Consider the following 72,089-nt stretch of genomic DNA (forward strand, 5'->3'; position numbering starts at 1 on the left):
GTGTCAATGGCCAGAACTAAAAATGTAGATTTACACAGCTTCAACCATATTCTCTTCCTGCATGAGGAAAGTGTTGCAATTAAAATTGTATGATGAAAGGACAGGGTTCAGCACTGATTTCTGCTTATTTCTGAGGACTTATGGTGTCTGCTAAAATTTGAAGTGTTGGTGATTGGGAAAGCAGTATTAACTGGCTTCCTGCATATATGCTGATGAAATTGTGGTCTGTCACTTTTATTGTGTCTGTCTCTCTCTCCCGTGTGTCCCAACCAAGTCTCATGAGCATAGGAAACACATTCTATTAGCAAAATAAAACAGAAGTTCTACCATCTAAGAAACTAGTTATTCTTTAGGAATTTCTGGTGTCCCTAATAAGAAACACATTAAATTTATCTCAGAAAATGAAAAACAGTATAATCAAGATTGTTATGCATCTTATTTGACAGAGTAATATTCCTATCCTTGAATATGCTAAGCAAGGACAGTAAACCAAGTAGACCTTGTGACTGCTTTTAGACTCACAAGCTAAGAAATCACTACCTCATAGACTGCAATAGGTTAGGTAGGAAAATTAAACAAAACGAAGCTTAGTGGTATATAAAGGGATTTTTTTCCAGTGAGCATGGCAGATGTTGTAATGGGTGACATGAATATAGCTAACATGAACATTGACAGCTCTCTGAGAAGGGAAACAACTCCATCAAATATCTGACTGGATATCATTAATACATTACACAGCCTTGAAGAAAAGATTCTTTGCTTACCTACCAAATTGAAATCCAACTCACTTCATCGCATACGCCACTCTGGAAAGCCTGTTTCAAGAGAGGCCTGTTCCTGGCTTTTTTTTTTTCCTCCTCCCCAAAATATGAGTGCATTATTAGATTGTACAAACAGGGAAGAAGCATTTCACTTTCAATATGCCTGAGACTGCAACAGCTTCCACTTTGAATACTGAAAAGAAAACCAGGAGTATGCATAATTAAGCCAATGCCCTCCTCACCTCAACCATCAAATTCTTCCCTTGGTTTTCAGGAATCATAGACTTTTGCCTTGCAAGTTTATATAAATGCTGAAAACCCAAGACTTTTCAGCTTTGACATCAATATTTGAAATTAAGATTTTGTATGACTTGGTATAACTTTGTATTATCTGAATTCCTACATATTCTTACATAACTTGCATTTATTGCATCTGCTAATTTCAACTTCATCCAAAATGCTCAATATATAAGATTTTCATGAAGTAAAAGTTGTTTTGCACTGGAAATTATAAACAAACATAGATCATGCCTGGTACTAATGCCAAGGAGATGCAGATCAACCTATAATGTAGATCAGAAAAGCACAGGATCAAGACTAGTTTAATGTGATACTTTGAGTTGTGAGCTACAGGGGCTGAAGAACTGATCCACATTTGCTTTCGCTGTCACTTGCACTAATACAGTGGAAAAGTTCAGAAGACAATTGAGCTGGTAGGTATCAGGATTCTGAGCTCCCAATTCAGTTCTCTACCACAAAGTAAGAAACTTTCTAAGTAGCAAAAAATGCAGAGCAGGATGTCATGATTTTCTTCTAAATCACAGTGGAAGTTCTCATTGTTCTCAAGCTCTTCTTCAGTAATTTTGAGCATAGCGTGTGCCAGTACACAAATTTGAAAACAGGCACAATTACTTTTACACAGACTTATATGTAAACAGATTGACTGAATGTGCATGTAAGGAATAGCACCTGCACATCACTTAGATTTTCCTCACCCTGTGATGTATCTGCCATGTACAGGAGAGGGAGCAGGAGTTAGAACTACTACAGTAAATTTTAAAGAGAGTGTATTCCTATATCCTGGACAATTTGCTATCACATAAAGGTACTGCTTCAGTTTGGTACTAATAGAAGTAGGTACCTTACCTACAGCATAGTTGTGAATTTAGGCTATTATGACCAGTAATACGTTAGGTACCATTAAAATGCTCTTTAGTCTTTAATTTTTACTCTAACTATAACTGCAGCCTAAAAGGTAAATGCAACTTTGTTTGCAGCCATATTTCCTCCACCTGTGTTCTCTTAGCAGTATACCAGCTAACACTGGTGGTGTTTCCCAGAATATTGATCCTACCAGGGAATCACACATAGCTTCTGTTGACTCTGGGGGTCAGGTGGCTTCTTTTCTCAGCTGATTATGAAAGTGTGTCCTAGGATGAAAAGATTTAAGTATCAATACACATTCTAGAGGAAGTAGTCAAGCTATACATACTACATATCCAAACCAAATTCTTTAAAAGCTTCTTAATTATTTATTGAATTCTCTCCCAATAAAGTCGTAATCCATCCACAATAGAGTCATATCTCAAATAAAAAGCTGATAGAGTTTGAGGGCTGATTGAATTACCGTAACAACTCCAACATTGTGTAAATTGCTAGGAAATCCTCTAGTGAATTAATATGAAGGGAAATCTTAAAATATTGAATGTATTTTTAAAATTTTAAAACATTCATATGAAGGTTGTCCAGAGAGGTTGTGGGGTTTCCATCTTTGTAGTATTCAAAAGCCATCAGGACATGTGCCTGGGCAATGAGGTCTAGGTGCCCCTGCTTCTGCAGGAGGGTTGGACAAGCAACCTCCGGAGGTCCCTTCCAACCTACACTGTTCTGTGATTCTGTGAAATGAGAAAGATAAATGAATGTTCATAACATTTTGCCTGAACTACAGACATACTTCTACTCCCTTCTTCACTCCTTCATTCTACTCTTTTACTAGCCTATGATTGCTCTCTGATAAACATTTCTTTCAAAGTATTTTGAATTTAAGTGAGATAAAAATCTGTAACTACTAATTCTGGCAAAAAAGGAGAAAGATATTTAAACATACATAGATTCTTAAAACATTCTCACTGTCATTGATAATGTTATCACAGTATTTTCCATCCCTTACTGTGGATTAATGAAATAAAATGAATAAAACAACTTACATTTATATTCTTGGATAATAGATTAGAGTGACGTGAAGGAAAATAGGTTATAACCTTTTAGAATGGTTGTTGCACTTTTTTTCTTAGTATAATGACACAAAGGGGTCTTAAAACCAGAGTAACTTTCTATAGTAGGAAAAAAATGAAGTAATTGAAATCTATTTTTCTGATAATATCCCAGTATGGGCCCAGTCCTGTAACTGTACTTGTGTTTTTTCTCACTGGAGTCAGACAGTTTGTTTTGAGAATAATGTTCACAAAACTTTAGGTCCTAATCACTTTCCTCCAATTCCTTGTGCCATCGTGGAAGTGCAACCCACTCAATGTTACATACATCCATGTGTGATGGTTCACACAGAATATGAGGTTTTTAGAGCCCTCAGTGGCTGAGCCTGTTTTTACTGCTGAAGCTGCATGAGCCTTGCAATTATTTATGGAGGTTTCAGTGTATGTATTTTCCACAAACTAGATCATATAGCTTACATCAGTTTCAGACTTTTCCTACAGAAGTGCTTATAATGGGATATCTGTAATAAATGACCTTTTCATAGTAGTTAGACAGAGAAACAGTGGCAATTCCTGATGCTGCTCATATTTCTTATTTATCATTTTCTTATTTATCCAACCCCCAAAATACCTAAAACTGCCTTTTAGTGTTTCAAAAGTTCTTATTAAGAGCTTGGGACAAGACTTCCTATAATGTTACCTCAGTGAAAATGTTGAGGAGTAATTCATTTTTCTTCTTGCACTGCTATACGAGCAAAAAAAAAAAAAAGTGCAACTTCAATGTATTGCACTTACTCAAACAACATCTCTCAATATTAGGATCTGAAATATTCCAATGATAATTATTTCTCCAATGAACGTGTGAGAGATTTTATCTAAAATAACAGAGACATCATAAATACATTATTAGCCTATACTAAAATCAATGAGTCTTGAAATATAGTCTCATTCAAAAGCACCTTTTTTTATGCCAGGCTTCCATACTTTTGGGTTTTAATTCAATTAACACTACTTAATAGCAGGACTTTTGAGGGTTTCTCCAGAATTCCAAAGCTTTTGAGAGACATATGTGCATATAAAAAAAAAATACAGTTTCCAAATATTGGTACATAATATTTATTGATTTCTGTTCTAAAACACTAGTTGTTAAGGAATGACTGAACAGGTAAGGAGAAATGGAAGTTGAAATCATTTGTTCAATACTATGCATATGTGTATGTGGTATTAAAAGGCATGTAAGTGTAAAATAATTCACTGAAGGTGTTAGAAGTATATACACCAAGCAAGGCAGAGTACTTTTTGAAAACAATTATAATCTCATTGAGTAGTTGATACCAAATAACTTTTCCCGTGCACATGCATCTCTTCTTACCTTGGCACAGTCTTTTTAATGTCTTATACTGAAATTTTCTGACAAATACTGTGTATCTGGATGTTCCCTGGCGTAAGACTACCTCTAGCTGGGACTAGATAGCAATACAAATCATTAAAATAACAACACATGTTGAGATTCAGATTTCCCATTATGCACTTTTATTTTTTGCCTCTCTTTAGGCTCCACGTATCATGTACTGTGCAAAAGCCTGTAATGAAGAACTCTAATGGCAGCCTCTTTGAACAGAATGCTTGTGTCCTAATATCTTGTGAGGGTAGGTATCTCCACCTGAAAAAAACAGTAATTGGATTTTAATATTTCTTTAATTTTTATTGAGAACTTTGGAGTTGAAGCCCTTCCTCAACAGTTTTGGAAGAGTTTTTAACTGTTTGAATAAACATCTGGTCTTACAGCAAGGTAACCTGTTCCTGCTGTTGAAATGAGAATAATACTTGGTAGCGCAATAAACATGTGGATCTGTTAAAATTTGGAAATTAAAGGATTCTGCTTGGTCTCCCATAATCAGTTATTTTGTGAATTATATACTACATCAGCTCTATATCCAGTAGGTTATTGTGTTACTCTGAGATAGGCTTTTAAACTTTTCTGTTGAAAACTTGCTTAAATCTGATTGTAAAAACAACAAATCTAATCTACTCCTTAAATATATCTGAAGTTAATCTTCAGAGCTCTAGAGTATCCCTGTCCATATCCACTCTGGCTTTTTAGATTGCTGACTTTTTAGAACAGGGCTTGTCTATTGGGTTAATTACCACTGAGGTTTTCTTTTGGTCGCTTTTGTAGCAAACACCATAAATAATAAAACATTTAGTGCCAATAAAACACTATAAATATTTCATTGCAATATTCTGTACATGTTGATGATTTGATAAAGCACTTAGAGCACCTACATAAAACCTGTGTGAGAAAAAAATTTATTATAATGTCCAACTTCATGTAGACTTGTTTTCCCCAAAACAACTAAAATAATTCGGTATGGTATGAGTTGCAAAAACAAACACACCAAAGCCTTCAAAAGGATCCACATGGATAGGTCATTAGGACTGCATGGCCTCATATAGTTTGTTAAAATTCTCAGAGGTTAGTTTATGTCTTGATACTTTAATAAACAGTTTCAGCTTTGGTGAAAGCTGGAAAGCTTAATCCATTAAGAGCCATTCAGAACCAAAACAAACAAACAAAGTTTTAACCACTTCAGTGACAACAGCACAGAACAAACAAGCAGTCTCCTTCGAAAATCCCAGCAATTTTAGGATCAATAGTCTCACTCTGTGCTTCTAAGTGATGAAAGCTAGAAAATCTCTGCTGTCGGCTCCTTTCAAAAATGTTTCTGGCAAAGATATAGTTGCAAATTTGATGAGTTTAGTTTAGTAATACCCATGTAGTCTAGAAGGCTGACTTAAGTACTATCACCGGTCACAATGAAAACAAACTAACTCAAACATCACTTTTAGTTGAAATTTCCTCTCTGTACCCTTAATTTACAATGTTAAAATACCTTTCAACATCTCTTCCAAGTCCTTATACTTAGAGTTCTTTGATTATTTTTCTAATTACCAGCAGTAGGATTTTTTTTCTTTTTATATTGGGAATTGAAAAAAAAAAATTAGAAACATTTTTGTGAATGTAAAACCAGTACAGTGACATAATCTACTAAAGAATGTAAGACTGTTTCAAAGTCCGTTTAACCTGATCTGCCAATATGGATAATCAAATCAGCAAATACATCTATATACACCGAAAGAACAAAAATAAACATTTTTTTCTTTATAAGATTAAAAGCCTGTTAGGCCCTTTTAAAACACTGCCATTGTATATTGACTTTCATGAAAATAGCATTTACTTCCTTTTACTTAGTCTAGACTTACATCATTCAGCAGAGCTTTTATATAATAGATCTGTTATCATTCCAAAGAATTTTAAATTGTTCCTGCATCTTTATACAAATATTGATGGCTTTGTTTCCTGTTTTTAAATACAATAACTTATATATTTGTTATTTTGTTTTTTATTTAAATTTCATATTTACCCTTAATTATAAACTCAGATGTAAAATAGGAGGAGTATTTATTTTTTAGCCAGCAGTGTCAGCCAGCTTGTATTTTACCCACAAATTATCTAGAAGCTTTAAATTATATACTTTCTTAGGTAGTCAAAAGACACTGTAGGGATTGTCTGTATATGTCTACAAGTTAATTTATCTACTAAGAGTTGTTGGGGTTTTTGTAATCAGCAGACTTTACTAATTGTATTTTTAAAATTAAATCAATAGCATAGAATGCTGTCAATATGAGAAATATAAGCAGTAGAACAGAACCTGTCCCGGAATTCTTGTTTACAGATCACACAGTCTACCCAAATTTTTCACTGGAAAGGCATAAAGTCAGAATAACATTTAAAATATGTGGCTTTACGCAGGGACACTGTGTTGCTTAGTCCTGATTCATTAAGATGCTTGATGCGTAAGTGAGTTGTCAAACGGTATGTGGGTGGCTGTAATGGCAGCATGTAGGTTTGTATGGAAAACAAGTATGGCACTGTGAAGATTTTTTCTCTCTTTCATCGTATAGGTACTCACATGTAACACTTGCAAGGGGTCTGCTAAGAACCTTGCTGTCAAACGAACTAATTCACCAGAAAGACATGCAAGTTTAAAACAAAGTTCTCCAAAGGCGGAAAAAAAAAAAATCAAACCACCTAGACTTTCTGTAGCCTAACCAAGTGACAGACACATAGACAACTTCATTGCTGCCAGAACAACACTCTGCACAGCCCACCAGCAAGCTATTTGTCACTGCTACAAGAATATCCTCCGCAACTTGGCATCAGGGTCCCTGGGTAGCCAACTGTGCTTGCATAGTGCTGGAAGTGCTATCCAATAATAGGGAGGAAAATGATCAGAGGATCTCATTATTATTACAAAATGTGTTATTGTATGAAAAACATATCTTTATAGCCATAAACATGAAAAGGTTTATAGCAAAATATCGTTTTACAGAATACCAGAAAATTGTATTCTATATGAGTTTCTGGAAAGACTGTGTTTAACTCCACTTCCTTTTCCCTCTCTCCAGTCCTCCTGTCCATCAAAAATGAGACACTGTGTGCCATTCATTTGGTATAATATGGTAGGCTTTTCATGATTGTTCATAGAAATAAGGGGTTAAAATAATCTCTAGCATAATACCATTATACATTATCCCAGAGTTGAACATGACTAACTTTGCACCTATAATGGTATAATGTTTAATTCTAACATTTTCATGTAAAAAGGTGGAAAAGCACATTCTATTTGTAGCAGATCTTCAGACCCTGCTAGTTTTGATGCAAAACACAAAGTCACATACTGCTATTTATGGCATAAAGGTCAAGTCCTTTCATTCTGCATTGTGTTGTGCGATATAATTCATTACAAGCCCAAAGCAGTATTTGGTATAACCTCGGCCTATGCAGAAAAATTCCCTTTATTGTTGCTTTAGGTCCTGCATATTGCATTGGATCCTACATACTTACAAATGTATTAATGCTGTCTGCGTTGTTGCAATTGTCTAATTATCATCCTCAGCCAATTGCTTTTATTGAGCAGAGGGGTACAAAAAAAAGGAAAGCAGTCCATTTCCAATGGTTCTAGGAAAGTGAGATAGGACAATGAAAATTACTATGAAGAACAGTAAAAATAGTTTGCTAAGAGAAACAGAGCAGAAATAAAGTAGCAAATGATGAGCTCTGATCTTTTAAAAAATAAATAAAACAAAAGCATATCAAATAACCGAGCAAGAATCAAAGATAAGAAGAGGAGAGGGAAAAATTCCATTTCACAGGAAAAAGCCCACAGGGACTAGTTCAGTAAACAATTGAATTAATAAACCAGTCTGAATTTTTCAAAGTTTGCGTTAACCTGTCCATTCCCTTTAACTGACCAAGTGTCTTATCATTAGAGCATGATGTAACTTCAAAGGCATGTGTGGATGTTCAGGAAAGATGACCATTCATTTATTTTGTAATTCTGTCTTCATGCAAGGAGCATCACGTAAAGAGCTCTCCCTTTACAGGCAGGTGGACATCCAAGGTACAGTGTGGGTATAGACCCAATGTAATGCCGTACGGCATATGGGCAAAAAACATGGAATGGAACATTCACAACCTGAGGGTACCACAGTGCTGATTACCATAGCATATATTGTATCCATTTTGTGCAAACTTATGAACTTTATTCTCTGAAAAATATATTGGTAGCTGCACAAGATTACTCTCTTAATGTATGGGGTAGAAACCTAACTGAAGACCCTAAAATCTCATTATTCAAATAAGGTACTGAACAAGCTCATGGGAAAGCTAGGTATCATCTTTCTCATCCATGACCTTGGCAAGAGTCTGTTTTGTAATTAGAACAGTGCATTCAGAGCTCCTTACAACAGGGGAGGAGACCATGAGGCTCTTATCACACAATCAATATCCTTCTCGATGTTGTCATGTTATAAGCATAAGAACATGGGCTCTGTACTGTCTTGACTTTTTAAAGTCTCTCTTCTTCTCTTATGTCTAGTTCCTCCCTTATGGAGAATAACTGGAGCTACTGGTAGGCTTCCCTTTTAGGGCATGGAGATAAGCCAAATGATGAAAGAGCAAGAAGTATCCATGGAATAGTACTTCATTGGAAGTGGTAGCATTTTAGACTGTAAACCCATCATCAGAGGCAGATAGACTTGAGAGAGGGGAAAAGAAGAAGGCAAAATGGGGAAATGACAAAATGAAAGATTACAAAACCATACTATAATACTATTATAGATTCCTGTTACCCACAACTGGTTTGTTCTCATTCTTACGTAGTAAGCTGTCCATTTAGACCAGATCATGTATCCTTAAAATAGATATTGCAAGATTTTTGTACACCAATTAAATTCATATTGAATGGGGAACACAAGTCTTTTCTTTACCTTTACAATTTCAATTTTGTTGATCATACCTGTGGCTAATAGTGCTTTGTGTTGTTAAGCGTGGTAGTAAGCCATTTTTTTTTTCTAAAATTATTTTAAATAGCTGATCATAACTCATGCAATTACTTAAGCTGCATGAACAAACTGACAACTATCAAATTCTTTCAGGAAATGTGGTGATATAAATTAATATTTTTCTTTTCTCTCTCTCATCATATAACTTATAAATGTGGTGACTATTTGGAACCATTTTTATAATTTATATAATATAACATACTGAAATTTCAAGTATCATTTCATTCCCACCCCCTCGCCCCTAGAGGCAGACGGGCATTTATATTAGTGAATTGAGAAAAGACCTAACAAAGAGTTATTCCTTTTTGTCTCCTAAACTACTGAGATCTCTGTTCTGTTAATGCACAGTGTGTAAAGCAATGGGCAAGTCTTATTAACATTAAGAGCATTTAAACACCCCAGATCTCTTCCTACTAAGTTTCTTTGAGGAGTTAAATTGATTTTAAAAAAGAGTTTGTTCTTCACATATTGACACAAGGATGGCATTGGGTTTTATCCTGGTGCTACTGAAGTTACTGACATTTGACTGCTGAATTCAGCCTGGAGAGAATCAGGTCTAATGGAAATACACAACTGCTCTTGGAGACTTACTCATTAATCCTTCTCTAGAACAGAACTTTTTAAACATTTAAAAATTTTCAAAGTATTTGAAATTATACTACAATGAAAAAAATGTAGCAACATTTGCTACTGGCATGGGTGCTCAAGCAGCTTTTATACTTGGGGCTTCAGATACTATACTTCAAAGGCTTCGTCATCAAACTCTGCCTTGCTGCCTGCCAAGAAAAGGAAGTCTTACTTTAGACCACAATAGACTGATTGGTCTGGTGCAAAAGGTCAACAAACACTACCCATGCCTGGTTGGGACTAAAGCTTAAAAGGGAAATCTTGCCAAGCAGGATTAAGGTGTCTATTCTTTCTTCAGTATGAGTGCATTCTCAAGGGGAGTAAAACATGCATATTAAAAGAAGAAAAAATGTAATGGGATAAAAAAATCTAGCAAGTCAGGTATCTTGCAAGATGGATGAAAACACTCCAATGTAGATAAGGAGAAATTTTAAAAAAAACATAGAAGAGAAGTTATTATTTCAAGTCATCTGAATCAAGAAAATGATTGTAAATCCATAGTAGCATAAAAATTCCTGCAGTGTGTGGTTTGCCTGTATGGAGACACTGCATGGTAATCACATTTTTACCTCGAGAGGTACCATGAGTGATATATTCATGCATTCAGTTAAAGAATGAGATTGACAAATATGTGGCTTGGGGCAATAGAAAATATAGTTAATTGTACTCAGGAACAGAAGCGTGCTGATTCACACCAAAACACCTTCTCCGGACCAGACTTGAACAAAAATGGGTTACGATATACTTCAGTTCTGCCTGTTACAGAGAGGCTGGGCAGTTATATCCCTTTTTCTGTTTTATCTAGACCTTCATTCTTTTGGTCCACCTCACTTACTTAACATATGTAAGGATAAGAATTAGACCGCTTGCTTATTGCAACAGTGTGGGTGTTTCCATGACTAAAACATAAACATGTCTTTGGTACTTCCCATTCGCCAGTCACGGAACTGCCTGGAGGTAGCCCATAAGGAAAGTTAAGCAGAATGAGAAATGAGAGACAAAGAAAACCAAACCTCTCTGCTGTGTAGGCACCTCACTGCAAGTGGTGGTCTGCTTCCACTTATTTGGGTGACCTCTAACTACAGAAGTTTCTCCTGAGGCAGGGCTCCTAAGGGGACTCAATCTTTTTAAAGTGCGTGTTGAAAGGGACGAAATGTTACCTGCCTTTTCTACACTAACATAATGTTTGGAACACTTAGTTGGGAAAAGGGTTGTCATCCATGGCTCCATTGCCTTAGGAGAGGACTTTAGTCACAGGGCTGTGCGTGTCTGGGGAGTCTAGCAGTGGACTCTGAGCTCAGTTTCTTAACGTCATACAATACTTGCTCTTTGCAATTGTCCCTAGACTTTCAGAGGATATTTTCTAGTTCTAGATCATGTCTCAGCCCTAAAGAATAGGCATCCTGTAGGAATAAAGGGGACTTTTGCTTATTCCTTGCAACTTCCAGCTAATTTATGACAGATTGGGAGACTCAGCAGGAGAATCATATGCATTACAGCTGCAACTGGTATCAGCCACAAGCTAAGCTGATATTTGTGAACAAGAAAAAGGAGTGAACCCTCTCATCTTTTACTTTTGACTTTTTGCATTAGCTCAACTGTAACTATTTAAAGCTGCCACAGTTTTAAACAGAAGCCAAGAGCAAAAAGAACAATATACATCTTGACTATTAAAAAAGTAATATATCAGACACTATTTTTTTTAACAACAAATACAATTGTACATACTCAGAATAGGAAAGATTTCTCTTTGGGAGAAGATTGCACAAGTCTGAGATAAAAGAAGATTTGGACAAAGATCAAAAGTAATAAATCTCAAGCTATTATTATGGATAAAAATTGAGAGTTATGTACAATTTCTGCAATAATGCATATAAACACTTGTTGCTGGACTAGAAAATTAAGAATCAGGATGCTAACCCCTATCTAGGAGTAGCTTGTGAGAAGAAATAGGAAAATCAGCAGATTTAATGGGAGTAATATTCTTCTGCCAGTGCCCCTTCAACAAGGCAGAGGCAGGGTAACAGAGGGAGGAGATTTCCTGGAACTGTGCCAAATAACAAGCTGTTAATTAATATTCAACCCAACATCCAAAAACTTTGTTGGTTTATATTGAAGACTGCTTAAATGAAAAATTAGTGCGCCTAATCAGTGCAACACAAGGAAGTCTCCTGTAAAGGTGATGTTTTATTCTGTGTATTCTCACACCACATGTCACATGAGACTATTGCTCTCACAGATTCTGCAACTCCACAAGACATTCCTTGTCACTTCCAATATTCTATGAAAAAGCCCTCTAGATTCTTCAGAATTATATCTATCAGTCTAAAATATTACTGGGGTAAGCAGGGAGGAAGCACATAAACATTTCCAAAACCTCTGTGGCAAAAGCGGAAGTGAAATAACTTACAGGAGAGAAAAAAGAAGTTTAAGTCATTCTGAAGTGACCTTGACCTACAGTTATTGTTTCTTTAGAAGTGGAAGGATTTTTGTGTATGTGTTTTGATTTGGTTCAAGGAGGTAAGAGTTAACTGCTGAAGTGAAGGAATGTGTGAAGTGGGCATAGTGCTGAAAGGTTGAAGTTTGGTTTCAAGCTTATCTGAAGGGTGAGGAGCAATTGAAGAGCGAATGTGCCAAGATCTAAGCAGATAGGGAAAATGCAGCCTCCCTCTTAGATTCCTTCCTTGCTTTCTGATGGTTGAACGTCAGCACTACCTATAGATTTTTGAAAGGTGAACCTGGAAAGAAGTCTACATTTAATTCTGTAGATAATCTTAAATTAAATATTTTCTAAACATAGAGAGTATATCCCAATCCATATATTTTTATAACATGACTTTAAATCATATGAAGTTATTCTTATTTGAGGATACTCCAAAAGAAACAGCATATTTTCTCAATTTATATTGGGGTTTTAGTTTTTGTTTCAAATTCATCAAATCATTTTGCATGTTTATAACTAATTCTATTCCAGAAAACATTATAAATACATATAAATATACTACTCATGCTGTGGAAATAATGCTAAGTATAAGCTCAGTGTTTTGATGAATCTAGGCCTAAGAACAGAAATGACTGTAAACACTCTGAAAACATCTTAAGAGGAAATGTTGTAGTGTATGAAGTGCAAAAACAACTAGCATGATATTCTTGGAATGCAATTATAGAGATAACATTATTGATCTGCTTATTAAATTCCAGAATGGAGAGCAAGATAATTAAATTGCAATTCTTGCTCTGCTTTCTCACTTGTTAGTTGAAGTTAGGCAACACTTTCATTCAGTAAGTCTGTCATGATTTAACCCCAGCTGGCAACTAAGCACCACGCAGCCACTCACTCACTCCCCTCGGGTGGGATGGAGGAGAGAATCAGAAGGGTAAAAGTGAGAAAACTCATGGGCTGAGATAAAGACAGTTCAATAGGCAAAGCAAAAGCCACACGCAAGCAAAGCAAAACAAGGAATCCATTCACCACTTCCCGTGGGCAGGCAGGTGTTCAGCCATCTCCAGGAAAGCAGGGCTCCAGCACGCTTAACGGTCACTTGGGAAGACAAACGCCATCACTCCGAACATCCCTCCCTTGCTTCTTCTCCCCCCAGCTTTATATACTGAACATGAAGTCACAAGGTCTGGAATACCCCTTGGGTCTGTTGGGGTCAGCTGTCCCGGCTGTGTCCCCTCCCAACTCCTTGTGCCCCCCCAGCCTGCTCGCTGGTGGGGTGGGGTGAGGAGCAGAAAAGGCCTCGGCTCTGGGTAAGCACTGCTCAGCAGGAACGAAAACATCCCTGTGTTATCAACACTGTTTCCGGCACAAATCCCAAACACAGCCCCATACTAGCTACTATGAAGAGAATTAACTCTACCCCAGCCAAAAACAGCACAAAGTCTTAACTACTATCAAACATATTTATTTTTTCACTTAAAATTTGTTATTATTTTTTATATTTACTCAGGTATCCCTGTACTGTATTTGTCTTTATGCTGATACACAATTACTTGGTCAACTCTCAGCTCATCACCACCACTGGGAAAGGATAGCAGTTGAATATATGCTGTAACCTTGTGGTTCCTGGTCCACTGCTTTAAGAGAAGAAATAAATTTCCATAAAGTGAGTTTTGAGTGCATCACCATTTGTGTGTATTACACCAAAATGAGATGGAGGTAGAGAAGTTCACTCATACTTGGCAGCACTAAATAATTCCTTACTCATTTAAAATAAGATTTCAGTGGTTTAGAGATTATTTTTTAAAACTCATAGGCCTAAGAACTATTATTTCTTATATTGTCTTTCTTTTATAAACTGGGCTTTCCTCCTAACTGTGATATTGCATATGTTTTAAAGCATATTTTTAAAACTTTTATCAAAAGGAAAAGTGAATAAATGTAGCTCTAGTAAGCAGCTGGCCAAAATTACTGTTACCAGATCCAATAAGCAACTGACTGATAGTGCTATTACCAGACAAACGGGTAAAGAACATATCCCTGGACTGTGAAGATATTGAGAATCTGATTGTAGCCTATACACTACTAAAGTTATATATTACTCATCTGTTAACAGTTAGCTGTATGTGCAGTTACATTTGTAAAAATCATGATCTTGTCTAGGTGATATGCGATGCTCTTTTCCACTTGCTGTAATAAGGACATAATCAATATGAAGGTCAGCTGAGAAGAATGCATAGCAAGGGGGATACCCCAGCCTTTCTATCTTAATTCAAAGTTCACATGTGTTTCCATGAAACTTTTAGTAAATACATAATATATTTCCAGATAGGAATTGGAGATAGTCCTCAGTATTTAATTACAAAATATGCGCCCATTACAGTCATTAGATATAGTCTTATAGAAATATACCATATATTTAGTACTTTAGACTTCAAGGTATGAAATCTTTTCTTTAATACAGACATACTGAAACAATGACTTGCATCAAAAGAAGGTGGGTTTTTTCCTAAATCCCCTCTCAAAACAGTAGATTTCCAATAACACCCAAATGTGGACTATAGTCATGGTAAAGCTATTCTGTTTACTAAAAATGAGATTTGCAATGGCATTGAGCACCTGCATCTCTTAGTAAAGACAGAGAGCCTCAGATATTCAACACCTCGATAGCATATTGTAATTTAGATAGATACAAAATGCAACACATTCCAGTAAACACAAGGCTGATTTGATTTCGTCTCTGTTCACTTTATTGATTTAGTTGGAATACTGCTGAGTTTACAGTGCTGCATACTAATTCCTGCCAGATTCTGCCTTCACTGCTCACACTGAGCATTATTTTACTCTCAGGGTAGTCCCATGGAGCTCAATGGGACACCACCATGTGAGGCAGAGCAGCAGAATATGGTTCTGGTAGCAGACAGTTGTATACTGTTTCTTATAGTAATCATACTTTACTGTTCTAAAAAAAAAAATAGGGAGAAAAAGAGGAGGTCTATGTAAATCCTTTATTTGCATTTCCACACACTGTAGAAACGTTTACACATTCAAGTTTTAATTTTGCAGTGATGAGTATTACCTGTTGGAACTGGTGAGAATTTTTCAAGGGCTTAAAGAATTATTACTATTTTAAGGGGAATATTTGCTTTTGCAAACAGGAATAATGTACATAGATATGTCTTTTCTGTGAGAGCCCCTTTTTCTTGGTGCTTTGAGTTTAAGCAAGTTTTCTAACAATATTACAAAATCAAAAAAATTCTTGAACTTCATGTTATATGCTGCTGAGAATAGATCCTGTGAGTCTTCCTTACTTCTTATGGAGTAACTACAGGGTGATATAGCGCACACTGAACTGCTGTTCTTGTGTCTTTTATAATATCAAACCAGATAGTAGCATGAGAGCGTCAACATAATTCTTATTAATTATACTTTCCTTGTTCTTCTGTGACTTTCATCATTATTTTTGTTGTTTTTTAATATAACTACCCTTGCACTTATGTCATAAAAAATTCTGCCTTTTTCTCTTTTTTAATATTTGTATTCAAGACAAACAACAGGAGGTTGAAATCAGGCCATTTAAAAGAAACATCTGCTGACATTTATTCATATGCTACATGTTCCACTTTCATCATTGAATGTAATGATAAACACACATTCCAGTCAATAATGGCAATTCCCAGCCAAGCTTTACAAATGGTCTCTTTAACACCTAAATTGACAGCTCGGGAGAATTTGAGATAGAAGCTAAATATGGTACATTTGGACACTATTTCCCTAAGCCTAGAATGACTGGAAGGCTTTAACAAGCACATACACTGTGGGTATATGGGTATAGCCTTGACTAATACAGGTAAATATCTCGTTAGACTTTTGTGTTTTGTAAAGAACTCCTGAGAAAAGAAATTTTTTTCGAGACATGACATTGTATTCTTCCTTGAAAAAGAAATCTAATTATATTTCCTTTATACAGGAGAACTAACCTTAATGGAAGCTGAAATTTGAAATAAGTTTGTTTTTTAAAAGAGAAATGTTTTGTCTGCTTTAGCTTATTATTTCTTATATCAAGCTTGCTAATTGCTATTGCATTAAAATAATTTCTATAAATTTGCTTTTAAAGCACTATTGTCAAGAGCTGGGAGGATTCCTTATTTAATTCATACGGTTTTGTGTAAGAATGTCTTAGGAGCTGCCATATTGCAAAACAGGGTCTCGTTTGAAAGCAGTGTTCCTCAGTTATGGGTAACCAAAGATGACAAGTATAAAACTATTAGAGGTTTCATGATAGGAACAAACAGAAAATGTCTCATCACTTTGTATGCATATAAATATATTATTCAATAATGATCTCTTTTTGCATTTCTATGTATATTCTTTTCCATTTTAGTTCAGATTGATTAACCTTCTTATAACTGAATCATAAACTGATTTTAAGTCAAGCAGAAAATCACAGCTTTTCCAAACTCCTTCATGTGTGAATAGTTTCTCCTTTCAAAACTCTTGTATAGTTCAAAACAGGTCATTCATTATTTAGCAAGAGGGGGGAAATTCTACACACTCTAAAATAATGAATGTAAAAATAATTATAGGATCACAAAGTTATCTTGTATAGCATAAAGAAAAGTGTTAGACAGAAGATAATGCTGTAACTCTTGGTTGAAAGAAATTACTTTTCTGAAATCCGTTCAGTTTTGTTTATCATGTTAGAATTGGTCCCATTTATCCTTATGAAGAACTGCAAATATTGAGGTCCATTCAGCAGTCTTTTGATCAACAGATAATTCCCTTGGAGTAGAGTAACAGGAGTCACTGTTGGCAAAAGTTACACACTTTTTGTCTGTCTATGGACTCAGCTCTGCAAATTTGTGGTCTTGGATGTAGGAGCCAGTTGACCTACCTTTACCCTAAATATATGTTCATAGCTACCATTATTTGTGTTTACATTTCCTTTACTTTTTACTAACACAAAATGATTAATTGAAGCCTAAAGCAATATTAACAGTCTATGCCTTTTAGCATGAAAATCAATGAATTCAGTATCTGATAGTGTTTGCAGCACTACAACATAAATACACAAAAAAATTCATGGACATGTTCAGTGCAAGGGTAATAATATGTCCTGGGATGAGTTTTCACAGGCCAGTGTAGAAAAACTGTTACAAATAAAGTATTAAAATCCCAATCATAATCTTTCTGTTGTTATTTAAGTGTCTTTAAATTATGCTAACGGACTGGAGGTTTGAGGATATTCTTCTTTTTGTTGAGATGTTGTTGTGCAAAATAAGTTTGTTATTTTTATTAATCTGAATTAATCTTTACCTTGAAACAAAACAAAATTACAATAGGACTTTTGACTTCTAAATTAATGGAATAGACAAATTCAGTAAAACTAGTTCAGTATCATTTAAATCTGCAGGACTGCATGTTGTATTGAAATACAAATCTGTATACCACTGCAAAACAAATCCAAACCTTGTACCAGTGACAGTAGTAGAAATAATGTGCTAATAATGTGTAAAAGTTAAATGATCTGCAAGTAGACCAGTAGGCAATCCATGCATGAATCCATTTAAAGCTGGAATCTTTGATAAAGTTTGGGAAGGAATACCAGCTATCAAACATAAAACTGTGTGCATTTGCTAAGTATTTCCTACCCAATTGCACATGGTGCAAAAGGCAACTGTAGCCACAGGTTTTGCAATCATCTAATTGTGGTTAGAAACAAGCTACAATATGGCCTATAAGAAGATGGATCCTTTTGATTCTGTTAAATGATTAAATTCTCCACTAACGTATCCAACCAAGTCATCTGGACTTTATATTTATGAGGAGTTACCCCCAGATACATCAGAACAAATTCCACATCTCATTGTTCTCTATTAGAAGATGGTTGCTGTTCCTTAGTTTTCTATATTAGCAATCATTTCTCTTCTTCACAAAATGTAGTATTAGTATATGTACCCCATTATCATGAATACTTAACTACTTATGTAACGATTGCTACAGTAAAGCAAGCAGTTCCAGAATCAGGATTCAGGCACCATCATTCTACAACAAAAAGATAAACTTTGACAGCACCCATTTCTCCATACATGGAGAAAAAGAGTAAAGACATAACAATAATATTTGTTTGTTTACTAAAAGGAACTAGGATTGTAATATAGTAACCATGAAAACCATAAATATTAGACACTGTATTACTGGAAATGCTGTCTTGCTTGCATAGGAATGGTCTAGACCACATGTACAGAGACAAAATCTTATTCATGTTGCAAGGAAGTCTTCTAAATCAAATTCAGAGATGACTTCTGAATGAGTAGTTTCTTTGTTGAAAGCTGATCTTTAACGATCTGTGGTAAAAACAGAATAAAAAAAAGAATCAAACAAGATTTCTAGAAAGACAGAAAACACTAACTGTTGGGCCTTTTCCTTGGTCCTCGCACTGTCAAAGTTAGAAGGTTTAAATCCAAATAAGTGTTTCCATGTTTTAAGGAAATCTTGAAACTTTGCTAGAAGCTTCCAACATCTGGCTTGTCATCGAGAATCCAAGAAAAAGGAGGTGATGGCCTTTCTAACTTAGAAAATGTCTGCTCTTTACATCATGTATCTTCCTCCAGAGCTTGTGAAAGCTCTGTGCTGATCAAACTGTGTGTTCTAGACTAGAATAGCTCAACTCTCTTCAGTTGAAAGATGTTCTGGTTAAAAACCAGGGACCATCTTTTAGTTCCCCAGTGTTCAAAACTGGTAAGCGAACCTTTATATAGAAGCAGCCCGATCATTTTGCAAAATCATAATTTTATTCTTATATTTAAAAAATATTTTATTTAGGCTCTGAAAACAATTGAGAACTGGCTGCTACTTTGCCAGCGTATGGCCGCTAACATACCCAGAAACAACAGGGGACTGTTTATTTGTGCATTTTGCTTGGTTTTTTCCAGTTATTTCAAGGACTTTCAGAAGTTCTCAGGACCACTACTGCCCACTTGGCTAAGATTGCTCTGATGTCAAGAAAATATTGAACATTAATGAACTGTCAATGAGCTCACAGCGCTACCTCTGCTGCACACAGAACACAGTGCTTGTGTGAGGGCAAGTGAGGGACAGAAATCTGCACAATTGTCACTGTTTATTCATTTCAGAGACTATTCTCCACATACAATTTTTCTTTTTAAACCCATTTCAATGGTAGATGACATAAACCTGCAGGTTAGCCAAAGCTGTAGTCATTTATGGGTGAGTTTCCTCTCTTCTGGCTTTTTTTTTAAGATAGAAAGGAAACATATGGACCCAAGTTTTTAAATGCTGTTATTAGGCCAATATATAAGCATGGTTGTAATTATGTGGGTTTTTCTCTGAAGAAAATCCCACAAACAAATACTAAAATTCAGGTAAATTAACTTTGATTACCATGTTAATAAAAATGCTTATATTAAACACATAAAGATTTCTCTGCCTTAATAACAAAAAAAAAAAAAAAGAAAGAACAAATTCTGCCAATGAATGTTTCATGACTTCTAAATGGATACATTTTCCAGTGTGCACTAGAAAGTTAATATGTTCTCAGAAGATTTCTTTAATTTAGTTGTTGCTAATTTATTCACACTAATACAGGAAAAAAATACTGCAAAATTTTTCATAACAAAAAACTGTGCATATCTCTGTGTTTTAGCTGGCATGTGGTTCTACACAGATGGTTTGGGGCTTTCTTTGCTGCAAAACAGATGGGCCTCCACTGTCCCTTACCAATCAAAAGAGAACTTGAAAATATAGGAATATCTTTACTTCCATTGTGTCCTGTAATTCAAGAAATTAAATGCCTAAATATATAAATATGACTTCCTGTGTAAAATGATGGAATATCATATGTTTAATTTAAACTATTTGTCTATATTTAATGTGAAAACTGTTGTGTGGTAGTGGTTTTCTTCCAAACAATAACTAAATATTACAAAAAGTATTGACTAGAATGAGAGCTATTGCTGTTAATCTTAGCTGTGTGATATTGTTGTATTTGTACTTTGCTGATACTGTTTAAATTTATTTTAGATGTGATACGATGTCATTCAAAATAATTACCAACTTAAGAGAGCAGCTTGTTGACAGATCATTCTTTATTATTTTGTTCACATACTGCACTGTATGACAGTAGCACAGACATTTATAGCGTGAATATCAACTAACTTTGTTTTGTTCTATCAGCATTTGCAATGGGAAGAAGAGTGTATTTAGGGCATTTTTTTCCTATTAACACACCATTTCCTGCCTCATTTTGGAGAACTGAGATGAGGCATCAAAAAATACTCCTGTAGCTATAATTAAAACTCCCAGAGGATAGAGAGGGAATTAGTCTGAGGGACTGATTCACCTTGAAATCCAAACACTGCCAGTGCCAGAGGAATATATTTACTGATCATAGTATTACAAATGATGCAGACCACGTCAGTTTGGGCCGGAGTCTTCAATACAGCTGCCACTTATCCCACAATTCCTGCCACCATTGCAGTGTTTATCAATTTGGGGCTAAATGTTCTGAGGAAATACTCATTGAAAAATGCTTTGTGATAAAACTTGTAATATGTTTCACATCATACCTCAAAACTTCCACAAAACTATACAAGGCTGCACATAGGCTCAGAAATCCTCTCACTTAGATGTGGCTGCAGTGGTCGGCTGAAATGCATAGAGACTATAATGTTAAAATATATTATATCAGTTTAATAAAATCCTATTCCCTTACATTTTAGCATATGGCCATACAATGCTTTTGAGCACATTGGACATTCACTTTTAATGATGTTATGTCATCTCAGTGATAGGCAGAGAAAAGTTCCTGAGTTATATACTTGGAAACATTCTTAGGTGACTTTTTTTTTTTTAAGTGAGCTTTCTTCCAGCTATAGAAAATGAAGATAGTCATTTCAGAGCATTACATTAAGGTAATATATCTATTATAATGGTCCATGAATTATAACAGCATACCATTTTTATGTGTGCCTTGAAAATTACAAACCTAGTGCCACTTAACTTCATTAATGATGTACATTTTTATGATCTAGTAGCCTTGTGTGGGAAGGAGTCACATCTTGCTGTGTCTAACTTAAAGGAAAAAGGGACAAGTCATCCAACTCATTTTAAAGTATGCTGATTTTGTTGAATGCATGGAACACTAAGAAACAGAACATCTTTTCTTTTCCTCTCCAATCTTCATTAATATTTATAGTTTAACTTTTATTTGGTACATATTGTGAAAAATATATTTTAACAGCAGACTTAGAGCTGGCTGCAATATACCATCTTCTCTTGTGTAGGTGCAGAAAAACTTCTAATTGCAGGTGATAGTTGTTCTTTTTATGTCAATCTGCTGGAGTTATTTTTTTAATTATCATTTAAAAGGGGAAAAGGAACAGATTAAATAGTCATATCACAATGTCAGAATAGCTCTTTGAGATCCTATACATATTAACATTTTTTAAGCAATTGTACCCATGAAGCTATAAAAATTCATTTGGTCATGCCAGGCATTCAGATTCAGGAATGATGTACTCCAGTTCATGGCTGAGGGTAAGAGATATTTTGATACAGAGGAAATGCGAATTGCTGTGGATCTTACAGTCCACCCTTCAAGTGAACTCTACAGTGACACTGAGAATAGTCTTGATACTCTTTCCATAGCGTTTCTGAATACAAACATTGTATTCAGGATGAATGTAGTAGACTACATGAATGGAAAAGAACTGTAGAGTGGGACAAGCAGGAAGGATGAGGATCTCATAGTCAGCATCCCTACATCCCTACAGTTGTAAGCCAGCAAGGTTATTATACATGTAGTACGGCGTGCGTCAGTCTTGGATGGGACTTTATCATTCTTCAGCAACTTTTTCTGATGACTAGAGGAAGACCATTGATGGCTACCAAAAGGAATTTGTCTAGTCTTCCTTGCAGAAAAGCTAATCAAGAACAGGGATTTGAGGAAGGCTGGGGTCAAAGGCCACGTGGCTTGTGGAAATTTGGGGGATAAAGAAAAGGAACTGCCTTTTCTTGTCAACTCATTAGGTAAAAGCAACATATAGTCCATTTAACCTGTCCTACTTTTTAATATACATATGCAAATAATCCCCTTGATACTAATTAGGAATGGTTTCATTCCTCATAAGTAGATTTTTTTAAAGAAGTAGAAATGCTTAAACTGTGCTCACTGAATATGCAGTAATCAAATTCATGAAAGTCTTCATGTGGTACACAACGGTATTAATTATATACAAGTGAGCGGAACACAGCTGAACTACTGACTCTTTTTTAGGACTCGCCTTGACATTTGGGGTTTGATGCTTTTTAGGCTAAAATTGTTTGGCTCAGTTCATAAGTTATAAAGGTACAATATTTTTTTCTCTAAATCACAGCAAGAAATGAAGAAATGTACTGAATATTTTAGAAAATAAGTAGAATTACTATAATTTTTTATACCAACCTTTAGGAATATATTTCAAATTACAAATGGCAGGGAAATTTCATATAAAAAAATTCAAATACAATTAAAGCAATTATAATTTTCCCCCATTTGTACTTTATTTGCCTTTCATAAAACCTTGTAAAGAAACATTTTGTCAACTAATAATTTAAAAAATTTGACTTGTGATTCAAAGTGTTAAAACAAAGGATGTTTCTTCAGCGCATGTAACACAAGAGGTTTTTGCAGCAGTTTCAGAACTCTTTCTTGGTAAGAAACCTTATCTAATCCTGTTTCATCCTTTAAAACTGCCTACACACTAATCTCAAGGGACAAATTTAATACTTTGCAACAAAGGGAATATAGCCCTTTCAGCTTGAATAGAGGAATTGTTAGGACACCACGTGAGGTATGAATAACATTATAATGCTGCCTTTTACTTGGCAAAGGAAAAAAAGTCTTCTCTTGCAACGAAAAGATTAGACCTTCTTCCTTGGGTTAAATTTTTTGACCCGTGCTATATCCCAAGACACCTATTTTACTGTTGTATTTGGGTCCTCTACCTCTTGTGAAGTAAACACTGAGCAAATATAAGTAAACAGTTTGTTTTAACTGAAGATAGAAAGGCACTATTTAATTGAGTTTTGATGATAGATGTGCTCCAAATGGTGCAAACATCTTTGACATGGTAAAATAATATTGTCTTATGGCATGTGTAACACTACATAAAGAATATTAGTTTAGCGCTTTCTGAGTTTACAGTGTTTAAGTGAGAAATTACAAAAGAAAGCCAAATGATCTAATGTGGAGAAGAACAAATAAAATTGGATAACTTAGTTCTTTAGTAATAAGGATAAATAGTAATTTTCCTTATCAATTTTAAGACTAGCATTTGAATTTGTACTCAAATAACCTTTTTCTTATCTTATTTTCACATCTTAGAGTTGTGTATAGTTATTTCTTTTTATAATCTTGTCCAATATGTTGTTTCTACATTTTAGATTGCTCCATCTTTTTCAAAAAATACATATTTGTGAGCTTATAAGATATATTTGCTAAAGATAAGGTTTTTCTTATCATGATGTAGATATAATTTAACATTCTCTCTAATTTAACATTCTCTCTAATTTAAGGTACGTATTCTCTTCAGACACTATATAGAGTTTGTACCTAATATGCTGTATTAATTGTAAATATATTATTGCAGTTATACTTGGTTATGATAAAACATAGGATAATGTAGTAAATAGAGCTATAAACTATTTTTTTTCCCACATGCAATACTCTAGCAATGGAGTTTTGGAGAAATAGCAATGGGATTGCCAACTGGGTCTGTCTCTTTGCTATACTGAAATAATAATTAGTCCTCTCTTCTTGTTTCCTCATGTCAAGAAAGAATTCCATGAACTAATATGTAGTCAATGGCAAATGTTATTTGTTGCTGGTGAAAAGATAGGATATTAAACTCTGAGATCACATGTAACTGGACTTAAAAATAAAGCTAATATTCTCTTCCCATTTGCCATAACATTGGATTTTTTTATCTCTTATTATTGAAGCAATGGAACAATTTCCTTAAAAGCAATTTGAAATCAAATGCCAGTCCTAAACTCATCATTAAGGGTATCCGGTTCCTACAGGTTTCACCTGGATGGTCTGGATTGTCTTGCCACCATGTTGCCAAAACAAATTGTATTTTTCCAGTTCTTTTGATTCAGTTTACGTTTAAAAGCAGAAGAAAAACTTCAAGATTATTATTTTTTTCTTTACATTGCATTGCAGTAAATTAAAACCTGTGGATATACGTAAAAATCTTTCTTATTGGTTGCATTTAAACAAATAGTTTCCATAAGACAGAATGTCCTGCTCAGAATTTATCTCACTGTCTTCAATGCTTCATGTAGACATGAGCTGCAAACCCACTCTTGCTGGGATGTATAACAATGAACAAGACACTTAAACTCTTTGTATCCTAATGTTTCCCATTAAAGACACTCATTTTGTACCCAAGGATAAGAAGCCCTACATAAACACAATGTTGTTTTCTTTAAAACAGAACATGAACTCTGGTGGTACTGGGTGTTCTGTTTGCTTATATATCTTAAGCACTGCCTTCTCTATAAAGATTCATCTGTTTTCTGTTTAAGACAACTTATTCTTGACTGGGCCAAGCAATTGGGAAGCCAGCCTGGTTTCACTTCTTTTAAAGATAAAAGGTCCAGTAAAAATGAACAGGTCTGATTATTTCCTGCCTTGTTGCTTGTGGAGATGTCATATTCCTATAGAGTGTATAAAAAATGCTACCATTCTGATTTGTTGCATTTTGTACATACTTTATCCTTACCTAGTAGATTTTTTAAAACAAAAACAGAACCACGGTTGTTACAGATAGAGTAATATGGTCTTATTTATTTCAAAGCAATTATGTGCATACTAAGCCATGTTAAAAGTGTACTCAGCTTAATTAACCAAAAAAGAGGGAAACACACAAGTACTAACTACAGTCTTTTGTACCAGCAAGTGCAAAATACCCTACCATATCAGATTCAAGCCCTAGAAGTCCCAGTCTAAAGCTGGGGAACTACACCTCACTACAGCAATTTCCAGCCTATGGTGACAGGAGAATATTACTAAAACTTAAACACATTAAATTGTCTCTATTTTCAATGTAAATCACCTATATATCTGCACTTCCCATAAAAAAAGGGTAATGTTTAAGACTTTCCACTGTTAATTGAGGTGCTTCTTGCTACTAAATAAAGGGATTTTAAATGTAAAGTGGTAGTCTCCTTTATTTTGCTGATTACTGTTAGTAACATTGAGTATTCCAAAATTTTTGTCACAGAATAGTGCAAAGCCTACACGTAAAATGAATGGTCATCACAGTTTTCTTTGTACTTACACAGCTGCATGGACAGCAGTTACAATATTTCTGTCATGATTTTCAAAAACAGACCAAAGCTGAGGTGTTTGCTAAAGATTTGTCTCTTCTCTAGAAGTTTACAGACTATCTCACACCAAATTATATGTGAAAGGACTGAGTCCCTTTATATAGCACTGTTACTTTTTTCTGGGAGATGATTGTAAGTTATTCTCTGTCAAATATGTTCATAAAGCATTCTTATGTTGTGAATCTTGGTGACACTAAAGAAAGTGAATTTGGTTAAATTGGGATTACCAAGAGCTGGTGGGCAGTCTACATGACTGGAATGTTATAATCACAGATGTCCAGATGGATTAGAAAAAGGTCTCTAAAGATGTCGCTTTATATTAGACACCATCCACAGACAACAGTTTCGATTAATAACGTATATATGTATTCAGGCTTATTCCACAAAGCTGGGATAAATTATGAGGGAGGCTGACTTGAAGGAAAATAACTTTGGCTAATATTTATTATTTGTGCTGACAAATCTATGTTGGTTTATGAATTATCAATAAGAAAGCAAATGGAAAATAAATGGAAGTAAATGCAATTAATGTAAATTATAAGTCAAAAGGTGAAAAAATGTATGAAAGCAGCTGAAGGTATGGAAGATTCCATACCCAATATGGCTTCCTTCAATATGAGGATTAAACAAATACTAGTAAAAAAATAAACTATAGTAATACTACAAACATACTACTAGATATTGCTGATTAAAATAGTAAGACCACAGAAAATATTTAAATTAATATTTCTAATGTTTGGAAAGAAACTAGCTGACATTTTTTTCATAAAGCAATGATGGAGTATTTCTAGTCTGCTGTGTTAGAAATTCACACAAGCAAAAACCTTCAAGGGATAGTATTTGTTTATCAGTATATACAAGTGATTTCCATCATCTGAGCACATAGCCTCTTACTAAAGGTTACTTTTGACAGAATGGAAATTCAGGAACTGTAGGACTGTTACAACAGTGTGGCAAGAAGGAGAAGTGAAGCAACCCAGACTATAATAGACCACTAACATTTTAATATAAAGAAAGCTGGTGAAAAAGTTCATAGCAAATTCAGTTGTCAAAGAATTAAGATATAATAATTCCAGTCAGCATGAGTCTACAGAAAATACATGTTTTCAGATAAAAGTAATTTTATTTTTTGATGCGATTTCAAGTTTCATTGTTAGCAGTAATTGTATAAACATAAGAGACTCCAGATTTGGTTAGACATTAACGAACTGGCCAGCTGACAGATTCAAAAAATGGACGTCAATGGAAAATAATTGTCAAATGGAGCATTTCTAGTGTGCTTCCCTGGGGACTGGAACAAGTCCCCGATCTTTTCATCAGAGATATTTAAGTAATATATCACCTCAATAAAATTTCCAGGTGAAACAAAACTTGGTAGAGTGATAAATAAAGTCAGAGTAATTTGATCCTTTTAGAAAGAAATATAAGGCAGAAAGGGACCACCATGGTCCTCTTCTCTGAACTTTAATGTAGATACTAGCTGCTTTCTCTGAATCTACGTATTTGAACCAAAAGTCTCTCTCAAAAATATCCAAGCATGTGTATGAAAATGCTCCAAATAATCCACTGCACTGCAAAACCCACTGCTATCCTGAGCAAATTGTTCCAGTAGTTACTTATTCTAATTATTTAAATAATTATATCTAAAAAATAATGGGTCCTTTATCTTGAGTCTGAATTTGCCTGGCTTCAGCATGCAACTATGGTCTTGCAGTTATGGTAATGCAGTTTTCAGTGAGCTGACCAGACCTGGGGGTACTTGTCTCTCCCTTTAGCATTAGACAGTTCGGGTTATTACTTTCCTACATCGCATAACCTCATGTTAGATGGAATGAGTCTGGGCCTACCTCTCAGGCCCAAAGTTTACCTGAGAGACTCAGAGTAAGTAATTATCATGGTTAGAAATGTGGTAGCTCAGTCAAGTTTCTACCGAGATGAGAAAAGACCTGCCCTTTAGTACGATAAGGACAGCAGAACTTTTCCGAGCACATACTGCTGATCCATGCTGATCTACTTTGGAAAATGACAGTATGTTTCATGCATCTAATTGGCTTTGCTTCATTTTCTGTGCAGAGATACCAGAAATGAAAGCACACGTAAATATGCCTGTGCAAATAACAATAGAAATCAGAAGGTGGCATGAAGAACTATGATCAAACAAACAAAACCCATTAAAGAACAGATAGAGAACTCATAAGGTTCTGCTTCACGGGAAGCAGATTCCATTCTTTGAAATGTTCGGGGAGATATTGTTAGGCTAGCTAGGGGCACTTGTTTGGTAATTAAGTTTCTAAGCATTAGTTGGTCTTGTTTGATAAGGATGATTTTTCACATTAAAAACTGATTTAGAGAGATTGAGGATTTTCAACTGTTACTAATTTTTGAATGAAAGCAAGAGTATTTAGGTGTTTTCCAGATGGATCAAAATAAAATCAATTGAAACCAAATGTTGAAGAGTATTCACTAGTCACCTGCAAAGAAAAGTGCTGCATTTATGTCTATAACTCTTACTATTTCTCATTAGTTTCCATCCTCAACCGCCCCAGCAAATGTTATTGGAGAATCTCTGGAGCCCATCAGACATGCAGTTAGTATGGATTTCACAAGAAGCTGAGCTCTAAATGCACATGCTTTCACTACTAGGCGAAAGGAGCTAAGTACAAAAGAAGAGACATTCCATTCTGGCACGTGCTGTCTATGCTTAGGTTCTTGACCAAAACAAAAGATTTATTTTAATCTTTTTGAGAGTTGCAATATCTCAGCTTTCTTAAATGTCATTATGGTTTAAAACTCATCAAGGGAACATTCAGCATCTCAGAGAAAGTTGCAGCTCAGCACATGGCTAAGAACTTTGAATATAAACTAATTTTTATACAGCATTCAAATAATATAATGTCGTGGTTAAACCAAGACATATAAAAACAAAGATAATCTGACTTTATAAGCATGCAGACTCTCTTTGTAGAACCAGACCTGGCACAAACAACTTTTACATTACTCTTCTATTCTTTATTATCTGCATAGTCACAAAATCTATAGCCCAAGATCCCTGTTTCTTGTATGAAAATAATTTAAATAAGATTATTCAATTAGGTATAAATTAGCCGCCAACATTTTAATAAAAGATAAACCATTGGATGGTAGAAAACTGAATAGGCACCTGAATCTATAGTTTATTGAAGTAACAAGCCGGCTTCTTCTATGATTACAAAGCGGAATGATGCAGTTCAGTTTTCTTCAATATCTAATTCACTCAAGATGAGAAATTGAGAGGTAAAGAAATTTATGAAAGGCTGAGATCTATGTATTCTAAAATCTTTAAAGAAAAGCTCTCAATTAATTTCACTAACCATGAATAATTCTTATTTTGTTAAATAAACCAGTTCAGAAAATTCTCAAGGCAAGAAGTAAGCAATTGCCTATGATAGGAGACTGTCGGGGAACACAATGGTGACTACTTTGCTTACTTAGCTTTTACTAGGAGGCTGTTTGTTTACACACAAATGATGCTTTCCTGAATAGTTTTCTTATTTATCCAACACAGCTAATAGTTTTGCTTAAGCAACAAATTTTACCTTTCTAATTTTTGCATTGAACAGTTTTCAAATTTTTGTACAAAATTAACTTCACTCAAATCCAGACTAAAAGATAATCACTAAGTTAGTCACTTTTCTAAGAAATAATGTAAAAATTAAGAACTTGAATAAATATATGTAGGGCAATCTTTAATTTACACAATTAAATTGTGCATTTTCTCTTCTAGCAATAAGAAATACCATATCCAATTACAATACCACATTCTGGTTACATTACAAATTACAAAGAATTTATAAAGAACAAAGTTTAACCAATAAATTCAAGCCAGTTTAGCCTGGAAAAAATCATTACAAGAACAGCAACAAAGAAGATTAAAAGGTATTTTAAATTATTAATTCAAACGTATTTGTATTTCCTTCAGATCTTTAGAAATATTTTTATTAAGAAGTGAGGGATTTATAAAGCCTTATATGAGATTTTTAAAGTCACCAATTATTTACTAAATTAAAATAGTAATTGTCTGATTATCAGGTGCACTGGTACAAGACAAGTTATAGCAGACTAGTTAAACTAAAATAGTAGCAAAAGGGTAAATGAAAGGCAAATGAATCTTTGCTTGTGTTCTCAGTCAGCTCTGCTTATTTTGTAATACAAGTTTCTACTATTTTTTCCTGTTGTCAGCACTGAAGAGAACATGTAGCCACAGAAAAAGAAGTTGAATTCTGTTCCAGCTTGCACTTCATCAGCAAAATTGTTTACTAACGTCCTATTTCTCAAAGAAGATTTGTATCTTCATAGGGATCCATAAGGCAGATGTCCTTGCAAACTCTGAATGTGTATCTTAGGGGTAGTATCTTTATTTTCTATTGCTATGCATGCTGCTACCAGACTTTGATTTCAAAAGCAGAATTTACAATTCTGACTTTTCAAACAGGAGACAAAAATGAACAGATTTAATCTTGAAAACATGAAGACATAATATGAAACTTCCCAATAAGAGTTATAGGTAGCTGTTTTCCAGGGTGGGACTAAGTGATGGCATTTTAAAGTTTGCATAGCACCCGTAATATATCAGTCTGTCCAAGCACCTCCTCCAAAGCAGATAACCCTTCTTCTGTTTTTTCCACCTCTACTCCACCTGCAAAAACCTGCATCCCTTTCATCAACAACTAGACTTTTATCTTCACAAATGACCTGAATGTCCTTGTAGCAAAATGGAGCTTTAGGAAGCTTGTAAAAGAAAAAGAAAATCCTGCTGGGTTATAAGGTTGGTTATTCCCTGTCAAGCCTGAGTGGATTCCGTAGAGAATACAAATCAAACCTCCAAATGAAAGTGATGGACTGAAGGATCTGGGGCTTCCCTGCAATCTGCAGTACTTATGAACCTTGTTTATTTTGCAAATCTGAACTTTACAGTTGTTGTCTAGTGGAAATACCCATTAGCTACTTTGTGTGCAGCTAATGTCAGGAAAACTGTCAATTCCTTAATGAAAAAATAGAAGAATAACTCCTTGAAATAGAACTGTTTCAACTTTTTATATAAGACATCTCAGAACTGAACCCTAACATTTTTCCTGTGAAAATTCACTGCTAGTGTATAACCATTCTACATTTAAACTCCACAGTTGATTATGAGGAAATATACTCAGCTGTTTTAAAACTTCTGGCTTGAGTAAATTATTAGTCTATACAATTACTTTGCTTAGTGTAGTCACTTCAAGGAAAATTAAATTGTCAGTTCAATATTTGAAATCTAATAAATAACATATTTTCCTACTATATATTTAAAAGCAAGCAACATTGTATCTCCAAGCATTTGTAAAATGCATCAAACAGAAATTTCCTCATAAGAAGGATATTTCATAATCAGGAATGCAATAATATGTATATCACAAATGAATTGCTTACTCCTCTGCTTTTATATAAATTACTTGAAAATTGTGGTTTAGAACTTTTTTTGGCAATTTTTAAATAAACAAGGTGGGAAATTGTTCCCCTGAGGCTTCATTAAGGCTTCATAAATGCTTACAACAATTAGGATAGATCAAATGAATATATTTACATTGCTTCATTCAGTGGTTCATCATGCTTTACTATATAAACAATGAAATACAATTAATAAATTGTTAGATTATTTTACTTGTCTTATTTGAAAATGTTTCAGCATATTTTAACATTTTTTGAAATAGCAAAATAGTCTAATGTATAACATTAATAAGCGGTGATAGACTTTACTATAAATATTGCCTCTGTTGCCAAGTAAAGTTAGATACAAAGCAGAACATTGCAAACATCCGTTCACTCATTCTATTGGTAATGAAAACATGGATCTTTTGTATTATTATTTATGTAAGTTTTTGCTGTGGCTACATGTTCTTTTAAAATACCTATAAAGCAACATTAAAATAGTAATGGCCCCGTCTGGAGTGTGTTTTTTTAATGCCAGCAGATTGTTGGTGCTAGGGTTTTTCCAACATTTTTAGAGCTGCTAAAGTACACCCCTAAAGCTTCACTACACTGTTATTTTACAGGTAGAAATTCTTAGTAAATGAAAGGTAAGCTGAAGTGTTGACCAGGCTGAAATGGCATCTAAAATTGCTCTCTATCCAGTGACTCACTCAGAATCTTTTGATACAAATGGAAATTCTCTCACTGATGTCAGCTTTCATTTAATTACACTTATTAATGTGGCAGTTTCTCCAAACAGAAGGATTGATTGAAAGTATTGTGAAAGTAAGCTCAGGTGCTCCATTTCTATAGTGAGGCCTACAACCATTTGGTGAAAGCGTAGCACCAGTGAGATTTGTGTGAATCTCATCCCAGTATGTCAGCTTTAGACATGTTTCACTGGTTTAAATCTCTCAGAGCAGATGCATAAGTAACAAGCTCATTGATCTTATTAAGTATGGTGTAGGCTCCAGTTTATAAAACGGAGCTGCAGGTACAAAGGAAATTTATGGTCAGATTGTAGCACCTCTGCAATACAAATACCTTTACTATATGAGATTTGAACAGGAATTTCAGGAATACAGCTTTGGAATTAAATATCTAAATTCTTTTAATGTGTGCCACTAAAGGGAATTCATCATGAAAGAGAAAGTGTACATCTGTGAATTTAAAAAAAATGGGTGTAACAAAATGGTTAACCATAAGACAGCAACCAGGCTTTCTCTGCTTGTTCTCACTGCATTTCATTCATAGTGACTGTTGGCAGCACGCAGTGTGTGGGGTTTATATATGTATTTATAGATATATACATATTGCTTATATAGGAAGCATAGACACTTGAAAATAATTTCATTTCCTCAAATCATTCTACAGAGGCCAGCTTGTCCCCTTTAAAGCTGCAGCTCTTGAACCAGAGACATCAGAACTGGGTATGTCTCCAGATTTGTCCAAAGGTGCCTTATAAAAAAAGAGAGTGTAGTTTTCTAAGCAACTCAATTAAATTGAAAAAAATATCCTTCTGTTCTAGCATTATCCAGACAATGCTACAAAGCTTACTGAGTTGGTCAAATTTGAAGCTCTGAGTCTAACACAACTCACTGTTTTAGAAGTAAAGCTCTTTGGCTCACATTAGTTTTGCAACTCGTGTTATCATAATATTATAAGAAATTGTAATAATATAAGAAAAAGAAGAATTGTTCTGAGCAGTTTAAGCCTTCTTAAGAACTGGATTATGAATGATTAAAATCAGAAGATTAAGTTGACTATTGAACATCTAAACTTCTCACACATCCTCATTTTAGATACTTCTGTGTCTGATGAACTAGACTGACAACTGAATGACACAAAAATCCAATTTAAGTGTCAGTCAATGCAATGCAATTAATTTAGTGTTAAGACGGAACATTAGTATATTTTGTAGTAGAAGTTAGAACATTTTTGTAGCATCATGACACTTACTACATCTATCTCAATAACTACCACAGCTTTTATAAAGACAAATTCATGTTTAAAACCAAAACAAATCTGCAAACTGAAAAATGAATAGGTCTTTTTATACTAAATTGTCACCAACCAGATTGGATATTGGTGAAAAGAAAAAAAAACTTTCCAGCAGTTTCTGTGAACTAGGAGGATCTATATACATCTAAAACTATGTGTCTGATTCTGGCCACAGAAACTGGAGGCAATCAGGAACAGTTCATATTTGACATAGAACCTGTGAAAATGAGATCAGAGCTGAACCCTGGTGATTTCAAGATGACTGAGGATGACTTGTCATTTATAGTACCACAGCTGCATTTTGACAGAAATAAAAAATAAACCAAACTATAGCAGATACTTTAAGTGGAATAACCAAGGTGGTGGTGGGGAACAAATATGTTGTCTCCTGTTCCTTCTTTGTCACAGACTCCAACTACAAATACCAGCCCATGAGATGTTAGACAATGCATAAGAAAAATATTGAACAGATGGACTAACAATGGCACCTACCAGCATACAGAAAACTCTAGCTAGAATACAGGTGTTCATGCTTAAACTTGCCAGGTAGTCAGCAAACATTTGGGGGAGGGAGTAATCATGCTGAACAGAGGAAGGGGAGAGGAAGAATGATCATCTTCAGTGCTTCTCCCTTAGACTTCAGCCTCTGTAAATTAGCATGACAGATGTATGATCTGGGAATTTTTCCAGACTAATTTTTAAGAAATTAAAGCATTCAGCACTGGTTACACTAGGAATGTTTTGGTTTTACTTTTTTTTTTTTTCTTCTTTTGGTCTGTCACAATGCCACGAACACTTACAGATCCATTCTGATCCCACCCTTGATTACTAGGTAACTTGGACAATTAAACCTGGTTACCAGGACTCGAAGAGCAAAACCTATTTTTCTGATTTTTGTTCCACAAAGACCAAAATCTATTCCACAAGAAAGTGTTCAGATTGATATGTACAAATTAAAAATGTATAGGTGCAGATCTACCACCGAAATCTGGTGAAAGGGGACATGGCTGATTCAAGTGTTTGAGTGCAGCTCAGGGCCAGAGCATAATTTTAGATGTTTTGCTAATGCACTCTAAGAAGCTGATATCCATGCACCCAAACAATTATAATCATAGAAAGAAACATACCCCCCACACTTTTATGTGAAGAGGACCACCACTAACAGATTTGGGTGAGCAGGTCACATGGCAGCACTGTTGATGCAGGTACTTAATCATCTTTAAGCCTCTAAAGAAAACTCCTTCATGCCATTTTTATTTGTACTACAGCAAACTTGGAAGTATCAAAAGAGATCAGAGTTCTGTTGCATTAGATGTTGTAAAGAATGGATGTCAAAGTCTAAATAGTCAACGAATATAAACAGTAATTATTTGCATTATAATGTTGTCTATAGACCACAACCTTCAGGTGCCACAGAAACAGAGCAGAGACATGACCCTAGTTCAAAATAGATTGCAAACTAAGTGAAAGAATACAGTTAGCAAGCAAATGCAACAAACGAGAAACATTATCACTGTTTTCCTGATGACAAACTAAGCTATGAAAAAATTAATAGCTACATCTATATTGTTAAGGCTTTGAACAATTATTTTGCATAACTCCTTGAAGAAATAGGCTCACAAAACTGTATACCTGCAAGCGTGTGTTCCTGAGTAAAATGCCCCAGCTTCCTAAATACAAATTGGTGGGAGTATGCACAACTAAAGTTCTGAAACTGCAAAGTGGTTAGAGCTGAAGTCTCAAAAAGATTTTCAAAGCAGGCTTTTTCCCATCTGTTTTACCTATAGGATTTAATTCATTTAATCAAATCAAGTCTCATGTGAAGGAATGGAAATAACTCACCATATACTTGGGAATCTTTTCACCTATTGTAGCTGCCTGAAAGGTAGAAATCTAATCTAACCAGCACTCTAGGCTCCCTGTGTAGTTAAGAGAGAGATACAAATATTTCAGAGGGTGAGTCATCCGTCTTAAAATAGGATGATTGACATTGTAGAATTGCTTTTCCTTCTCCTTTAATTACAGAGGGAACCCTGACCAGCTCAGAATAGATACATACCCTTACATTGAGTAATATTAGGTGAGATGAATAAGAAGACAATTTCATTACATGGCAATAATGAAGGCATGAGTGGAACACTATTTGCAGGGGGTTTTTATAAATTTATTGAAGGAAAAAATTCAGGCAGCAGGTTGAGATACAGAAGCATTCTCCATCCAGATGTAAGCTGCTATATCTGGTTTATTTATCCAAAAGCAGATTAAAAAGGGATTTGTTAAGAGTATAGGAATATGTAAAATGAAAAAAAATAGGTGATTTGTTACTCTAACAAAACAAAATCCAACCTGATTCAGTGTATGAAAAATGAAGAACTAGACAAGACATAAATTCCACACTGGATGTGACAACACAACTGGAACAAAGCACTTCTTTATAACTTTAAATTAAATAAAGATGGGATAAATTTTTGAAGAGTATGCAATAATCCGAATAGGTTATTTCAGACAAAATGATTGTAGGCGTCTCATCTAGCTTTAAAATCTCTTCCATCCTGGAGACCTGCCTAACTGCAAAATCTTGAATGACAGATATCTTCAGATGTCTCAAACTATAACATGATTAACAGGGAAATGGTCTTTGTTACACAGGAGATCTGACATGCAGGAAACTTATCCGAACTACTGAGGCATGTGAATTCTCCCAGCAGTAGATGCTTCCCTCTTAAGTCCTGAATCCTTGCTGCTTCTGGAAAAAGCAAACATCTACTTTTTTTCCTAAATTGTTTTCTAGAGTATAATCTTTGCAATAGAGTTTTAATGGTGACTGAGAGTCTCTGAGCTCATTCCCCAGTCAAACCCATCTATTTTGAAACCATGCCAGTTTGAGAGGAACGATGCCATGCTCTTCTCACAGTGCCATAGGGACTCATAGAAAGAATTGATTTAAACATGTATTTCCATTTTAAAGGAGTGTTCAAGAAATACTCTAATTTTAACTGATCTTTGCATTGAGCCTCTTCTTCCAAATTTGTCAGTGGTTTTCAGTAGAACTAGATTTTCTCTATTTTATTTTTGTCACCTTTCAAAAATTCTGTGCATTTATTTCCCATTGAGTTGGTTTGTTGTGTATACAGGTTTTGATACCTTATAAGTTTCTATTAAACATTTGGCGTTTATGGAAAATGATATATTTTTAATCGCTGTATAGATATTGGGGTCTAGTCATCTCTCACACTGGACACAAGACTGTTAGAAGTCAGCTATGTTCCACAGTCAATACAATAAAAAGTTTTATAAGTAGAATAATTATCTCCTTCCTCCTTCCTGTTCCTCAAATGTTTATTACATAGCTACATTTCACACTATAGATACGTTTCAAGAAGCCTATGAGAAAGGCTTAAGACAGCTCAGTTTCAAACTGTCCTGATTATTCCTTTTTAAATTAAAGCATAGATTCTAATGTGTTGTTTATTTTTTTGTTTTGTTTTGGTGGGTTTTTTTGTTTCTTTTTTTAACACAGCTATTGCTGTAATGACACTGGGAAAATATGTCTGTTTATTGTAGACCAAATAGTTTCCTTAAAACATTCTAAACACATGCAAAAGTTCATGATGCATAATGATTTGAGTATTTCTTTTAGGTAGGTGTTCTGTATTTCAGAGGATCCATATGTGCTACAAACAGTGAACAATCAGAAACACTCACTGATCATGATATGATTTTTTTTTGGCAGCCTCTTTCTGTTGCTCTGACAGAATCGTAGTGATGCATTAGTCATTTGCATAGAAAAGATCTTGGTCCATGACAGTCATTTATTGGTGGTGCCATCTGCACTTTTTGTGAGTAGATTCTAAGATAAAAAAGTATATTTGGTTCATTGGTACTTTAAAGATTTGGATGCAGTCCTAGTCCTTTTCAGCTAACGCTGAAAAAATAAATAAAGAGCGTAACTTGCTTTCTTATTATGAACTAAAGCTTAAGAATTAATTAGAAGGACTGAAATAAAAATTCAGCTGAACCATAAAATAGCTCACCAAGACCCCTGGGTTTTTCACTTTATCTCAAGGCACTCAGATTGCTGTAATATACATTTCCACATGTATTTTCAAAATGCCCATCATTCTTCCTTGAGCTATTTACATGAATTGTCTTGTGCAAAACCCCAGCCATAACAGCAGTAAAACTACAGTTCCTTCTCCTTGAGGTCTTCTTATTTGTATGATCATTTTGTACACATTTCAGGACAAATCTAGTACTCAATAAGAAAATATTCTTCTTCTGACTGCGGGTGTCTGCAAATGGAAAGAACCATACTCAATTCGATTACTGGTAGAAACAACTTCCATAACTGAGTATTCTTCTCTGTGACTGCTCTGATCCTATTAAGTGCACTCTAAAGGATGTAAATTTAAGAAGCATCATCTGTTGCTGTTGCCATGATAAGACTCATGGAGTTTGCAGATCATTGAATTAATTAGGTTCAGGCTCATGCAGGGCTTTTTAGATTAGTGAGCATGTACTGAATCCAGAACTAGAGCAAAAAAAATCTCACACGTTCAGGCTGATTTACAGAAATACTTACAAACCTTTGTGCTTCATGAAAAACAGACCATTGGAGATCCAACCTTAACAGAACACCTTATCTCAGAATAAACTACATTGTTCCTATTGCCAGATACAAACTTGAGGATTCCCTGATGTTCGGATATTTAAATGAAGAATGGAAAGTGAAATTTTGGCTGCAGTGAAAAACAAAAGAACTCTCCTTGACCTAATTGGATTGGGATTTCTAGCATGGATTTTAAAGCAAGGCATCTTCAATGTTCTGAAAATGTGAAAAAAATTAAGCACCATTCTCTAACAGTAATTGATATGCGGCATCAAGGCATATAGGAATTCCTACTCAACAAAATTTATGCTATGGTCATAGAGTGAAACAATAACTCTTGAGAGTTAGTAAGCAGAGATGAAGGAGTATTGTTTCCACTCAGATTCATCCAGACAACCGTGTTTCTTCTGTTTCCATTAGGTTTTCAGATGCACTGTACACAGTGATTGCTAAAATAATTTTTTATTACACCTCAGCCAAGGTGTAGCATTCATGACTGAAACTCATACCCAAATTCCAAAAGACTTCAGTCTTATCTATTCTTCCCATCTGACAAAGGAACTCTTTCTATGCTCTTAGCAATCCCATCTTCAGTTTTAGGGATAATATTATGAATCTACTGAAAGTACAAGTTTCTTGCACTGCAAAATAGGAAAAGTTTGCCTGAGATATGATAGGCAAATGACAAGACATCTAAGAATTTAGTTCAATGTTTCAAAATATTTCTGACAAGTGTTTAAGAGCTTATTGCATAATTCTTTGTCATTTTATTTTAAAAAACTAATTTCAAGCTACATGTATTTTTGTTTCAAAGCATTAGAATATGAAAATTTGATGAATATTTAATCAATAAATTAAATTATATAAATTCCAAAATAAAAAAATATTTTCCTGAATATTTAAGAAAGTATTTTGTACCCCAGTTTAGGGATTACTTATTTTTAATCACTCCATTAATATGGGGTGGGAAAGCTAAATTAGATAGATGGCTACTTCTAGCCTATGTTCACTGAGGAAAACAGTCATTTAATTCTGATTTTTCTTGATTTTGTATGTATTTCAAATAAAAGTTTTGAAAGGCTATACTGAACAGTAATACATTTTAAAACAACTATTCCCTCAATGGTAAATAACTAAGGCAAAATACGATTCCTTCTTCCAAATGCCTACAGATTTTAAACTACAGAGAAGTATTAAGAACCATGATAGCTGCACTCCATTTCTGCCAGTTACTTGGTTTTTTAAAAAAATTACTTAACAAGTAATTTTCATTTTTCCTTTGCAGGACTCTGTTTAATCATCCACACCATAACTATAATATACATGTGGAAAGTATATGCTTCAGTTAGTGTTATAAATTTAATGAATACTTCTAGAATATTCTGGGATCCTAAGAAGGAGGGCCTCATGTAAGTATAGAATATGAGTAGATGTCTTGCTTTCTTCTGCAAACAACAATGCTTAATTGCTCTTCCAAATATGCCTCTCCAAGGGAACGCAAGACACGTTTGAGGAACACAAGGGAGACCTTCTATTGTGGAATGCTCTAACAGGCTCTAAGCAAAGGGGTAATAATGGCTGAATTCACTTGAGAGAGGAGGGCAAAGTAATACAGAAAAAATGACAGAATGCCATTCCATCACATCCTTCCCTTTTGTCTGAGGCAGAACTACAGGAACTAGCAGCAACAAGGGGTCTTAGATAGTAACAAACCAGTATCAGAATGTTCCAATTTATTAGATTACGCATTACCCATTAGGATATCTTTAACCTGCACAAATTTTGCAGCTGCATTGAAAAAGAATCAAACTTTTAAATGAAAACTATATCATGATTTTGAAATATATCTATAATTTTATTTAATTTTGGGGGGAAAGGGAAGATTATAGAATAAATTATAACGTTATAAATTTCAACTTACTTATACAACAAGTTTTTCCAGTGGATATTGTAACACTAATATTACAGCACAGAGACATTATCAATGCATACAAACATAAGTCAAAATAGAACCATATTGGGCAGTATAAAGCTTTGGAACATTCAACTAATGATAATGAAAACTAGCTTATAAAAATTCAAACAGCATTTTGTGAAACTATTATAAAGCTAGAAGCTTGGGAATTAGACAGAGTACCCACACAGCAGGAGAGTACAAATGAACACCTACGCAGATGGCTGCTATGAGAACTGAACAACCACCATTCTATATAATAGAAAGAAGCAAAATGAAGTGCCGATTGTAAGTGGTGCTTAACTTTATTAAGCTAAGAGAACACTATTACTGAAAGTCTGTATCTGACAAAGGGAAATTACTTTGTTGTAATCATGTTCATGAGCTGTCTTGTGCAGTCAAAGGCCTGCCATTCATTTAAATTAAACTGTAGCCTTTAAAATGTTAATTAGAAGTTACAGCCAGATGCAATATTGAAGAACCTTTAATTTATAAGTTTCAACCATTTTTCTTGAAACATTCTCACATGTTTGTAACAGAACAACAGGCATGGATTTGTGACAATATCAAAAGACTGACTTACCATATATATTCCTTTTGTTGTCTTTGATAGCTCTTCTACATACATTAATGAGTACATACAATAAATACCTCTTTGAAAGGTATATTTCTGAAGTTAAATTAAAAGACAGAACTTGACTGTATAATAATTTTAAAAATGATTTTTAAGACATTACTTTTCCTAAGGTTAGAAAAGACCTAATTGAGAAAATCTACTTTTGCAGCTTTCCTTTACTTCACTGTTCAATATGCTTGAAGTATTCCTAATTTACATGGACAAATTCAGCAGGACCAATTGTAGTATTATGGCACCAACTGTTTATGAAAACAAAACTATTAAGCTAACAAAAGCATGTTCAAACAGCAGTATTGATACTAGTGTGAAGTACAAATTGAACCCTTCCACCCACCCAGGAACATTAATCAGAATGAGATTTCTGATACAGAAAGGTAAAGCTCAGGGGACAATGAAGTCACTAAATGAGGAAAAAGTTTTTACATGGAACAAGCATCTGCATTTGCTAAGCTCAGGTTAACATCATCAGAAACATTGACTACAAATTCTATTGTCCACCAAACTTCATTTCAAAGGTGCTGAGCACCTGCTCTTCCCACTGATTTAAACTTGAGCATGGCTGCTCAGCACTCCAGAAATAAAAATTTCCCATTGCCATGACAACATTAATTAATTAAAAAACAAAAACAAAAACAAAGTATGGCCAAAACTAACAAGTGACTGGGTTTTTACAAGACTGACTTAGAAAACAGAGAACATAACTTCAAACTGTGTTTTGGACTCTCAGTTTTCATGTCTAGTATTTATTCTCCTTTAAATTGTATTGCGGTATAACTTAGAACAAACAATTTTTGTGCAGACTTCTAATCTTCGTGACAATTTAGAAAGATTTTTTTTCCCTTTCAGTTAATGTCCTGTTTGGCTTTAGTTGCTTGAAACTAGTTAGTTATTAGGTTGTTACTTCCACCAATGTTATGGGCTTGGAAACTATAGTCATTACATATAATTGCACATATATAATTTTACATATATGATTTTATCTCACATAGAGAAAAATTCTCTGAAAAATTCTGATAGAAGATTTCTCATGCTGGGTATAGCATTAGACCTACTTTCTTTGTATTCCTAGCAGTTCCCAGCTGATCCAGGTTTGAAGGCACTGTGTTGTTATTTGGATATTTTGGGTGAGGTAGCAATGCTAGAAAATGTGTAAGAGGAGAGAGATGGTATTGTGATGTAATTCTGTAGTTCTATTACTAGGTCTTATAAACCATAAAAGTAGAGAATGAAAAAAAAATCAGACGAGAAAAAAAAAAAAAAGAAGAAAACCCTGAAGAAAACTTTTGGTTTTTTCAGCAATAAAATTACATATCCCAACCAGACTGTAATTGGGATCAGGTTCTTCCTCTTACCCAGCCTTCGTTATTGTCTCAGGCAGCTACTTCCTAGCAGTATTATATGGAAAGCTAGGGTAGTTCTGGATCGATTCCTATGTCTCTCTTGCCCCTGTAGCCTCTTTCTGAACAACCTTATTATAGCACATAATGAAATAAATCATCTCACCCGTGCCAGGCATTTGGAGAGCATCTAGGTGTTTTGTCAGACTTCCATGTCCATGACAGTTGCATTATTGTGGACCTTTTGCTTTGTAAGATCCGATTCATGTGATGTGGTATACAGTTACTCAGTAGAATTAGACTAGTGAGCTAACTTTAGCTCATGCATTTTAAGTGTATGTAATTATAGTACAAACAGTAGTTTACTGTCACTCCCTTTCTACACCTCATGTTGACGTGTCCATAAAAGCAGTGCAGATTTATTATTCGAGTGGTTAGGACAGTCTTGAATCTGTGGTCCTGTTAGTGTTTCCATTTTAATAATTATCGTGAAAGTGAAGACACTGTGAATACAACAATATTTGTCAGATAACAAAAATAAAATTAGCCATTCAGAAATGCATTTTTGCTTCCCTTTTTAGTTCCTTATTTTTAAAGGTGATAAAACATTATGTCAGCTCAAAGAAAGCTAATCACTTGGGTTAACTGGAAATTCTCCTCTCATAAAAGCACTGAAGATACTTTTGGTAGAAATAATACCTTTTCCTTCTTTTTATTCGAATGATCTGCATTATTCCTTCCCCCCTCAAATTTTTTCTTCAGAAAAGAACTCAGAGGAATGTAGAATCCAGCAATATTTCCAGTACATGTTAGTGCTTGAATATTGTCACTTCTATATAACGCAAATATTAGCCTCTTAAAAGAGTCATATTTCAAGGATCAGGTGGGAAGCACAGAAGTGTTGGATGCACCTCACTGCACTGCTGTTCATCCTCAACACTTTGCACAATGTGAGAATGTTTAATAATTCCAACCCAGCCTACAGATAAGAATCTCTGGTGTCACATCACAACCGACAGTGCTGGTGTGAGATTTGTAGTAAAACAATATTCCAGCTGTAGCTTTCATTTACAGAAATAAAACATCAGAATGGAAGGGAGGTGTGGGGGGTAGAAGATAAACATTTTAGTCTTTTAGCACTATTTGTACAAATTACAGTGAGCTATAAAAAGCGAATATTGAAAAGTAAGGAAAAAACTGAGCAATTAGAGTGTAGAGCTTGTTTTTTATTTTGCTAGCTCTTTTAAAAAATTATCCAGTTAATATTTAACTTCTAAAGACATCCAATGCAAGCAGATCATGAAATAAAAATAACCTCTTTCCTAAATAAAGTGTGTGGCAACTGTGGGGCGGGCGGTCCTATTTTTCTCCCATTAATCATTAGAAACTTCACATGGAGGAAAAGTCTCAGGGGATATTTCTGGCTGGGAAAAAGATCCTCCCTCCTCAGTTCTAATCAGTCCATCCCATCTGTAATGGGTTTAGAAATTGTTAATGACATAAAGTGACAGTCGAAGGGCTTTTTGGTCTGTCAGTATAGGGTTTCTGTGAGCTCTCTGACAAACTACTACATATAGTTCTCAAAGCTTCTGGAAAATGATCTGGATTACAAGGGAATAAATTTGATATGCTAGCAATCACAATCAGGAACTGAAAAGAAAGGCTTCCTTAATGCTGTTCTTTCAAATATAATGGCACTAAGACAAATCTGGCTGTGACACAAACCAGTAAGAGGGTTTCTAAGTCTTAGAATATAGGTCTATATTATAGGATATGTAAAATATACAAGCATCTGAATAAGAAGCTAAGAATAGGAACTTAAACAAGTCTTTTCTTAATTTTATTAGATTCTGAATGCAGCTGTAATTATAAAACCTAGCACTTACGCATAAAGACTAAGTGGAATAGTTTTATATTAAGTGCTTACAATATCGATTGGAAGTCTGTATGTGTGCGTATCTACCTATTTAGAAAGCAATTACAATATTTAAAGATAAATGTGGACCCAAACTGAAGACTTTCCTTAATCAAAACTTACTGTTTGCTGGACAGCAATGCATAATTTGATCCTATTGACATTCAAAAACATTTTTATTCCATTTCATTCTAAACCTGGAGAATTAAGCTCCCTGAATCTCACAATGTTGTACTGAATTCACTTATTTCATATGTCAGACAGAGGATAACAGCTAGCAAAAGTTTAAACCATTTCAATTTGAAATGTAACACAGAACTTCACTAGAAGATCAAGATGCTGAATACTACTTTTAGTACTATATAAACCAAGTAGATCAGATTCTGATCTCTCACAATCAGAAGACTATCCCTCTTCTTTAGCTGATTAAAAGTAATGAATTTTTTTGCATGAAGGAACTCAGGATCTGGCCAGCTGTGCATGCCTTAATAATGTATGCATATTTGTGAACATGAATCATGTTGGAGCAGATTAGTAATGGATATGGAAATGGAAATTTGCCAAGTTTTTTAAGACAAATTTTACTCCTCTACACAGCTAAACATTCTCTCTCCTATTATTTTTTCAATTTTCAGAAAATTCATTACACTAGTGTGTCAGAGAAATTGACATTTCAAAGACTGACATATGTGCTAATTTGCACTAATGTACATTGCTCTGGAGAAATGCCCCATCCTCCTCATCTGCTGACAGCCAAAATTTTTTAAAAACTACCTGCAAGTGATCTCTGAAAGTCTATATACTTCCATATTTGTTTCCTAATTTTCTCCTCATAGAAATATTTTATCATATTGCAATGAAAAATAGGAAATATTAAATATTTATTCCTGAGAAATCACGTGTGGCATGAGTGTGCCACTGGATGAGCTGAGAGAGTGTATTGTTGCTTCATGGCCCTTGGTAATGTGATACTGATGAAATTCAAACAGGGAGCTTTTTCTGGGCACAGTGTACTCCTCACCTCTTAGTTAAACATCACCATCTTCAGGCAGTGATAGCCCAACAATTTAATTGTGTCATACCAATGCTGTTTTCAGTAAAAGCAGTGTTCTAAATACTCAGTAGATGCCAAACATCATAATATCTGAGAAGATATGATCATACTGCTTTTAAACTGCATATTCAACCACAAAATATCAACCTAATCTAGACTGTTACCATAGTAATCTATGAATGATAGGGTTATCATCGTACCTCTCCGTCTGTTTACTCCACAAGCTATTGCAACTTAGACAAAAGATCCCCAGGCTCAAGTTGTGATAAATGTTCTTCAGCTACTCCGCAGTACCCTGGGTTTGCATAGATCCTTCAATTAGTGCTAGAAATCAACAGCTAGGAAAGAGCAGCATTTTTGCAGCTGAAGTCACAAGTGACCTCTCACTTATGCTACAAAAGAATATGCATTAAGACTTTTTTTTTTTTTTGGTAAGGCTTATAAGCAATTTTAGGAATCAGTTGCTGGGTCAACCTCCTCTTGTAAAGCCCAGTTTCTCTTTATTCTCTCCTTATTCCCTTTTCTCTTCATTGGCTTCGTCATACAGTTCTCCAGCGCAACTGTGATTTCCATCAAATTCTAGAGACTCAAACTTTGGCTTCCACCCGTAAGATTTCAGCTCTCTTACCGTGTACTTAACCCTCAGCAAGTGTCTGAAACTCCCTATACATTATGCATACCTGAATAAATCATACTGCTCTTCTTCTCAGTGACATCTTTTATCTATTTTTTATTCATTCTCTATTACTAGGCATAATATTTCTGCCAAGTAAATTCATCTTGGAAGGTCAAAACACTGTTCTCATGCCACTGAATTTGCTCACTCAGGTGACCTTCCTGCCAAACCCTTGAACCTTTGCTTTGACTTTTAATTTCTTCATATACTGGAGGTTGTGTGTGGGGCTGGGGGAACAGGAATTTTGACTCTATCTCTGGCTCTCCTCTTTTTCTAAATTTTTTTCTGCCTTTGTTCCAGAAGGACTTAAATAAGCAGTGATACTTCTCTATATACATATGTGCTGCATTTGGTCAGCAATGTCTACATCTCATGAATTTGGATGCCACCATGGTTTCAGTTATTTGGTTCCATAAACAAGCATAGCTATCCTTAATAAAGGAAAAAAATTAGAAGCCACATTGGAAATACTTATCTTGATTATTAGTGAGTGAAATCAAAAAGGAAGGAAGTTTGTACCAAGGAAGCAAAATATGACATTTTCTAATAATTTTGACTTTCAGGCTAGAGTTGATTATTAAAGAAACATCTTCTATTTCTGTTGCATTTTCTGTACCTTCAATCATCCTACAAGAGTTATCAATAATGTAAACTAAATATAAGAAGCCTCATTTGTATTTCTTCATTTTGGTAGTGACTTCAATTCTCTATAAACAGCAGGTAAAACATCCAAGCTAACCAAGTCAACATTATAACTCAACATTATATTGAACTCAGTGGCTAATATTGTTCCTTCCAGTCTTATCTAGACCAGTAAAATACAGTGAGAACCATACTGTCAAGAATTACTTGGTTATTGCCATCTGCACTGCTCCATTAGGACTTTTTTTCTGGATATAATGCAGAAGTTCTGCTTCATCTTACAGTGCTGTGTTATTTTAAAAGATATCGAAATTTTTATCTATCGCTGTCTTCCTTCACTTGTTATTCTTTTCTCATTTCTCATCATTCCTTCAGAAACATTCTTTGATGCTTCCTCCCATTCCAGTCTCCCTCTTTCAGTATATTTCTCCTACTACTGTGCCCTCGATCAGCAATTTTTCACTCTCTGCGCCTCGCTCCTTATGTCAGGATCGCACAATCTTAGCTGTTGACTAAACACCTACCCACATCCAGCATTGTGACCTACCTTTGCGATCTCTCACAAATGTGTAGCTGGTACTTTAAATTAGCATGATCAAGACAGATCTTTTGATTTCCACATTAAGCCTTCCTGCTTACTAAGTTCTCTATCAACACCTAGACCACCCCTCACTTGATGTTAAAAAGCCTCAAGATTTGCACACGTCAATTTTATTCACAGGAAATTCTGTTAAAATTTAAAAGAAAAGGGGCATTGACTCTTAAATCACAAGTCTTCTGTGATAGCCACAGAAACATTTTTATTTCACACTGGTTAAATATTGTGAGGTGAGACCTCGATCTTTTTTTGGTAAGCTTTGTTCAGTTTGTTACTTTGCCCTCCCACCCTCCTGATTGCTGTCTGGCTTTCTTTCCAGCCTACCACATCCTTTTTGATATCTGGGTTTTAAACTCTTTAAGTCAGGGAATGTCTTACTGTTTGACCACAGAATAGTTTACTACAATGGGAACACGATTTTTCTGTAAGATTCTGAGATACAATGGTATAAATAAAAGAAAAACTGAATTGTGTCAGCTAGGTTCATTATCTAGTTTTAGAGCACTACTGATCATTCTAAATTGAACCTAGGAACAATTTAAAAATTGGCTAATGTTAATATAAAGATAAATGAGAGAGTCCTGTGGAGCAACTCTTAGTGGACAGAAGAAACACAAATCCTACAGACCATCTTGATTTACAGTAAGCCCTATTTTGAAAATTTCAACAATGCTTGTTGTACTGGCCCTCAGCAAAAGGCTCTATTCTACCCTCAAAGTTCTTGTGACATGCTTTATGGTGACCTCCTACTCAGATCTGTGAAAGAAATGCAGAAGATGTTAATATTTTTTCTTCCTTTCTGTATGACAGTGACATTTTATGCTAATTTCATCTGCTCCTTGAGCTCTCAGAGCCAAAACATTCTGTGGGAGGCAGAATGATGTCATTTTAGTCATAGCATAATTTTTCAGCTGCTAGAACAAGACATATTGTGGCATATTCTTCAGTACTTTTAAAAAGTAGTGAAATATAAACTTAAGGTGATATATTTATGCATGAGGGGGTTACACTGCCTTTTTCAGCTCTTAGAGCTAAATAGCAGGTTTAAAGTGACATCATTCCTCCTCCACCAAATATTTTTGCTTTGAAGCCTAAGGACACAAAATAACCTTGACCAAGTAATACCATTTCCAATTATTGTAACTACAAGAAGGTAAATTGAAATATGAATTTAGTGCTCCATTTGAGTCAAGTACTTAATTTAAATATCCAGAAGAGACTGCCCATAGGATAAATTGGTCATTTTGTAAGCAACTCAAAAATAAAATGAAAATAAAATGTAAGTAAAATCACTAAAATCCCCCTAGGACTAAACAGATTAGAACTAGTAATCATCACAGAGGATACAATAAACAACTGCTGCATTGCTAGCTCTGTGTTGGAGCCAGTGAAAGAACAAAACCAGTGGGTCTCTGTAGTCAGATTTTCAAAGGAAACACAAATGTTAAGCAATGCAGAACAGCAGTGGCACTGTCTTTCAGTGTATTCTGTTTCAGTTGGTTCAATGTTAAATTTCTGTTCTTTGCAATATACACTGAGTTAAAAAGCTGTTCCTGGGAAGTAATACTTGAAAATGTGCACACAAGGAGGTAGGAAACATTAAATACTTATCTTTTTAAGCTGAACTTTTTTCCTAGTCAAGTTTAAAACCAAAGCTATTACTTCATTAGCAACACATTTTTGCAGGTCATTAACAAAGCTGCATGTGTTTAAAATAGTTCATTCCCCCTCAAAAAGTGGCTGCTTCTTTGGATTAATCCAGAAAATATTCAAAACTTCTGTAGTGACAATAATGAATCATGATTAAGAGATGCATTTTGAACCTAATAGTTCTCCCCAACTTTCCTACTTCCAACTGGCTGTGCCCAGGGCGTTAGGCACTGCCTCGTCCAGGTGAGCTGAGCAGTCACAGTCACTGAGCCTGTGGCAATGGACCACTGCGAAGGGGTGTCACCTAGGCAGTAAGGTAGGCAGGATCTGAACAGTCTGGCCATTTACCCCTCTCTCTCTTCTAGTATCCTCAGACTCCTGCAGTACCAAGGAGAAGATAAGAATAGGCAGGTAGACAGTAAAAACAAACCTCCACAAAGAGCACCTCCTTTTCCCAATTCAGATATTGTTTTTTCTGTTTCAGCTATAGGGAGTAAACTTTCACGTGGGACTCAGCATGGTCTTCCTGATGCAAAAAGATGCATTAGTAATGGGACAGGGGAATATTTAATGTCTTTTCTATTTATTTATGCTACCTGCAGATTAACAGAATACACTCTGAGATCCAGGAAGCATCAAAACTCTTGGCAGCATTAGTGTTTCTTTGTGTCACGGGAATTAAAACAGTCTCTTATTTGTTGATTACTATCAGAAAGCCACGGAGTTGGAAGTTTTTCCTTATAATTTCGCTCCTTTCCTGTATACCTGCACTGCAATGCCTAAATCTAAAAAAAAAATAAAACCAACCAAAAACCCCCAAACAAACAAAACAAAAAACAAACAAACAAAACAACAAAAGAACCAACCAACAACCCACAAAAAAAACCCCAACCCCTAAAAGGCTGGTGAACTTTCTAACTCACAGCACAGTATTATTTCAAAGCCATGGTTTGCATACAGAGATAATGCTGTTGTACTTTAAATAACCACCAACTTTTGATTGTATTCTCTTTTTACTAGTAATATAACCCCATTATTAAATGTTTTCTATTAGACATTTGGATGGAGTCTTTTTTCAAACAGTAACATATTTGAGATGCGATAACTCATGACGAGAAAAAAATAATGGGCATCTTTTTTCACAGAAGTACATACTACACTTCTATGTACAAGGTTGAATTATATTGCTATGGGTGTTTTCATCTATTTGAACTAATAATGGTCCAGAACCAAAATCCTGATTTTCAACTTTGGGTCATTTAGAAATCTAAATCTGCACCCAAATAGCCTTAACTATGATGTTGTAAATCCTCAAGTCCATATCTTTCAAAAAAAGGGGGTCCAGTGGTCAGATATTCAAAACGGCTAAATTCCAGGCACCTAACTCTTCCTGAGTGAAGTTTCATGTTATCAGCTTCTAGATAGTAACATGTTTAAAATGGAAGGGTCATTCAAACAAACAAAAAAAATCCTTAGTTATTGCAAGTATGGATATTTCATAGAATGCATAATTATTACCTGTAGCTTACATTTTTCTCTAATGAAGTGTCACACAGACTATATACTAATGGGCAAACTGTACTCACTAACCTTTTAATACTTTACGCTTTTGTACAAAGACTGAGCATTATTAGGTAATGAAAGAGTGTATGAGAAAGTAGTAGATTATTTATGATAGAAACAAAATGAAACTAATGGGACAAGATTTGAAAGCTGTGATGCATGAAAGGTGCTATAGAGGCAGCTTTGGCACCATGACAAATAAAGATAAAGACTCAGTGGGAAGCAACAGTGTGAACATGACTATGAAGAAGAAAGAATAGATTTACTGAATGAATCCTTACCATCTGGTGTTTATTTAATACACAATGAAGGTCAAATGGCTAGTGATCCCTTTTTCTATAGTCCAGTGACCAAAAGAATGGGAAGAATCAATGAATTTATCAATATGTCTGGAAATGTTTCACCATATGATCTGATTGAGTCAATATTATTGGAGCAACATGTTCATTACTATTTCAGATATGGTTTGGAAAAGGCTCTACAGATAAGAAGTACATTCCTTTTTCCCCCTCTGTCAGAATTTCCATCAAAATGCACTTCATTGTGTAAAAGCAGATGCACTTGAAGAAGTAAAATTTATCTGGTAACTTTCAAGAAGCTTGCAAAACAAAATTATATCTTACAAGTCAGAAACACAGATAGTGTGTGCTAAGCTTTGTGAAATTTTTTCCTCCTTTGTTTCATTCCTTTCTTTCTTTTCTGCTAAATTGAATACACACCTGTTTTATGTAATTATACCACAGGGACATGTTAAATTTTAGTGAAACATATTTATTAGGCATTATATGTAAACAGCGTACACTAAGAGAAAATCTTATGTATAGTTAACAATATTATTTTCCATAACATTCTGTCTTCTTGGAGATTCTCGCAGTTCTATATTTTCCTTCTCTAAAACACCTGTTTCCATAACATTTGTCCATACTATAGTGCAACTGCCCTTGACTGGAGTTCTCTTAGCTACTAGATTAATACTGAGATAGTAGGTCTGGTGAAAGATTTTGGGTTAGGTTTTCAAACAAATAAGATTACAAGAGACTTTTAAAAAAATAAGCAGTCAAATGGTTAAAAACATTCTTATATCAGCCTCCAAAACAGACAATGTTAAAAGGCGTAATTTAAGACTGTATACCTTAAAAACATCCTGCAAACAATACCTTAAAAATTTGGAAAGGATACCAACTTGGTGTTTGCAAGATTAACCATTGGATCTCCTGACTCCTGTCTTCATCTCTATCACCCATTTGTTGTCTGCCCTTGAGTAAATAATTTTTTCTTTTTATTGACTACTTTCAAGGTAGGTATAATAATAAATATGTCACAGGATCCTAGTGAGTCCTCATTTTTTATAATATTCTTTGAAATCCTTGAACAGAAAAAAACATGTACATGTTACTTCAGCAGTGACCTCTATTTCTGATGACCAAAAAATCCCCAGAGAGTCTTACTTTTAATTAGGACATGAATAATCTTGAATTAAAATTAAAATGTAGATTTTATTATGACTTTTCATTAATGTGGATATATTGTGGCCAATAATTCAGAGTTAACTGTATACACAACCTATTTGTTGTTCTGCCCTTGTATTTCACAAAGTAAATTCAGGTCTCATTTGTACCATATTTTAACTCAAAAAAATTACAAATGCAAGAAAACTAGAAATAGTAAATAGGTCCTGCCCTCTACCGGTGACATTCCCACCCTAATTAACTGGATTTCTGGTAATGGACGGCTAGCATGGTAACCCACAGAGTACTTCTATCTTAGGGTATTTACAAGGTTCTTAAATAAGCAAAAGTAAAAATGCAGATTAAATATGAGACATTCCCATATGAAAATATGAAAAATTAAATTAAACAAAGCCTAAGAACATCTTAGAATTGAATTTGGGAAACATGGAGAAAACTCAGTCAACACCAGTGACTACTTATAAACCTCTCTTCCTCACTCTTAATCATGTCCTATCCATCCTCTTGCCCCCCCCCCCCCACTTATGTTAAATTAAAATGAGTTATTTACCCTAAGATGTCTTGGATTATATTGGAAAATGGCTGGTATCACTTAACATCTATACAATCTGCCAGTCTATGCTGGGATCAGCCACAGAGATTAATATTGTGTGCTCATCTAGTTTCTCAGCTCCAGCTATACATATTTTTCTTACCTTAAGCCATCTTTCAATGCTTCTGATGAAAACATTCTCAACTTGAGTATAATGAGGATGCTTCTTGGACAATCAACCAAATCTCTGCCATTTTCCATTCTTTTTCATTTTTTCCTCTCTCTTGTTTTATCTAGATAATTTATACTTTTCTCAGAAACCTATCCAAGATAGGATAACTGTGAGACACCCTTTTAATCATCTTAATATAACCAATTCTAGGTTTCCCATTCCAGCACTGTGCCTTGTTTGACTCAGCAGAACATACCAAAAGCCTTTTTTTAACCACCAAAGGAATATCTCAGTTGCATAAGCTCTCTCCTTGCAAGCCCTGGGATATTTTTACCCAAGAAAGCCCAAACAAATTTAATGATTTGTCTTTTGCCTATACTCCATCCACTTTATAGTTTCTGAAACATTCGCTGTTACCCATGTAGCGCTCTCTTCTCTGTTACTATGTTGAGGAGGAAACAGTTAAGGATCTGATTTTACAGTGCTCCCACTTCTACCAGGGGACTAGCTCATAGTATGAGAAAAGGTAATGAAGGCAAGATATATCATTTTCTGTCTTTTTTCCTAGTGAGAGCTTTCAGTAGTAATGGCAAAAGGCAGTTCACAAAATGTCATCCATTCACACTTCATTACTTCAAAGTGAAGATGTGCAAGAACAGAGGGTATGTAGGGTAAAATCAGGCCCAGATTCAGAATCCCTTTTACTGTTCCTCCCTGGTCCCTCAGTGATTTATAATTTCAGCTCTGCTGCAGAGAGGTAGAGATCTCTGCCTGTTACTTTGCAGTATTATATGCCAGCAACATATTTCAGCTCAATCAACAAACTTCGGTGTCAGCAGCAGGTGACAGGTTTCTTGTTCTTAAGATTGTCCTAATGACACTTTCTGTTGCTGTTGCTTAGGTTTATGTTTATGCAAGTGCTGTGAATGTGAGGTGTTAATCAGCAGCTCTAATTACTAGGGTGGAATGAACATTCTAGGATTGAGTTCATTTGGTTTTCATAAACAAGGTTTACCTGAGGCTTTGTTCACACAGAAATGGATTCAAAATGATAGAAAGCCAGCCTATAGTCCCTCAAAATAATCTTTAATCTATGTGGTCCCTTGCTGATAATTTTAGATGAAACTGAACTTTTTCTGTCAGAAGAAAAAGGGAAAATCAGCAGTCACCGAGCCAGAAAAGGCTCCTTGAAAGAAGTTAAGTTCCTATCTCATTTGGCTAACATCTCCTGCACCAATAGTTTAGGGGCCAAGAAAGATTTGGAAAATCTGGCAAGCTGATGACCTCATAGGCATGGACACTCTATAGCAATGAATAGACAAAAAAGGTCATGTAAATCATTGAACTGATCTTGACAAACTCCTATGGATATGGAGATTGGATAGGTATGAAGAATTGCTGAAAACTTTAAAATTTGGCCCAGCTTTCATAGTCTGTGATGTGGAAAACACACTGGCGGTTCAAAAAAAAGAAATCCGGGGTGTACTTATGTGCCTTTCTAAGACGAAATTCAGCTTATCAGGAATATGGAACTTTAATGATTATATAGGAATTCATAAATACATTTAATGTGAATGCAGCATCTATATTTTGCATTGCCCTAAAGTCAAATATAATTAAGATAAATATTTACTTAGTATTTCCAAAAGGTCCATATTTTTAAATACACATATATCTCCAGATACTGTGTTTAGATTTTCATAAGAATTAGTTCAATGGCTTAGTACATGGGAAGAAACAAGTGTATAACGGGCTGGGTGAAAGTGCAAACACCAAAGATGATTAATATTTTAGATTAGCACATATTTAGGTGAGTGTGATTATAACATCTCTAATAAAACAGCCAAACACTGCAAACATACAAGAAGCTCTACATTTCTAGATTGTTAAAAAGTACAAATATAGCTGTTTTGTTCTTCCTTCTAATAAATGAAGAAAAGGATGGAAAGGAAGAGGCTTCTAGGAAATAGGAAAGGCAACCAGGTTGCCTACATATATCCCAACAATACTTTACAAACAATGCTCTCACTAACTGTATTGACAATGTATTGGATTCTCCTTACCATGCCATTTTCTACTGTGTCTGAAGCACAGGCAGACCGGAGCTGGGACATATTGGGCGACCTGATAGGAAGATGAAACTCTCCTTTTATTACAAGCTGAAAGGTTTGTCAGTGTTCTCTTCCCTAGTCCCCACTGTAATTTTTCAAATAAGTTCTCAGCATCGACTTATGCAGAACCCTAAAACACTTTAAATCATTACCACAACTTACATATCTGTTTCTTGTACCATAACACTATATAACAAGTGGGTATTGTATCCATATAAAAACAAGTATGAATAATACCTTGAACCATTGTATCCAGGATGTTTATTATTATTTTTTGTTCCTTAGTTCTGGAGATGATAAATACCTTCCTCTTACTATAGGGTGCCATGTGCCTCTCCTACTCTGGATCATGTATTACACAGTAACGGATTTTATCAATTAAAGCAGTAATCAGACTTATTTGTTAGCCAAATGATTCAGATGATGTAGCTTTTTTTTTTTTTTTTTGCAGGAGGACCTGCCCACTTAAATTTTATTCTCATGGTGTGAATCCCAGGAAGACAGAACTCAGAACAAAACTCCATTCTCTTCATTCCCAGTCTGATAAACCCACAGGGCTTATAACTCACTGTCCTGGACAGCTTCAGGTCAGCACCACTGGCACCCATTCTTTGAACACTGTCTTCAGACATATGCTATACTTCGGGCCACAGAGAATATTTGGAAATGATCCTTTCCCATAATAGCAACTCAAGATCTCTTTCCAAACCTTCACAAAGCGGGAACTATGAATCTTTCCAACAGCCAGCAGAACAAACAGAAATACTTCACTCCCCCTCCTAGTCTGGTTTTACAGTATCCATAAACATCCATAAGATTTTTACCTGGTAAAATTGGCATGAAATTCACTTGCTTCAGTTCAGAGTAGAAGAAATCTTACAATTATGTAAGTGTTTTTCTAAAGAATCCACTTCCTCCCAGGCTGATGGTATTGAATGAAATTATATGTTTTCTCAGAACAAAGATAAATGGCAATACACCATGGATCAGAAGTGCCTACTAGCACCACACCATGAAAATATCTTCCTTCGCTACTTCCCTTCCCACTGTTACAACACAATTCTGTGCCACTCCAAATGCCATTCATTATTCTCTCACTACCTTGCACTTTCCACTTGAGGTTCTTAGGCGTTTCATATTTAGTATATTGGTCTACTATAATTTTGATGTATATTTACTATTGTTGACCTTATTTTACAAGGGAAGCAATAAAGGAACAAATAGTAAATGATTTGCCATAGCTGTGTAAGAAAAATTCAGTTCTCAGAGAACTGGACACTGTCTTCTGCTAGGAATTACCTTTCTCAAGCAACTTATCCCCTAAATGACTTCCTGCAAAGATCACTTCCCTTTTTTCTAGGGCTGAAATACATTCTTTGTTCATGTAATGTAATAAGAGAGAAAGAAGGTAATGCCCAGAGAAGTTCTTTTCTATTTAGGTTTTCATACTATAATATTACAGCACTATATAATGCCTTTATATTAATTCAGGGTGAAATTACGCATTAGAGCTGCCAAAAGAGGGAAACTGGCCTTCACCTCTGCTTCTTTCTTCTCCATTTTGCTGGACCTTGAGTCTTACAAGTTCTGCTTTGAGCTGACTCAATTCACCAGCCTGGCAGAAAACAAGCCCAACAAAAGAAGCGTAAAAGTTTTCTGCCAGACTGGGGAGTAGATTGGTTCAGTGCAAGATTCGTAAGTGTCAGAGCTGATAAAAAGGCATAACGAATGGTACTGGTGGGCAGCGGCGGGACTCGAGCTTTTTACATCTCTGCATCTCCTACATCAGCACAGCTTTAATGTACAAATTCACTCTCACCCCTTGTGTTCCTTTAAACTGTGGTAAAGAAGAGTAGTTTCCAGCAGAACAATTAACTTCAACATTTGTTTTTATGTAGATTGAGTAAAATATATTGCAGTTGTTAAGAGAACTTGGAGTGGGCCAGATACTATTATTTAGGCAACCATCAATTTTTTTCAGTCAAAAGGCAAACTGATTCTTCAAATGTTGATTTTAGGGTTTTACAGTAAAAGCCTAGAAGAGTCATTATGGTAAGCAGTTTCATTAAGAACAGGTCCTGCAACAGAGATGATATGTTTTGAAAAGGTCTGAAGTGACTTAGAACAGAAATCACACTGAAAATTAAAAGCTCTCTCTCTCTTCAAAAAAATAACTGTAGTTAAGAACTTGTTTCCAAGAATATAAGGTGTCTAACTATGTAGCTAGGTGACTACTCAGATGTTCTAAAGTGCAGGGTAGATGTTATTCTGTTATCAAGTCAAATACCAGGCAGGCAAAGATAATGCCTAATTTTAAAATGCCACTAAGCCTTTATCAGCATTAGTCAAGGATTAAAAAAAATCTAAGTATGCAACATTTCTATAACCAACATAAAAGTACTTGCTAATATTTCCCTTTTCCAGAGTTTTGGGTCTCAGACTTCTCAGAAACTAAGTTTCTGTAGCTTAACGAGTTAATGCACATCAATAGATACATGTAAGAAAACACCATCTGTGCAATCTTAATTCATGTCAGTTGTGAGGTAATTCAACTTAAACTTCTTTCACTGAATACACACATCGACAGGCACTATAATCATCGCTGGAATGCACATAGCCACTTACCAAGCAGTAGTAAATTCACTGTGACTGAGCCCTTAAGGATTTTCAGACTTTTATTAAATATCAGATACTGCATTGTGATGTAAATATTTAGTTCTTCGTTTCTATAGAGGATTATATGTAGACAAATTCCAGGCTAAATGCCCAGCTAGCCAGCTAGACAAAAAAGACCTCAGACTGTGATTCCCACAACCATCAGACCAATTATTATTAATGTAATTCTTGAATCTGATACAATTTCTTTTACTTTTTTTTCCCTCAAAGTTGAGTACAGGTATCAGTGATTCCAGCTAGCAGAAAATGAACAAAACTATATTAGGAAGACAGTATATATAGTTTCTGGTTGTAAGAGATCTTCAAGTTACACTAGCAGCTCACGCAGGTAATGTGACAGTTGATGAAAGACAAGGCATTGGGGGAGATGTCTGACTTTTACGTAAATAACAAAGGTGTCTTTATTTGATGTTTATTAAAACCAATTCAAATATTCCTACTTACAATTAAACATATATATACATATCACAGGTAAAAAGTCTTCACAAAATGCCAAAGTTCTGCATTCTCATGTCTAAGCAGCCTTGTTCTTAATACAAGGACTGTTCTCTGAAAAGGTACACTCTTCTGCTAATCATTCAAATGAATTAAATTGCACTCAAATGCAGGCCAGATAACCACAATCTATTGTCATTGAGGTGTATGGAAGAAGAAGGTGAAGAGAAAAACCTTTTACATCAGGGCTGCTGCTGTTGCAGTAACAGGGAAATGTACATTTTGTCTTGCAAAATTCAAAGACAATTCAGGACAAATTTTCTGGTTAGATGGAATAGACTAGAGAAGCTAAAGCCTATTTTAGGTGACAGTTGATCATCCAAATGTTATGAAACAGAAGATCATAACCTTTTTTCATAAAACACAGCATTTCAGACAATAAGATTTGCCTGGCCGGATAATGAATATTCACGTTTACTTTTATAGCAAGAATTGTGTCCTCCATATTTTGCTCCTGTCTCTATGTAAACAACAGCTGTGACAATTTTTTTTAATTATTATTTTTTTAAACTTAAATGCCTAGTAAGCTTATTTTTCTCTATCAGTAAGAACACCATCAAGGAAACTGCATTCTCTAGACAAATGTTTCAGTGTTTCTGGACAGTGGAAGAAGCAGTGCTGAGATTTGGCCCATTACTAAAGAAGAAATTTTAAAAATTATAATTCATATAAGAGTTCAGATCTTTTGACCTATTAATACAGTACAATAAACATTGCTGAAGAAGTTTAGAAGAATTAGTCAAACCTAAGCTGCAAGAGTAACTGCTCCAATAGAGCTTTGAAAACAGAGCTGAGGAGAGCTGTCTCCAGAGCTGTTAGAACAGGTTGGTCCCCAGTGTTGTTCCTCCAAAATCCTTTCCTGCACCTCCCTGGAAGGTAATAAATAATTTTATAGAATATATTGTCTGTATTTCCTTTTTTGCTCCTTTTTTTTTCTCTATTTATACTTACACATAGTTTGCTTTATGTGCAGGATTTTGATGACTTGTCAGAGACACTCAGATGTATTTGGAGAAACATTGCCCCAGCAAAAACCCTCATCAAGTAGAGATAACAGATGGAAACGAAACAAACAATTTCCTGATCTAAGCAGGCAAATTCAGGATTTGGTTTACAGTACAGGGAGATAGGACTTTTGATGAATTCACCCACTGCGTTCTTCTGTGAAAGCATGACATGGGCTCCCCCCAAGTGATTTAATTTTCATTAGCACAGTATTGTTAAATGAAACATGCAAAATATGCTGGCCTCCAAATCCTCTGTGTATGAAAATGGCAAGAAATGAGAAACTTCCTTGGAATCAAACTTCCCCTTTATCATAGCAAACCTCATTGCAGACAAAATTATGTCTCATTTTTTGTAAGCTATACTAAAATTTTGTTCTCCAGCTAATGAAAAAATATTGGCTAGATTGTATTTCTTTGCTTGACTTAATTTTTTAAAGCAGAAAATGAAATATTAGAGGAAATAGAATCTCTTTGTTTTGTAAAAGGTTTAGTGTCCCTGGCATCCTGTACCATAACTTTTTTCTTTAAGAATATCAGAAGCAATTGAAGAGGAAATCATTGTAAAGTTGCATTTATATTCTGTGCCTGGTATGATCAGTCCCTGGCTCCGATGTTCTGAATTATCACAGCAAAGCCCTAATGAAATTTCTTAAACCTTACTGTCTCTGAATTGGTTCTTATATCTGCATACTAAAACACTTCATCTTGTTCCAAGATAACTGAGCTTGCTGATGGAGAATATGTCTTGGGAGGAACAATGAAAGGACATTAGAGAACGAAACGCGCTTCGCTGATTCTATCTGAATTCTTAGGCAAAGCTAAATCAAAATCCAAACCTCTGAGCCTGGGTTTGAGAAGCAAGCAAGCACAAAAGATATGGTAAATTAAATTCATACTTCTGAAAATACAGTGGGTTTATGTAAAAAAATTAAACCAGATAATATCTTTTTTCCTGTTCATATTTCAAATCAAAATGAACTACCCTGAAGGATTTCTTCAACACCTGTATTTACTTAAAATATTTGAGCCATCACCAAAACATAATGCAGTACTTTTTAAGGTTACCAACAAGTTATAAAATATCATTAACTAATGAATTGGGAAATGAATTTTCCTAACAATGAAAATAACGTGTACCGGATAAAAATATTGGCATTCTTAAAACCAGAAAACTTTTTCTTCTTGGAATTTCTGAACTGACACAAATGTCTTTAAAAAGGGCAATTAGTGACAAGTGACTATGAAGAACTCTCTGTTGAGAAGCTGAGCCTAAGCCTCTTGAAGATTCTCCATGTAAACAAGTCAGACCACATCACTCATTATCCCTCTTTTGTTTACTGGGAGAAAAGTTCAAACTATTTAATGAGAGGATTACCCATACTTCAACTCCATTGAAAAAGATTAATTGATATTTTCCTGTTAGGGGTTTAACCACTTGGATTTGGCCTCATATCCCCTATTGTTACTGATGCTGTGATCAGCAGAGCAAAGTTGCTTAAAGGTTAGACAAACTTCACAGCATAAATTACACAAACTAATTTATGTTAAAGTTTGGTGAGCATCTAAGCCTGAAGACCTTCTATTAGCTCCTCAGGTGTTTAGAAAAACTTACTATTAGAAAATAAAATGGTTTATGAAGAAGTATCCCATCTTTATATAGAATTTTATAGCATATTAAAGCATTTGGATTCAGTATAGCAATTGTGCTACTGTAAGAAAAATATGTAACATACAATAAAGTCAGCACTACTAGTACTATTGACATTTCATTTTAATGTGGTTGTTTTCTAATTACATTTAGGGGGTGGGGGGAGCAGGGCCATGAATCTCTAAATATATTTTTTCTTCAAAGCTTTACAAATTTTCCAAAAAATGAGTGTCTTGTGGACATATGGCTGCATATTTGGATAACACCATTTGCATTTTCAAACTTGCAATATTTTTAACCACTCATTTGGCTTTTGCTTTCAGAAAAGCAGACAGTTAGTGCATTCATTTGAAACTATTTAGTCTCTTTAACTCTTTAAAAAAGACAAGAAGGGAAAGTATTTGTATTCATGAATCATTTAGCATATATGTTTGTGTTTATGTTTGAAAATGTAAACTGATAATATGATATAGATTTATTGAGTAAAAAACCAAAGATCTTGTAAATATTAGCAAACTTCATAGATATTAAGAGGAAAGTAACACCATAAAACACATAAGACTTACTTAAAGAGAAAGTGTTAACATTAGGAAAAAAAATTAAAACAGTAAACCTAAATGGGAGTAGTTAGGACATGATTACATAGATTTCGATCCTACAAAGAATGCATGCTTGAAATAAAACTGTGGGAGCTATCATCCCTCAAGAAACAACGTTCCCCATTCTTCTAGTGCCTAATAAATATACAATATTTACAATGATTTATTCTGTTCTAAAAAAGACTTTCATTCCGTATCCTATTCAGTAGTAGAAAAAGTATGATGTCTATCAATAAAAAAACCCAAGATGGTTGACAAAAAAACACTTCTCCAAAACACAAAATAGAAATATTATCAACAGATGAAGGAAAGGAGAAAATGTTCAAGGTTTCTACAAACAAGACAAGAGAATATATTTTAAAATATGCTGCAATGAAAGGGTAACAGAAAACTAATAATTTTTTGAGGCATTTTTAAGGTACCTAAAAAGCACAGCTGAAGAATAACAAAAATTTTGGTAATTTTCATTTCTCCAGACTGTAGAAAGTGTTATTATAAATTATAGCTTTAAAAAAATCTCATGAAATAGCATCCAGATGTTTAATGCATAAAATAAATTTAAAAAATCAACTAATTTCCTTTTCAAAAATTGGTGTAGACAATTCCAACCATTTCAGAATAATCATCTTTAATGTACAGATTCTAAACACTATATATGCTAAAATATGCAATAGTCTGAAATTTGTAATATTGTGCATACATTTGGACATATTGCAGACATATTTGGACATATTGTGGACATATTTGGAATATTTCATTTTTTTCTTAATTGACATACTATATGGATACTTATATTTTCAAGAAACAGCAATCTGCTTCATTTTGAATTATGTTTTTTAATGTGTGTAACTAATTATTACTTATTTATTAATTTCAGCAGAAGTTTAATTAATTAGCAGCTGATGCAAAGTATGACAAAAGTAAATACAAGCATTTACATTACTTCTGATATTGAACAAGTACAAATTTTATTGACCCTAATCCTGACAAATGTATTTAACCTTATTGACTAACTCAAGCACACTGAAATAGAGTGAAAAATGTTTTACCACAAGACACTATAGTATGACCACTATGTCAGCTATTTCAGCCTTCAAGACTTAAATGCACAGCCTACATTGAACATATTGATTTTCCTAAATAGTCCTCCTATAATAAATACTACATTATCACTGCAAGTCTCTGCAGACATGTTAGGTGATCACAGAATGGAGCTGTAATCAGAGGAAGTTCTGTGAAATATAATCTTTCTTTATTCTCCTCCTCTGAGAAATTAGGTGGAGAGGAAGCAAGGGACAGCAGCAATCGCTGTAGTTGTTCCTATCAAATCTGCTCTTAGATTATGAAATATGTCAGCTTAACACTTATGCTTTTATCCTTCCAAAGGCAAAAGTTTTCAGAAACATGTATAAATGCAATTAACATCATTCCTATGCTTTTACAACTACTCTAAGGCCAAGTTATTGTTAAAAATATCTAAGATGTAGCAGAAAAACACTTAGAAAGACAAAATAGCTTGTATAAACTGGCTGTAATAAACCTTGTTTTCATTTATGATAAATAAAATCAATATATATAATTTGAAAAAAAAAATCTTGTTAGTGGTCATATTAGAGCTCATAGTTTTGTTATCTTGCAAGATAATTCTTTTGAGGTCATAATTTGCTTTTTTTTATACTCTGGTTAAGAATTAGGTGTGTAAAAAAAAGGAAAACAAAGGCTTATAGGCCATGACATTTTCTAGCCTAAATTATAAACTCTTTTCAATCTTTTGAAAATTTCAAATGTACCTAATCTTGCTATGAAAAGACAAGACAAAACCAGAAGGAATACAAGACTTTAACAAAACAGAAGACAGATGTCCAGAAATTATCAATTGCTAAAGCACACAGATTGTGATTAAATTTTAATGTGGCTTTTAACTTAAGTAAAGATTTTGCTTATCGAAGGGAAAGAATCCCAGAGAAAATATTGTTATTGATTTCATCGTTTTAGATGTAACTGATCCTTTAAGTAATTTTTCTTGGTTTCAGTGTCACTTTTTAAGTGTCTGCTTAGACTGAGGAAATCATTAGGGGGCACGTTCATTTAAAATTCCAAGTCTAATGCATAAATTGTTCTCCAGTGCACTCAAAGTCACATCTGTTGAAAACAAAACACAGCATTCAATGTGCTGAGTGAAATCAAAACATAACAGTAGAATGGTTAGCGAGAGTTAAATTAAGCAAATTAAATGGCATGAAAAAGTTTTCGATTGATTTTGAGAATGATTGTGTGCTTTTAAAAAATATATTGATTATCTTTAATGTGTTGAGAAAGAAAGCATAACATGTACTATGACAACATGACAGTCTCACATATGGTGAAATACATACATGGCCTCACATGGCTTTTTAGTAGAGCTGTATCAGGACGGATGTGGCCCACTTCGTATAAGCAAGATGCAGTGGCTTGGTTTGGTTTTTTTTAAAACAAATAGAAAGTGAATTATGATGTTGCCACACTGATAAAGAAGCAGTCCTTATTGTTATGTCAATAAAATTAATTGCTAAAATTGAGGAGCCATAATAGCCACTATCATGTTCTGATGTTTCATAAATATTTAACTGTATAAGACTCCTGAGGTCAAAAGGGCTAATTTAGTTTAGTTTCCTGAATAGTCATGCAAAATTGACTACTTAGAAAGTGAAGTGAATAATAATGGCAGATCTTCCTATATACAGTGTTCTTTGATACAGACACACCGTCTCCATTTACTCCATCGGTTTAACATAGCGTATTTGTAAATAACACCTGATGATTTTATGTAAAGAATTCTGTTAGAGTCTAGAATCTGCTGCCCTTAAGGTTAAATTCACACCTTGTAAAAGAGAAAAGTAGCCATGAAGGTAAAATGGTTTGTAACATTGCATCTAAACCAATTCTCAATGCATTTCTCAGCAAGTTCTATGTGTAAAGACAATATGGAGAGAAAGGGTCCACCCAGACCTCTTTTCAGAAGAGTGAACTAATCCATACTTCATAAGAAGTCCTAGACTATGATAGGTGGACAGAAAAATGTTGGTCCAATTAGAATATCATTCCAAAAAGCTACTTAATATCAGCCTTTTCTGATCCTACAGCTCTCCTTTCCTCAACTCCCTCCATTGTTTTTTTACCAAAATTCCCACCTTGTCACACTTTGCTTTTCCTCTGCACTTGATATTAGATCTGTGAAACTAGAACAGTGCACAGAACAGTTTGGTGACCACAGTCCAGTGTGAATTTCACTGAAAAGTCAAATATATCAAATACATTACATTGACAAAAGGCACAGCACTTTTTAAAAAAATTATTTTTCTTTGCACATGTTCATTCCTTTGTTATCATTTCTTGCATTATGTAGGAGGTCCCTGAAGGCAACTTGTTCCTACTTATTCCTGCAAAACTGATAATCAAAATTATGGTTTGTAAAATACAATATGACCAAAAGTTAGAATAAAGAAAACAAAGAAGTAATCGGGTTAGCTTAGAATGAGAGCTTTCACCAAACCAAAGGGAAGGCAAATGTCTTAACGGGTCAAAGGAGAGAATGAGGGGAGTTCAACATTTTCCATTATACAACTACTCTACAATCTACTCCTGTGGCAAAGAAATAGTAACTCATCTAATTTTCTTCCTGTTCTATATGGCAGCTTCATGAACTAACAAATACACTTTAGCTCTTCTTATGAAATAAAAAAACAGAGGGGAGCAACCATGATTACTATAAAAACCATTTAGATTTAAGGATCTGCAAGAAACATTGCCTGGTCACTAAAGTCAATAACAATTTATTGGATATGGTATTTAGATAAACGTAGCTGTTTAATTTTTCCATTACAGAAAACATCATGGACTTCGGTATGGTACTCATGTCAATTAATACTATGCCTCTAATGGTAACCGCAGTTATTCAATACATGCAGCAGCTATGCAGCAATGCAATGAGTAGCTTTTAAGACTCTGGTAAAGCTCAGGCTCTGAATGGCAAGAGTGGTTTACAGAAAGATTTCACAAAGCACGTGAAAACAAAACAAAATCAGCTAACTCTCCAAGACAATATGTCTGTAGTGTCTGATATTTAACTCAAAGCCTCTAGTGGCATTTTCTTCGTGTAAATTAAACATCTCTGAATTGCCTATATTACCAAATAAAATATCATTAATAGCTCTTGCATCTCTGGAGCTCCCTCTCCTGTCTACGGTCAGCAGATGGCCTTCTTTTATTCCTAGTAAGGTAACCCAGATACTTTTATGAGTCTCAACCAGGTTAGGCCCATGTGATCTGACTTTCACAGATTAATTTTTCCAACAGTGGTTCTACTAGAATTTAATGACAAAAGGTTGCGTGCCAATGTCTACTGGCATTTGTGTAGAAAACAGTGAACAACATCCATTTCACCATAGAACCACCTTGAAAAATTATTGAGGAAACTTCCAAAAAGCCATTCATTAAGTGTGTGCAAAGGCCCATACCAGAATTGAGAAACTGATGTCAGGCAGACACAGCAGCTTTCTTTTTCAATTTTAATATTTTCTTTAGATTATGTATCTAGAAGTTGTTTACTGCTAAACAGTTGGCCTAAATGTTTGGTTTGTCCCATTATTGATGAAACATAGGAGCCCCATTTTCAGAGTTGCCTGACATTTTTCATTGTGTGGTTGCTTTCAGTTAATTGTAACTTTGCCAGACTAACTGGTTTAGGCTGTAGTTTTTCATGCTGAATATCTAATTTAGGCTGATAATTCTGAAACAATTAAACTAAACCAGTTTTAGCCATTTCCAAGAACAAGGAGATGAAAATATACCAATTTCTCGTAATTTCAATTGCTTTACTAAATGCTGATCTAAGTGTCATGTACTAGAATCACATTACACTTAGTTTTGTGCTAACATAGAAAAAATGGTGCTCCCCACCCCAAGAAGCTTATATTCTAACAAGTGAGGAACAACCCAGGTATAGAAACCAGTAAAGGAATACATGGAAACAAGGAAACACTGTTGAACTTCATGATAGGCAGTGCCAACAGAACACCAGAAAATAACCTTAATCTAAATTCTGTTTGCCTCATTTCGGTCTCAAAAATGGGTGATATTACTCTTATCTCTGCTATAAAACAAACAAAAATAAATAAATAGAAATGTTAGTAGAAGAACTTTGAGAAAATATGTATTTCTTCCCCCCACCCCCCTTAAAACAGAAATTGAATAGTATGCTCTGAACGGAAAACAGAATACCAAATAGCACCATCCATTGTATACACACAATTGTACCTTTCAAAGGATAAAAGGAAGATTGCACATACCTACCTGCAATGAAGCAAGCTAAGGAAATTGACCTTTCCACAGGGTTTTCAATGCTATGGCTGCTGCATGAGTTTCTGGTTTGAGATTATTCAAGTGAAACATCTTTGGGTGGACAAATATTTTGCAAAATTCTTAAAATCTGCAGGACAGCCATAGATCTTTCTAATAAATTTTGGGTTTTATTTTGAAAACAAACTATCCAGCGTATGATCACCACTATGCATTTCAGTATTCTCTTCTCATAAAGTGAAACCTGTTCCACAAAATCTGCTCTCAGCATCTTTCAGTTAAGCTACCATCTGATGCAATTGTGCTTCACACATAACTAAATTTTAACTCCAAATTCAGATGTTTTGAGCTGCGTCAGACAAAGCTATGCCATATCCTAATAGAATAACTATTTCATTTACGTTGATAGAGGGTCTTCCTTGTTTGTCAAACATATATTTAAGGAAGAAAAATATTTTGTTGTCTACTCTGATTATTTCTGGAGCCTCAACCGGGATTGGAGCCCCATCGGGTTGAGTGCTAGAAAAGCACACAGCAAAAGGAAATCTTAGAGTCAAAGCACTTATACATTAGTTTGTATGAATAACAAAACAGTGGGAGAAGAAAGGAGAAAAACCTAATTTTTCAAGATCATATAGTAAAGACAAATGTTCAGACTTCCTAGACAGTAGATCACTCTGCCTACTGCTTTCAGTTATGTCAGTCATGGGGATTTATTTTTTACTACTTCTGCTGCAGGAACACAGTATCCGATCAAAGATAATAAAACCTTGTTCAAAAAGGTCATTTGCATAAGAAAAATAAAACAATTCATGTTCCCACCATTAATCCTAGGGAGTGATTTCTAGAAATTCAGAATTTCTCCAGTTTCAGAATTTTCTAAGAACAGTTCTGGCAAATATTTTCAAAGTTAACTTGCTTCAGTTCTATGACTATTTAGTACAGCCAAAATTAACCAAAAAAAATCTATTTTTTTTGATACAGCAAACTGAACTAAACTGCTCATTTGAATAAGAAAATAATTCCTGACCAAGGAGAAGATCATTTTGCTCAGTACTGGAACTTCCAATTAGTTCTTATCAGGTTTGAACAGGTGATTATATGAATCTGTAAGTTCCTTTAAGATTCCTTCTCTTACCCCCAAAGTAACACAATTCCTATGTTATAGAAAGCCTATTAAAATGTGCTAATATTCACTTCACCTGCTATGTTCATTGTAACATGCATCCATGTATTTCAAGTGCATAGGCTGATTCTCATACAACACTATGAAGAATGGATGTGCAAAAAAGGTTGTGATGGAGCATCTCTGGCATCGTAAAAATACAAATAAAAGAATATCTTGGTTTTCAGAACAGCTTGTCTGTAATATTCTATCAGTAATATTTTAGTAGGGCAATAGATGAACATATCAGTTTAGATTAATTTGTATAATGGCACATTTAAGAGACTGACTTTTTGAAGTTTGTTCCATCTCCACGTGTAATTTTTGGCTCTAGCATAATCACTGCCGTACTGTCTTCTTGCACATGGTAAACTAGCCATCTGGATAGTGTGTCAGCATTAATGTTTTCACACCCTCAGCTTCCTGTGCTAAATGAAGTCAAATTCTTGAATTATGGCAGCCCACCTGCATATAATTTTTTCCATAGTCTGTGACTATAACTTTTCTTCCAGAAGAGTATAACTGAAAATTAGTATTATGAAACCTGCGAGGTTTCAAAGGTCTAGGAGTTAATTGCAGTTTTAATTGTCTATGGAGAGGGGACTGACAAGACTGTAGCCTAAGGTCAAGAAGGATTCAACATCTCTTGTGAGTCCTTTCAGGTTCACTGTCCCTGTTCATTTTTCAAGTATGCATAGGGCAATTTCGACAGATCACTTTCACACCTGTGAGACCGTAGCCTGTATTGCAGAATGCTGTCTTGGTTTCTATTTCATTCTGGACACCAGACTGGCTTAGGCTCCATTTGTGTGTGCTTGCATTATGTTAAGAAACAGATTGTTAGAGAGAAAAGTACTCAAAGCATGATGTGGAATTTTTCATTTCATCTCTTCAAGAATTTCCCTGTGGTTGATACATATAAAATGTAATGGAAGCTATGAAGGAGAGAATTCAGCAGAAGACAAATCTCTAGTTCTAAACCAAAAACCTTGAACCAGGATGTAAATGTAAAAGCTTTTTATGATATGGTTACAGTTCCACAGAAAACCAGTGCTTTGGGAAGCTGTCAGTAGTGATCCTAATAGCAACATAGATTGTCCATTCAGAGTTAAATACCTCTTTTTTTGAACTACCTACTTTTACTTTTAACCTACTGAAGCAGATAACCCCAAATGTAAGTGTATAAAGAAATTATAAGACTATTTACAAAAGCTAACATTCTTCGGAGATTTATTTCTGTAGGTTCTTCAGCAGGTGAGTCAGAACAAGGCTGAAATTTAGATGTCAAACTGTCCTTCCTTTTCTTCCATTAACTATATAAAAGCTTGGGAGACTGCAGCTTTGTGGATTTTTCTCCTAATTCTTGACTAAATCATAACTTCAATGGAACATTAATAAGGAAGCTGACATCCCAAAAAAGGAGTTCTGTGATTTCATAGTAATATCTTCCCTTGCAGGTGGAGAAAGTTCCCAAACCTGCTGTTTTCTCCCCATTTTTAGTTACAATTAAATGCCTGGAACAAGGAAACTGAAGTAGCTCAGTCAGCTGGGCAGAGGGATGGTAGACGTTTCCTTCAGTCTTAGCATTTAGAGTAAGGAAGGAACTCCAGAAAGAAGGATTTCAAGCAGAAATGAAGAAATTATGTGCTTTTTTGTAGATAATAGATCCAACTTCAAGCAAAACAATCATGTACAAAGTTTAGGCTGAGTACTGACATGTATGGCTCAAACAAGCAACAGGAAATGCAACCACCATCTTCAGTGTATAGAATTTCTTTTCTATTCCCTAGAAATCTTAATCATAATACATTCCCTCAAATACACTTTACCCACAATGTGCCTTCCTTGTACTTCTCAGAAGTTAGCTTTTAATCTTAAGAAATTAATGCTGTTAGTATTTGTTTAGTTCCAGCATTTTATATTCACATTTACTTGTTGTTCCAAACTTGATCTCTACCCTTATTTGACTACTGTTGATTACTAGCAGCAAAAAATACAGGTGTAGAGAAAAATTGGTCTTAGTAAGTGAGTGAAAACAAAATATAGGGATGAACCAATGCCCACAAGAATTAGTCAGTCCTTCCATTGACTCCACTGGGTATGGAATCAGTCCTATTCTAATTATTTCTTAGAGTCAACACCTTTCATTAGAGACACATAAGAGTATTTTGGTCCTCACTGAAATCTAAGCTAGGATGAAGGGTAGATAAAGTTTGGGGCATTTCAGAAACTAAAAACATTCCCTTAAGTAACAACCACATGGGGTTTGTCATGTTATCAGTCCTAATTCAAGGTTTTTGATTCTCTGTCTCTGCTGAAAGCAAGTGTCAAGTGGATATTTTCTGAAACAGTGTAGCATCTCAACCTCCTTCAGGCTTTTTTAGTTGAAGGGTGTCTCATTAGGTTGTCTTCATCATAGAGCTTCTACAGAGCTAAAAGACAGAGGTTGCTCAGGTACTCTAAACTGTCTTCTGAGACTTTGTTGACTGTATGGGGAGGTCGCATCTGAAATCAGCCACCAAATCTAAATAACCTAAATTTACATAGCAGTGCATCACTCTTTAGCTTCCCTTTCCACAGTACAGTGAGTTACTCATTGCTGCCACTGACATCTGTGAATAAAGTTTTCTATCTCATTACAACTAAAAGTCACTCCTGTACTGGGAATTGCACCATGTTTTAACAGTGTAGTGAAGCATAAGTTATGAATATTCACTAGGAAGATGAATAAAAATATCATTACCAGAAAAAAAATCATGTACATAAAGTAAATATCAGAAATATGTACATAAAGTAACTATGTACATAAAGTGAATATCAGAAAGGATTCCCTATCAATCTCCGTAAAAGATTTGGAAACTTTTTTCAGTTTTACCTTTTTCTTAACCTATGCAATGTATGTCACTATGTGTTGTTTGCTATTAACAGAAACAACAGGCCAGAGACAAATTTTGTATTTGTACGGACATTTAGAATAAGTCCAATGCATTTAGAAATTAAATTTTACATATTTGTGTGTGTGTGTGTGTCTGAATACACATATGGATATAGGAATGCACATAAGACTAATAATATGCAACCCTCCTTGATACATTATGAATTTGTAACCCTTTTCTTTGATAAAGGATTAACTTCTGAAAAATACCAAACTGATGGAGGAAAATGCAACATTAATAAGTGATACAGCCCAAGACAAACCTGGAATATAGTGAGTTATGCTACACTTTTCATGGTTGTAATTAGATGTTCATCCTTTACAACTCTTAATCCAATAGCTCTTCAAATTCTTACCAAATTAAAGCACAAACATATTGTTTTTGCAAAAACAAGATTGTGTTAATCCTGTGAGAGTACTTCTGACATTCAAAGAAGCCAAACTTTCCTATAAGTGGCAGTCTTTAAAATTTGTAAGAGACTATATACTCATCTCTAGCATCTAGAAATCAGTGGCACTGTGTCAGAAATATATTTTTTTTTTCAATTACAGTATTTTTCAGCAATATAGACATTACCTAGGACAGTGTTGCGTAAAGGAGGTAAAAGGTTACTTTCCATAAGAATACAGTAAAATAACAGTGGGAAAAGAGTGGGATCAAATCAGTTTTGCCTCTTCTTCTCTCAAAACTGGCAGAAGCATCTTTGCATAAAAAGTCATTATGAGGTTTCCAGGAGAATATTCCAAGCTTCAGGAAGGTGGAACCATGGAGCTGTTAAACAAACTAGCACTTGCAGGAAGTAATTATTTTTATATTTTCCATCTGGAACTAACTGCAGTGACTTTTCCCAGGTAGGTGACCTGACTCAGTACAGCTTCTGAATCAATCTTGCATCAGAGAATGGGTCTGGCACTCATGGAGAGGTTGGTCTTGAGGCTGGTGAAGTAACCTATGACTCTTTGAATATTCAAGAGGTGCAAAGGCCACACCTCTGTCATTTCCTTTGATTAACCAATTCTTTAGCCTTCTAGAAATTATGATGTTTCACAATTTACATAGTGCACTACGTGTAATTTTTAAAGTGATTTTCCCTGCTACAGTTTATCTTGTGTGGCACTGATCAGATTCTCTATTTTCCTGTGTAAACAGGTAACATTTAAGACATCCTTTTAAAAGAACTCCTTTAGAATATGTATAAATTCATTCTTTGTACATCAATGGGATGCTCAATCTTTTTTTCATTCTCTTGATTATTGGAAAAAGAGCAGGCTTTGAATATAAATAGCATTGAAATCTTCTTGAAAGTTAATGTTTTACATACTGCTAACTGGCAATGCTGCTCAAAATTAGGTGTTTTCTGCTGCAAACAAGGTTAAAATGACAAAGAAGTGGGATTTTGTTAGAATCTTAGGGTCTTGTTACATGCATTTTAGGTCAGATACTGTTTGCTATGAGAGACCAGTGGTTTATTGTAGAGTTGTCAATTTAAATTAAATTACAACTTTTGAGAAACTAACTTGCAAACTTAAAGCAGTCATATGATATTATGCATTACATCTTCAGCCCATTAAGGAATCCTAAAGTAAGGTAACCAAAGACAGAAAATACTGGTTCAAATTTCAAGCCACAATAAGTGTGAATATACCCTCAATTTAATAAAATATTTAATGCAACTTCCTGAGGCTTAAATTTCTTACAATTGCTCTTGGAATGGGCACTTGTTTTCCCATTATTGGCCACTTTAATCTACTTAGACCCTAGTTGTCTCATTTAAAGATCACTTTATAGTACTGGGTGATGTGCATCTGAGGTCTGTGTTCCAGTATTGCCTGATGCAACAACACAACAGTTTACAAATTTCTGAACTTGATCTGAAAGCTGATTTAAAAATCTATACAGACAATCAAATTTCCTTGAAAATATATACACACAAGTCTGCTGTGAGGTGGCTAAAATGAAGTAAATTTAGTTTCAG

The 72,089-nt window shown here is 34.8% G+C and overlaps 1 long non-coding RNA gene across 2 annotated transcripts; it reads right to left on the bottom strand.

The window, feature by feature from the left end:
- Nucleotides 1-4,491: 4,491 nt before the first annotated feature.
- LOC142032449 (uncharacterized) lies at nucleotides 4,492-42,156 on the bottom strand. Of its 2 annotated transcripts, none has more exons than XR_012650828.1 (3): nucleotides 42,036-42,156; nucleotides 7,884-7,997; nucleotides 4,492-4,637 (listed from the first exon to the last, which is right to left on the bottom strand). It is a non-coding gene; the product is annotated as an uncharacterized LOC142032449 (long non-coding RNA). The 2 variants fall into 2 exon arrangements; XR_012650829.1 differs by lacking the exon at nucleotides 42,036-42,156 and adding an exon at nucleotides 35,175-35,232.
- Between the last annotated feature and the right edge of the window lie 29,933 nt (nucleotides 42,157-72,089).

Source organism: Buteo buteo, chromosome 6, assembly GCF_964188355.1.
Source record: "Buteo buteo chromosome 6, bButBut1.hap1.1, whole genome shotgun sequence".
Lineage (NCBI taxonomy): Eukaryota > Metazoa > Chordata > Aves > Accipitriformes > Accipitridae > Buteo > Buteo buteo.